General features: G+C 48.7%; 2 protein-coding genes across 2 annotated transcripts; one reads left to right on the top strand and one right to left on the bottom strand.

Annotated features, from left to right (window-relative positions):
* Positions 1 to 47122: 47122 nt before the first annotated feature.
* LOC144121768 (uncharacterized) lies at positions 47123 to 50862 on the bottom strand. The gene is made up of 3 exons (XM_077655158.1): positions 49545 to 50862; positions 48546 to 48803; positions 47123 to 47175 (listed from the first exon to the last, which is right to left on the bottom strand). Exons 1-3 carry the CDS (start codon positions 50860 to 50862, stop codon positions 47123 to 47125), a joined length of 1629 nt encoding a protein of 542 aa, XP_077511284.1.
* A 4732-nt stretch (positions 50863 to 55594) lies between these two features.
* LOC144121765 (uncharacterized) lies at positions 55595 to 57870 on the top strand. Its single transcript, XM_077655142.1, has 3 exons — positions 55595 to 55735; positions 56818 to 56937; positions 57739 to 57870. Exons 1-3 carry the CDS (start codon positions 55595 to 55597, stop codon positions 57868 to 57870), a joined length of 393 nt encoding a protein of 130 aa, XP_077511268.1.
* Positions 57871 to 72089: the final 14219 nt, after the last annotated feature.

Genomic DNA, 72089 nt, shown 5'->3' with positions numbered 1-72089 from the left:
GTGCACTCCGGTGCTGCACATCATGCTGCCGCAGTCGATATGCTCGGGATGGGAAGTTTCGGCGGGACGAGGCGGTCTCTTCAGGTGGCCTTCGTTCGTTACAATTCATACGTGGCCTTGAAATTTGGGCGATATGGCATGACACGGGCAGAGTTTGTAAGCCCTGCCTTAGGTTTGGGAATCCATGACTAACACATAGTTCTCGCCATTCTCATGCAGTGAGATGTGGCATTAGTTTATTCCCTGTCGTAAACAGTAGCAAATTGAATTTTTTTCATACACAGGACGGTGATGGTCACATATCTATTACTCTGCCTTCATGACACGTACTCCTTTGTAGAGATGAGTGTTGCGTACTTTGAAAGGTATAGTTATAAAGCTCTTAAGTTATGGCGCGGTACGGCAGCGCCACCGCTAGCGCTTCGCTGTGACACACGATAATTGGTTTCGCGCGAGTTTTTCAGGCTAGTACCTGATTTTCGTGAAAGATTTCATTCGTATTCTATTTGATTATTACGTACATGATCCATATTCGATTAGATTTTGAAAGTACTATTCGCATACACCGCGTTCACTTGTAATTTCTCTAAAACATGCCCTGGATTGATTGCAGGAATGCGATACATATAACCTCAGCATAAACAACAGAGGGAACGAATAAAACCACTATCAGCAGTCACCAAGTCGCCGAGTATTTCAGCTCCAATATGGCATGTTGACGCATATATACTGTCGTATACGCAAAATGAAGAGACCCCTGTCTAACGCGTCGTTTAGTCCGCGTTAGCCAGCTGATGTTCAAGAGCTCTCTTCGTTTGCGCAGCTCGTCGTGCCCTCGTCATCCGGACCTGCGACGCCGACGCTGGGATCCGCAAAAGCACCTCCCGAGCTACACCTGAACTTCCAGCTGCAGTCTTTCGGCTCTTCATGACGTGCCAGGCAGCAGTCGGAGCGTAGCTCTTCTGGTGTTGCATGGTGCTGTAAAGGTGCAGGACCACTCAGCTCTGTCCATCGATGAGCTGCGCCATGCTGGTGTGCATGGCCAGCACAGCTGTGTTTAAATTTAACGTAGATTAATTGCTTTAGGTGTTTCTTGAAAAAACACGTATAATTCGATGTATGATTGGTGTAGGGTGTGCATTCGCCTTAGGAATCCAAGGAATAAAATAACAAAGATTTGATTCGTCACTCCTGTCGTCATGAAATTTTTTATGACCAGGCGAAGTTGTCGTGGTCCCGCTATCGCACTTCATTTAATACCGTAGTCTCAATTGGATCTTTGTATTGTTGACCTGTCGCTCCAGTTAATTCCATTCTTTCCGTCATCTGTAGCCTCACTTCGAAATGAAAACTACCGATATCTGCAGTCCCTTACTTTCGTCAAACTTCACCGAACATCAAGTCGGAAGCTATAAACTACATTGCATAAACAGTTTTGCATTTTTGCATCTCGCATGCTGCCCTGGCAACGAAAAGTTCATGGCTGCGTCTTATTCGTACATGTGTGATGTTTAAGGTGTTATCACTAACTCAAAACAGGTGTTATAAGAAACTCTATTCTCTGTGTGTTTTCTTTTTTGCGACGTGCTTTAAGCTTGTACAAATCAATAAATTGATCCCACATCCACGGAATTTTCGAAAAGAACACGGCCATGTCAATAAAACCAGGCGGAGCATGAAATTTTGTCAGCAGAGAAAAAAAGACTGGCTCTACAATGGAAGAGTATGAAATCAACTGATGTGTCGAACAACACATGCCCACCACTTGAAACGGTAAGATGTGGCTTTCCTGAAGCCCCGCTTTCAGGTGAGAGTACTGATAAAGTATGGCGGCTAATCCGAAACTTTATCACCGCGGAGCGCAAGCAGCCGCACCCCATTGGACAGGCCACTGGGCGATGTGCACTATGCGTACATATACCCTTCACGCGCATTCCCTGTGACACAAGGATTCCCCTGCGACACAATGTTTATCATCTTGTTGGCTGCTTGGAAATTGGCACTGGAAATAGGCTGCGTCGTAATAGCTGAGCAGCTCTCCGTTTCTGCTCAGGTGTAAAGTAAATCACGGAGTGACAAGTTCGCCGGCCAGTGACGCGTGCTCTTCGGTGTGGTTGCGTGCGTTTTCTGGCGGTGTGGTTTGTTGTTCAACCCACATTGACCGCTGATGAGAATTAAAATTTACATTATTCCAAAAACGAAACGTGGTATTACTGCCGTCCATTTGCGAACCTCAAGTTACAAAGAGGTGCTGAAACGTAACTGTTCATAAGCTTGATTTTAAATACCCTGCTCGATCATCTCTCGCCGAAGGTAATCGCCTTTTCGGAATGCACGGATAACAGTAATATTGGCATTCCTCGCAATGGAACTGAGTAACATTTAAACTTAGGCGAGTATCTGTTCACCGTTCAGAGGCAAGCACTGGACACATAAGTCGTCTTCCTGTGTAGTACTCAGCAGCTACGTAGCGATGTGGAAATTAATAGGGGCACCTATGCGTTTATCATGTGTAAATGCCAGAGAAAGTGTAACTGGCTCACTGCGTCACTGAAGACATCAGTCGCGCTGTTAATAGGCAGTGGCGTGCACGTACAAAGTGGAGAAATTTTGCACCTTCCATTTTCGGAATACCAGCGGAAGGTTTAGACTTTATTTTGAGAAAATGAAAGGCGCATAAATTGTTTTCTTTCTATTTCAAAACTGAAATAAGTACAAGAAAACTATGTACAATGGTACTGAACCCATAGCCAAGGCTAGTGTCTGGTCCATCACAAAGATACCTTGCAAATACAGCAAGTGGAGAGAATACTCACGTAAATAAGTTCAAAATAATAAAATCCCAACACAAACTTTGCGCATCAATTTTATTAAAAAATGTCAGTATATACAATTGCTGTTCATGCGGACTTTCTTTGCACATAACCTTAACAAAATTATTCCGTCCAAAATTCACCTTTCCAACCATCCTGAAAATTAGACTCAGCAAGAACATTTTGAGGGATTGTGAAAAATTACTTTTAATTTTAACATTATTAGAAAAGCCATTCTGTATTAGTGCACCGTTGTACTCAGTCATCCTCTTCCCGTATGTATTGCGGCATAAGTTTAAATGATTTGAACTTGCAGCTCGTGTCCTTTTTAGTAGTTATAAAAATACTTTGGTGAAACGGCTTATTGGATTCCAGTTTTTTATGTATTGTCTGGGAAGTTTTTAACGTATAAATTTATTGTAAAGGTAATATATGGGCTGTCTGAAAAAGTGGCTTGCTAGGGCAACTGTGTTTGGAATATGTGATGATTCTTAGGGATCTCTTTTGTAGTCGGACTATGCGTTCAAGATATGTGGGGTATGTGTTGCTCCAAGATTCTCTGCAGTAACTTAACTGACTATGTATAAAAGCAAATTATAGTATGCATAGAATCGAGTAATCAAAACATCCTCGTGCTTTCAAGAGAATGTGACATCCATATGCAAGTTTTCAACAAACTTGTTTTATGTGATTTCTCCAGTGCATGTCAGAATCGAAATGCACACCTAGGTATTTAAAGCTTGTTACATTTTGTATCGGCTCATTGTTTACATGCAAGCGGATTTCGTTGTAGTTTAAATTTTTTTCCCCTTGAGCTGAGCACAGTTTATTTTGTTTTCTGGGTATTAACAGTTAGCTGGTTGGTAGTAAACCACTTTAAGACCCAAACTACTTCTTCGTTTACTTTGCTGTTTAGTTTTCCTATTGGGTCTTCTATAAATACTAACACTGTGTCATCAGCGTACATTAATGATTGCGAATATTTTAAGGTTGACAGAAAGTCATTTACGTAAAGCGAAAAAAGTTCGGTACCAGTACTGAGCCCTGTGGCACCCAAGTCAGCACGGCCTGCGGTTTAGAGATCAAGTTATTCATTACAACATGCTGTTCGCATTTGGTGAGATAACTCTTAAATAACTATGCTATTTTCCCTCTAAATCCGCACTCGGTTCTTGGGTTAGTGAACACTCAATCGCGCTTTGAGCTACACTCGCAAGGGGTTTGCTTTTGAGGCCTACATTATGCTTCGTTATGCATCCTCAGCGACCATAACCTCTCTAAAGAGGAATGGCTTTGCGTCCTCAATCCTCCCAAACTTTAGACTTCTACCAGGAAAAAGTTTCAAAAATAGGCATTTTGGAGTAAAAATTGGGTTTTCCGGCGTACTATTCCCAATGTTGGAGGATATCAGAAAACCGGTAAATCATCTTAAGTGGTAAGGTGTCTAAATTATTTTTAATAATTATCTTTTTAAGTTATAGAGTTACGCGCCTAGTTTCGATTAGAGATTTGTAGCTGTTCCTTAGTATAGCCATGCCGGTTTTTAGAATTTCGAAAACGCAATTATCCTTGGCGCTAGATGTTGCCGGAAAAATTTGGCTTTTTTAGCCCATTACGTGTAATGGAAAGGTGGGTTTGCCTGCATGCTTTCCGAAAGCGCATGTATTTTGGAGAGATGTAGCCAAGTTTTGTTGAGCCACAGCGCAGAGAATAATCGCGTTTTTCGAAATTCTAAAACAGGCATAGCTAGACTAACGAGCAGCTACAAAATCGTGACGTACTCAGTGTCTGCATATATATTTGTCATGTGGAAATAAACCGGGGTCCATTATTCTTTGGCGTTCGCCAGGGGTGAGGGGGGGACGCAGGAGTCATTATCGGGGTGTCGTCCAGCAAGAAACCACATTTTGTCGGAAGTCGCTGTCCAAAATATAGTGTACCCACTCCAGATATCGCTGCCTGTTGCCGGCCGCCAGCATCATTGCATACCAGCCGGATAGCCGCAATGGAAAATATCACAAGAAACGAATGTTTCTTCCCAGCCTTTTTTAGTGCAGCCACCAGCGAGCTTCATCTTTGACAAGACGTCCGAATGGCCGGCGTGGATACAAGAATTCGATTACTACCGATTCGCCTCAGGACTTTATGAGCGACCTCAAGAGGCTCAGGTGCGTACGTTGCTGTACACGATGGGACGACAGGCACGCAGCATTTTCAAGACTTTCATCTTGTGCGAGGAAGACTCGAAGAAATACGATGTTGTGAAGAAGCAGTTCGATACCGATTTGGTTGCCACACGAAACTTGGCCTACGAAAGCGGGTGCTTCCATCGCCGCCACCAAGAACAAGGCGATCATGTTGTTACATACGCTGGCCGATAGATGTGGCTATGGGGAGATAAAAAAGCGGATGATTCTTGACCGTTTTGTAGTTGCATTACGAGACGCAACGTTTTCCGAAGCTTATCGAATGGATGCGACGCTGGGACAGGCTGGTTGCTCACTGGTGCAGTCAGTTAATTTTTCCGAACTCGACGCGAACTCTGGTTTCAACCAAGTGAGGTTAGCAAGGAACTGTGAACTGCTCACAACATTCAATACTCTTTTTGGCCGTTATTGCTGTGAGCGGCTGCCATTTGGCGTAACTTTGGCTCCGGAGTATTTTCAAAGACAAATGTGTGATATTCTTGATGGAATTCCGGGGGTCATGAACTTAAAGGGCAAGTGAAGAGGTTTAAGAATTCGATGAGTTTTAACCAGCGAATGTTTGGAACTTGTAGGTAAAGCATGCGAAATCTTTTTCCGCCAGCATTTGAAACGAAGTGTAACCGCCGACTAAAGTGGCGTCAGTGTTCAGACTTCTCAGCCGTGCACAGCGACAGGCAGAGACATCAGTGGTCACGTAACGTATAGCGGGAATATGTTCCCCACGAAGAAACGGTTGTTTCAAGGAACAAAACGAATGCCGGCGAAGGTGAAGCTCGCGAAGCAATGTGCATAGGAAGACGAAGGGCATCATGCAGTCAAATGCAGCGCACATCTGAAGTCTCTTCAGCAATGACGTCACCAAGAGTTTCCCCGCGCACCTTCATTGCACAAAGGAGAAACCTGAGCACCGTCGAGGTTAGAATGAACTAAATGATAGTAACTAAATGATCGTTCACCGTAGTTGAGGCTTTAATTTATCAGTACGTCACAATTTTAAATGCTAGCGCAAAACTACTTCGTATGCTTTACCTAGAAGCTTCATAATTCGAACTCTTGAATACCCGCCAATTCTCAGAAAACCATTTTATCTTCCCTTTAACAAACGATGTCCTTACCCATGTGAAAATTTGCTGCTGGTTTGCCGCTGGAATACTACTGGTTCCAGTAGTACTGGTTTATTAGCACATTCCCAGCAGATACTAGAACAAGCAGCTGATGAAACCAGTAGGTGTTGGAGACATTAGCGTCCATATAGCATCGAAACATTACATTTAAATCAGTTTAGATAAATCATTCCTATGATATATTCTTTAATTTTTGAACATTTCTGAAGCATTAAAAACAAATTTTAACTTCGTAAACATTAAGCACGCAAAAAAACACTTGAAACCTGCGGTAAATTGGTAAACTCATCCTGCAGGACCATGCAAACCTGCCCGTAGTAGAAACTCAAGTACAGCTTCAAACCCCGTCTTGAAAAGAAGCAACTAGCAACAGTAAAGCCCTAAAATATACATACAACTTCCATGTGTGACTTGTGCTCACATTCTAATACCACATGGGTTCTTGCTTATATATACCCCCAAGATGGGTGTCCCACAAGTGTTAGTGGTGAATAGTTAATAGGCAAAGTTATCTCATTAAATTTCTGACCTTTTATTTCATTTCTTGTGCTCCTAGTCGGATAGGTTTATAGTCTGATACTACTTAAGTCTGCAGTGAAGTACCGCCCAAATTCACGACCGCCGCACATATTTCCTCCACGACAAAAAAGTAGACCGTTGTTAAAACTTTTCTTGTTCCCTAAGCAACAAACTAATTGCAAGAAAAAATTATTGGAGCTACAATTTTAATGCATTGCTTGTTTAATACAGTCAAACATTAAAATATTTATTTCGTTTACTATAGCGATGGGCCAGCGGAGTAATACAGTACGCCGCGGATCATGTCCCAGTGTTCGCAACTGCTGTTTCTAAGTTGTATTCTACTATAGCTGCAAAGTTCTGTTAGCTGAAGGATATATTATTAAAAAAAAAACCCCAAACAGAACAACAAAAAATCCTTATGCTGGAATCAGAGCGACCAGCAGAAAACCAGTATAAGCACCGGGCTGAAACCGGTACAAGCAGGAAACCAGGAGGTTTCCTGCTGGTTCCAGCAGAACCAGTACAAACCAGTCGGTTCCCATCCACAAATTTTCAAATGGTAATCTTTGGCCCTACTCAGAAGGAACACGACAAACGGTTGTCGTACGCGCATGGTGCGCCCGCTCAGGAAGCCGCGAACATATTGCAACAGGCGCCCGCTCACACCTGCTCCCTCGAGCACCGCGAGAATTGGTGCGCGATGGACGTTGTCAAAAGCGCTCTAGAAGTCCAACAGCAGCTGCAGCGCAACCTGTCTTGCCGCCCTGGCGTGTTCCAACGCCGTGACAACGTCCGAAATCGAATCTGCCGCTCGTCAAACAAATCAGCATCCGCGGCTCGCTCGTTCAAAGGCTGCAACGCCATATGCTCCATGAGCTTACCCGCCCCCGATGTTAGTTCCACTGGTAAGTATCCGCTCAGCTCCGTAGGTGGGCGCCCTGGATTTTGGACAGGACAGACGACCGCGGTGCGCCAGTCCTCCTGTAGCTCCCCGTGCTCCCACACCAGGTTGATCTGTGGCAGGAGTATCTGTCGTTGCTCCGCATCCAGGTTTCGCAGCATCTGGTATGTCACCCCGTCCGGTCCGGGCGCCCATCGGCGGCGGCAGCGCTGCAGCGCGTTGTTCAGTTCCGCCGCGGTGAAAGGCGTGTCGCAGGGACCTTCCGACGTGACGAGAGAGGGAGTGGCACCGCTTCTGGGGCTCTCGAGTGCAGCCATGCTAGCTGCACCTGCGGGGCTTAGCGTCACGAACCGGTCGGCAAACCGGTCAGCGAGCTCTTCGTCGCTGAGCCCCCTGGATATCGCAAGGGCGGCAAGCGACTGCGGGTTTGCCTGTGGTTACGTGATGCGCAGCAAGGTGTCGAACAGACTCCGCGAGCTGGCGTCTTCCTCCATCCTTTGGCATAACGAAGCCCACTGCCGGCGGCACAGTTTGTTGGCGTGGCGGCGCGCTGCCGCGTCCAGGCGGTTTTAGACCATCCAGTCGGCGCCCCTGTCTGTCCATCACGCCCTTCGCTCTGCGTGGTTCCTTTTTTCGCGCAGCTCGAGCAGTTTGTTGTCGGGTGTGGGCTGCCCCGCCCCAACCTCTCCTCTTCGGGTGGATGCGAGTGCGCTCCGTACCAGACTGGTGAAAAATGGGGCGCCTGAGGCGGCCGCCTCGTCTACAGCCTGCCTGAACGCACTCCAGTAGACAATGGAATATGTGCGTGTGGCGCGCAACTCCGTCGCAGTGGGTTCAATCAGGATGGAGTAGTGGTCCGAGCCCCAGAGAGATGGTGATCGGTGCCATATCGCCTCGATGCCTCTGGATGCGAAGGCAACGTCGATGCAGGAGCCGGGTGTTCCGCGTCGTCGGAAGGTGGGCTCGCCGGTGTTCATTGGTGTGAGTCCCAGCTGCATTGCTATGTCGTGCAGGTCGTCTCCTCGCGCGGAGTGGTGCACACTGCCCCACGCACTTTGGTGAGCGTTGAAGTCCCCACAGATGATTCGGCGTGGGGAACAACACGAACTCACTGCACGAAAACACAGCGCGTTCCAAGCGACAGCTGGCCACACGTAAACACAGGCCACCAACGTGTCAACTCCACCGGCACGCACTGTCACCACCACACAATCTTGGGCATCGGTTGTCGCCGCCGCCGAGCCAACGAGACTATGTTGTACATCCCGCCGCACATACACTGCACATCGCGATTTCCCAGGCCGATGGGAGCGGTCCACACAGGGCACTGCAGCACAGGACTTCTCACATGTAGGTGCCGAATGATAACCAACATAGCCGGGTAGCCGCCGGGTAGCGCGATAACCTCCGGCGTGCATTCGTTGATGGCCACGCAAAGCTCGGAGTACCGCGCTGCAAGAGATCGCACATTCCACTGCAGGATTGTGGGGATCCGTGGTGGAGCCCGGCGACTAGCCATGTTTGGTGGCATCTAGTCGAGGAGAGCCAGCAACTTCTAAGCAGGCCCGGCGTCCTTCTGAGCCTTTCGGAAGCAGGAAACTAAGCGCCCGCAGGGCGAGCTTGAGCATCTCAATCTCCCGGTCCCGTGCATCCGTAGGCAGGCCTGGGAATTTGGCAACAGGTGTGAGTGGTGCGTGGCGGGATGTACGCGGGCCCGGTCTCTGCCGGTCCCGCTGTGAAAGGTGCTGGCTACGCTGACTACGTCCGCCGGTCACCACCTGCGTACGAAAGAGCGCCAGGCGGTGTAGTGCAGCGCTGCAGGGAGGCCTTGGGCGCCGTTTCCGCGGTGACCATGGCCCGGACCGCGCGCCGAGACAGAGGCACCTGTGATGTGGCGAGCCCGGTTGCCACATGTCGCTCGCGCTGCCAGTAGGGCACGCGGGGTCCGTGGCCTCATGTTGCCCGCCACAGTTAATGCAGCGCGGCTTGCGGCGCGGACAGGCGCCCTGCTCGTGGGGGCCCCCCGCAGCGGGTACAGCGATGTGGAGCCCGGCAGAACCCGGTGGTGTGGCCCAGTCCGCTGCACCTTCCGCACTGCAGCGGACGGGGTCTGCAGGCCCGTACAGCCAGCCGCCGCCTGCAAATGGAAATATGCGCCGGGGGCACCGGCGCCGCAAATCTGACAGTCAGCGTGCTTTCAGACAGCGACGCCGACACTATAGGCACGGCTGATTCCGTGGCGGCGAGCAGCTCAGCAACCGTCCGGCGCCCGTCCACCCCGAACACCAGGCCAGCGCAGTGGTTCCGTGGGGCAGGCTCCTTGGCGCTCACAGCCATTCCGCAGATCACCGCGGTGGCGAGCAACTCGTGCTTGGTGGCTGCAGTCTCCACGTCCACAGCCACAACACCGCGCCGAGTGTTGACGCGGTCTGCCAGGACTCCAGGCCGCGGCCCAAGCTCCTCCGCCAGCTTCCATTCTTGTTCGCGCGAGAAGGCCGCGTCCCGCTGGGCTGGGCGGAAGAGGATTGTCCCATGGACGTTGTCCGGGACCTGCACCGCGGTGGCAGCCCTGGCCAGGGCAGCCTGTCGTCGCCGCTGGGCCCGCGATGTTGCCTGCCTCCACGGCACCAGACCGCAGTTTGGTTCCACTCCGCTGGAGCTGTGTGCGGCTTGCTGCTGCGTGGACGAGAATGTACCGCCCGCCGCCAGCTCGGCGGCTTCCGCTGTTTCCTCCGGCGGCTCGGCGGCGCCGACTTCGTCATATCTCGCCTCCCGGCAGCCTGCTTGGTAGGGGTCCGGCCGGGCGACGAGGCGAGGCTGCCTTCCGCGGCCATCGGTGTTCTCAGCGGATGGGGAAGGCGAGCGACGGCGCTTCCTGTGAGTGGACTCGTCCATGGCCTCGTATCTCATATCCGAGACCACGGCTGCACGTGGTGCGTCACTCTCAGGTGCCCCCTCAATGGTAATGGGGAGGCCCGCCATCGTTGCCCATGCCGCTGGTGGTGGTGCAACAGCCGACACACGTGGTTGCTCCCGGCTCAGGCCAGGCAGTTGCAGGGCTTGAACTGACGCAACCTCCTCGGCCGGGGACAGGCTGGCAAGCTGTACCTCCTGAGTGGCACGCTCCAGTGCCACCAGCAGCCTGGACAGGATGGCAGCATCACATGGGCGAGCGTTAAAGCTGCTCGACCTCGGCAGCAGCCTCATAGCACTCGGCTCGCGGTGAACGTGTCCGGGGTACGTGGGCTCCATGGTGGAGCCCGTCGACGCGAGGAAGGCTTAGGTGCTGCGAAGAGAGAGCCCTGAGAAAACACGTCTGCTCCCTTCGAACGCCCAAACCGAACTTAACGTAGCATTCACGGCACCTGAAAGATTGCTGAGCTTGTGCAGGATGCGTTGCCGGCAAGAGGCGAAAGCCCGGCTGATGTATTAGGTACAGTAAGACCTATATCTCTTCTCGATGGGCATTAGTGTACAAGATCCTACGGTCATGTGGAAAGTTCTACATCGGCCAAACGGGCAGGTGTATAATAGTGCGCCTGATGACGTTGTCTTCGTTCCCTTTTTTTTGCATTTTTTCGACACCTGTATATCTATGTTCCTGATCATGCGATTGGCCTAATCCTCATTGAAATTTGATGCTTCTCCTTGTCTTCTCGTTTGTCCTGTACTTTTTGTGCACTATTATTTATTTTGAGAAAACTATAGACCTAATATGCTTAATGAGGCTAACAAGAGGTTTATAAAGTAAGCACAAATGGTTTGGGCAGGAAATGTGCGTTGAACCGAAAACCACTAAGACGAAGACAACGTCATCAGAGCGAAATACGCACGCCTGCACAAGCTGTTCGCGCCATATATTCAATTTACTATTTTGATGAATTTAGCGACTTCCTGATGACACACTTGGTTCCAGTTCGCACCATCTCGGAGGCATATACAATCTCACTTGTTAGTTGGTCGTTGCCATCATACAGAATAACTGTACAGCGAAAAAAAGTGGTCGGCAAGGTAGGCTATAGTCACACGTTTTGCAATGCATAGCCGAATGGCCGTCACATCTGACGCGGACCTTGTTCTTGTGCTCTTTTAGGCGTACAATTATACACCTGCCCGTTTGCCCAATGTAGAACTTTCCGCATGACAGTGGAATATTCTACACCACTCCCCGGTGACAAGGGACATAGATCTTCATGTGACTCATAGTGGAAATGAAGTGAACAAAATACATAACCACTAAGAGTGCAGACAAGTACTGAAATATCAAGGACGGTGTTAAGGTTATGTTCTTGGCTGGAATACGGTGGTGGTTGCTGGCGCAAAACAAGGCTAAGTGGCCTTTTTCCTGCAGCTGCCTGATTAGGCAAAGGCTCATGAATCTCGTTGCATAGGTCTAGCAAAATACACAGCGCTGTAAAAATTGGAGATACGAGAGAAGTTTCAATTACAAAGTTAGCATATAAAAAAAACCGCTGAATGAGGAAGGACTTGAGCGGTACTTGACGCAGTGCGTTTCGTGCTTGAGATAAAGCGCACCAGGTCTGAAAGTTTTACCAGAGGAGTGCGTATTTTGATCATGAACCTCTGCCATACTGGCTGCTGGCATTGTTAGCGCAACAGGGCGCAGCCGCAGTGGTTATCAATACATGATTGCTGCGGTTCGCCTGCTCAGGCGTGCCCAACACACTGCTGTGCGCATGTTGTTCGTTTACGTGACGGCAGACTTTCACAAGTGAAATTTGTTCTTGTTGTCGCTCGCCTCTGTTGTAAATGGTCCATACCCAGAGCGCAGGCCGTTGAGCAGCGTTCGGTGCAGGCCGAAGCAAGATCTCTCAGAGTTGTTATTTTACTGCTATATTAGCTGAAATTTCAACTGCAGCGGCTATCTTCTCCGAAATGGGTTTATGCAGACGGATAATCGTGCTGACTTCTGTTGTGCATGCATCCGCTGCCATTCACGCGAGTGGATGGCGCGCATTGGACGCTTAACTATAAGCTTCGTATTTAGGTTTGCCTAGTTGCTTTGCAGGCGATTACCTATTATAGGTGAATTCAGTTACAGAAAAAGTGCGCGATTGCGGCGACGTTGCCGGTAACCTCGCCGCAAGACATATATTAGTGTGGGCAGAGAAAAAGAAAGAAAAATATTGTCTCCCAGCGCGCAAAAAAAATCGCCGCAAGACAGGAGGCGCGACAGGTGGCGTGTTAGACCTGCTGCCAGAAGCCAAAGGATGGTCCTTCGACGTGCGCCTGAAAACAAGGGACAAGTGAAAACAAGGGCTGCACGCCAGGTACCGCCATGCAGCATCCGTATAATTTAGAGGGTATATAGTGAGCCTCGGCGTTTTCTCAGTCATGTCTTCAAGACTTCGCCTGGCAACCTTCGTGGTGCCTCTGTGCTTATGGCGCTCGACTGCATACCCGAAAGACGCGTGTTAGATCCTGGCCCCAGTGGTCGCATTTTGGATGGAGGTGAAATGCTAGAGACGCGTATACTGTGCGATGTCCGGGCACGTCGAAAGAACCGCAGGTGGTCGAAATTTCTTTGAGCCATTCGCTACGGCATCCCGCATAGCCTGTGTCTATTTGAGGTGTTAAACCCCCATAAACAAACAAAGATTTCGCCTCGTTTCCTTCCCCAAACCGATCTCTGTATAGCAAGTAGTTTCATTTCACAGCTCTTCCTTCGAAAACACTGCGTACACTCAGGGTTATTATCCGAAAGTTGACACTAGCAACAGCGGCAGCACCGTGAAGACAATACTCCCTGTGGAGTTCCACATTTATAGCAGGATATGCGGCTTGCACTAGGTAAAAAGTCGCATTAACAGCTAACAAATTGACGCACGTGCATGGCGAAATTATGGTTCACTTGACATCGCAAACCCGTATTCACCGAGGGAGAAACTGCGTTAGCCCTCGCGTGAAGTGAATTGCGCATGACTTGCGTCGCGCTCGCCTCTTCTTCGCCAGCACACGAGCTGACGTAATGGCAACATAGCTAGGAAATGTCGATCCTGCAAATGAGTATGCAGTTACCCAGTCACATCATGAAGTTTACAAATGATAAAAATGGCACGCGTTTTTTATCTATGCCGCAAGTGATTACCCAACTTAGGAGAAATGCAAGCGCTGCATTTTGTTTTGCACGCGATTTCAAAAGGCGAGGGCGCTATCGTTCCTCGCTAAAGGTCCCGCTCGCAAGTACACTCACCTTTCGGCGCTCTAATTTGAGCACTGTGCGCAATTTATTTCCTTGATAAGATCAGGCAATGCACTGCACAGACCATCGATGCAGACACACAGAGGCAGCCGGGAAGAGTAGGCTCTTGCGGACGTCTTCGACCAGTGTCACTGAGAATGGATACTCGAAGAAGAGCGACAGCATGGAGCTGGCTGACAGAGGAAGCCGACCAGGCAGCCAAAACACGCGCAGGCCGGTTGACGCCGACATCGCCGAAAATTAAGCTGGCAAGGGCGCATCCCGTGGCGCTTAAATGCATGCTCAGGTGCCATTGATTAGCGACGATGCTTCTGCAGTGATTTCCAGGAGACGAAAACATCCGTTGAACGGTCGTCCCAAAATGAACATTGGGGCTGTGCCATGTGGAGAGCGAGCAGTGCAACTCTCGAATCGCGGGACTTTGTTGGTCGGCGTTCGAGCAACACTTGTCCGCGGTAGGGTAGCGATGTTAGATAGAAGCAGAGATTTGCCTACGTGCTGATTTACAATTAGATGCAACGCAGAAAAATGATGGCTTCATGACCAACGTACGTGTGTGTTTCACAACGCACGCATGCGTGCACGCAAGTGCTCGTCGCATCTTCGCATTGTTCCTAAAAATGCGACCGCAAGGTATGCCCACGAGAACAAGGACTTGCAGTGGCTGATTCGTGCTACAATAGCGAACAGGGAAGCTACCTTCGAGTCTCGCTGTTGCAATGGGACAAACATAAAGTCTGCCGAACGGTCAATCAAAGCGCTCGCTTTGGTTCGGTACCACAGCAAAGTGCATGCGTGGATGCGAGCTACACAAGCGTGCGCCAGGCGCCAGTTATTTCACGGGAAGGTAGCGCTGCGATCGCATTCACTGCACGACCGCAGCAGGAGCTCACTTCGGGACGATTCGGTGCGGTGTGTACCACCTGGCATTGGATACTTCCGGCCAAGAGGCAGACGCTGTACCTGTGATGCGAATGGCGGAGGGTAACAACTCGTAATGTTTATATACCTCATGAAATGCAGCCGCATAGATCTGACGTACAACGGGGTCCTTAATTTTTTCGGCTTGCCGCACTAACTGCCTTGAAAGCTCGCTCGAAATTTTCTAGCATCTGAGGTGACAGCACGCAAATAAAGAACATGCGTCCAAATAGCATGGAGGCTAACTGCGCAGCGACGTTCGGCTCCACACGACGAGGGGGAAATTGCACGCCGAGAAAACACTGCATGAAACGCCCGCCACAACAGTACGTTGAAAAGACCTGCACGTTGACAAAACAGCGCGGTAACACAATAACACGGTGAAAAAAAAAACATACAGTAAAGATCTTTAGTAATGCTTAAAGTTATTTTTGGGAGTAAAAAAACGGTCTCTTCGAGATAGAGTGCAGCAGTAGCGGATGTAGTTGGCCTGTGGCCTGTATCGACTGGGTACGACGTTCTAATCATAAATAGACCAATGTCACCGAAAACGCAGCTTTATGAAACTACGAACGACCAAGGAAAGAAATACAGGTGTCGCCACCACCGGACGATTCCGCAAATGAAATGCGTTCCTCAGAACCTCCTCTTGACGATCTCAGAGGCTATATATACGCTACACTGCCGTTCACTTCAGAACGGTGGCCTCCCGACCTTTTCGGTCAGTTCGTCACGATTTTTAATCGATTGACGCGAGGAATTTTAAATGCAATTTTTTCGCCTTATGCGCACATTTTGCTGACGGACAAGCGTCAGCACAGCCACAAAGAGCCACATATATTTCAACTTGCACTGACTGAGAACAACAACTGGATTCAGTAGTCAAATTAAAATATTAGACAGTTTGATACCACAGTTCTCGTTCTAGTTTATGATTTGACGCTGTGGGAGCAATAACTATCTGCATTCATTCAGCTTTAATTTTCACTAACGCGATTCTCGTTTGGGCTGCAGTGCTAGTAATTCTAACTCCCCAACTGCTGTAGACAGAAACCGCAACTAGCGATAAGCGCACTCAGCAACGCCCCCAAAGGACCGCCGTTCCAACAACGCCGCACTGCGGCCACCCCTCTTCGTTGCTGGGGTGTGACGCAGAGTCGAGGGCGTGATGTCATTTCTTGTAAACATAGAAATTAGGATTACCGGGAAGCAAAAAGGCTGAAAGCCAGTGGAGATAGGGCGTTCAGGAAAATTCCTTCCGCCACCCCATATCCTATCTGCCACACCGATCTAATCTTCAAACCCTTCTGTCCACTGTCAGACGCACTGTGCAAATATCTGGCATGGACCCGAAAGGTTGTGCTTAATTAAAGCAGATTTCAGTAGGAAACTATATATGCCTATTTAATTATTTTGCTCAGTCGGTCCGCCTTCCCCTTTTACAGCTGCTTCCAAACGGGGTGGATGCAGCAGCAACACGTTGAGTAGGGTCTGATACGAGTACCTTTACGTCACCACCCCAAAGGCGCCACAAGTGCCAGCTTACATAAAGTAGGCATAAAGGAACACAAAGCAATGCCCGCAAATAAGAAGAAATAAAAACAATATTGCCAACCCCGCACCGCCTTCGGCACGACCGGCCAGTGCCAACTTACAGTCGTCTTCGCACATCAGCCAGGGTTGCCTATTTCAGTCACGCTCTAAAACGAAAACACTGAGGCAGCTACCGACTGGTTCTTAGCCGCAGTCCCGCGGAACTTTAAATAAAATGAAAGATGCTGCTCTCGAGAGCATGCCTATACCGTCACATTCATCAGGTACTCCCGCCTCTATTTTTCCTGCCGTCTGTTGGAAGACCAGCTAGAAGCAAGATGGATGTGCAGCCCTTTGCGAGAAATATGCACCTACAAATTCATAAGAAGAAATGTTAGCGTGAACGCCCCCTGGAGAACATGAGGCGGGATGGAAGAGAGAATTTACATGGATGTAAAAGTACCGGCCAACAGGATATCAACCACAGGACGCACGGTCGCGCAACGGAAATTAGTTAATGGGGCATCAATTCGGTGCCAGGGAATCGCCCAGGTGGCAGCGGCGGCAATTGCTTTGGCGATGGTTTCCCGGAAGGTGTCGTGTGTAATTGCGGACTCCATGATTACATGTCGCAACTATACCAGAGGAAGGATTGGTAAATACGCATATAGAATACTCAGAACAAAAGAAGACAGACTTTAAACCCATAGTCATTTGGACTCCAGTACACTGCGGATGTTGGAAACGAGGGTGCTCACGCCACTGACCACGCACTGTTACTTCGGGTCCCCCAAAAATCGCAGGAACGTAACTATTCACAACCGCTATTAAGCTATAGTGTTTTAATCCAACATATAAGATTAACGAGGAAAGTTTACGCCGAACCGCACGGAAATGTAAACAGGAAGCATGGGGCCATTCTAAAGAAATTTGAAGTCGAACACTCAAATAAAGCTCGTCAAACACAGCGATATGTTTCCAAACTAATACGATCCGTATTCCGCCTTCCGCGCCGAAGCGGCTAACTTATGCCGTAAGGTATAGCCATGCCAGAAAAAACCACCTATACTAGAATCGATATCCAAATAACTCAGGACTGAGGGGGTGGGGGGGCGGTGGCCCTGTCCAGCTCACATTCGGAAGACCAGATTTTGCTGGACAACCGGACAAGAGCGGTGGCAAAAGCCTATAGGCTCCAGGAATGAGGGCCCACCCAACTATTATATGCATTAACTCCATGTTGCATGCATGAATTTTTATTTTTGCGAGCAAAAATTTCAGCGGCCTAGTTCTGTAACAGAAACAGCCAAACAAAATTTAGTTTTCAGAGAAACCACGCGGTTTTGACTTACGACGACATTTTCTTCGCGTGTCATATAAGATACACAATGCAGTTACAGCTAACCCATTTTTGTTGACAAGAAGGAAAACATAGGATATGAAGATAAACAAGAAAAGTAGATAGTCTGGTGCGTATTATAAAGCATAAGAAATGTTTTTGTTTATCTCTCTTTCGCTCACTGTTTATTTTGTACCAAAGCAAATTCAGCTTATACCACACTAACGTTATAGAAGTCTTGGTACATTCAAAAGAATTTTAAAATAAAAATAACGGGTAAAAGAAAATTATTTTTCACGGAGAATGATGGTAACAAAAAAACGTGCTTGCACGCATTCTCAGCTTGGAAATGTAATGGACGATGATAAGAAGCAGAGTTTATGATAATGATGATGGCCTCTGGATGAATGGCACGTACCGACGATGGGGGATTGGCCATGGTACATTGTTGATACAAAAGCACACATGCGTAAGGAGTGGAGTAATTGGATAATTTTGTGAAGAAGGCGCTAATTTGGAGAAAAAAGGTGAAAGAAAGGAAATGAAAAAGCCGTGATTCAAATTTTAGCATAATAATCGACCTGATGCAATTATATACCCGTGAATAAAATCGCACACAGGTTTCAAAGCATGTCCCTTGGCGCTTGCCTCAAAGGAGAGTAGGATCGGAATAGATAGAGGGAGCTTCAGTCGAGCGCAGAGTTGCACGAGCCGAGTTGCGCGAGGCCACGCAGCGCGTGCTCTCCCTGAGCTGACTGTGTGTCGATGCATGTTCCTTGCGACTCGAGCGCTGAGGCCGTCATTCTTGAAACAACATTGACTGAGAAAAGACTTTTTCTGTACCTGAGCAGCATACCTCTTCGTTAGTGGCTCCAGTGAGTGCGACGAGACAGCTGTAAAAGTTGAGCACCGTTTCTCAATTCTGCGCTGTCCTCAGTTCGTGTCTAGCCATATTTGACCACGCCCAGCACGATGGTGATCACTTAGAAATATGGCCCGGGCTGGTCCCAAAATTTGGTCCACCCACCTTCGAGTTTCGACCTTGGCAGACTTGGGAACCCCCGAACTAGTCCCGGACAATTGCCAAAATTTGACTTTGGTGATTTTATTTTTTGGTTTATGGGGTTTTAACGTCCCAAAGCGACTCAGGCTCTGAGCGACGCCGTAGTGAAGGGCTCCCGAAATTTCGACCTGGGGTTCTTTAACGTGCACTGACATCGCACAGTACAGAGGCCTCTAGAATTTCGCCTTCATCGAAAATCATCTGCCGCGGCCGGGATCGAACCCGCGTCTTTCGGGTCACAGCCGAGCGCCATAACCACGGAGCCACCGCGGCGGCTCCTTGGTGATCTGGGAATGATTTCGCAATATAATAGGTTTAACCAAGTTCAAACCCTGGTAATTTTGTTTCTGCCCCCTCCCATTCGGACAGACAAGATACGTGTTTCGGATACGTTCGAGTTCCGGCTCTTCAGGCGTGGACTAACGTTGTTCTGGTTCAGCGTCGTGTTCTTCAGCTTTTGACGATGTTCGCCGGAGTTTGCCGAGATTAGAGCTAAAAGAATTTCATGCTTAAAGTAAGTCTGAGTGGTCGCGCCAAGACGAGCTCTTGTGCGGGTGCTCCTGATCACGTGGGGTACGTCCCACCAATGGAAGAGGTGCGTTTCCAATGTTGAACCAAATATTGATGAAAAAATTGTCTGCTTTCGCTACTTGCGTTTACTACTTTCTCCCCCTGCTCGCCTGTATCATTGCAGTCGCTATGTCGATATCGTTCTCTATACTAATTATTTTTAGCAATATGGCTGATTATGCATGCATTATAGCAAAGCCGACCGAACCTCGATTCGACTTTGCTTCGTGGTGTGTTCTCACACCAAATGTCAGCTGCAGTGCAACCAAAATAATAAAATTAGGACAAGGCTTTCTATGATCACGACATATGCGATGTGTTGAGACGCGCATTGCGCGCAGTGGCACAATATGGTCGAGTGCTATCCCCATTGACAGCATCTGCACGCTGTTAGGAAATATGCATACACCGTCTACTGAAGTGACAGGTCTCAGCGCTTCACGGTCGCTGCGGCAAAAGAAACAATGGTCCGTTAAAATTGTTTAAACGCACGTTAAAGTAGCTGCAAAGATTACGCGCAGTAGCCAGTCTACGGCGACCTATTAACCATACCAGCACAGGCTAACCTTTGGCGACTATCAATGTTTGCGCTCAAGTCATGCACATACGCAGCATGCTCTGGTCCTGCTATGGGGCAGTATACACGCATCGACGACGACGCACGAAAAAAAAATATAGTGAATAGACAAAGCCATTATGCACGGCGACTGCGATGGAACAGGTCGTAGGGCGCACTGGACAGGCAAGCAATAGCTAGAAGATAATTTTTTACATGATCCCTTTTGCTGCCGCTAGAAGCACGTCGCCAAACCTTACCCATCTCAGCGCTGCGCCGCCGGTCGCAGTCGCCCGATTCCGGGAGATGAAGCAGGGAAGTGGCAGTGCTATGATGTTCTTGCGCACGAGTTCTGAAAAAGGTTCAAGCCAGCGAAATTAAGGAGTATGACTAGGAGTTTCGGACCTTTCCTTTGCGGTACGTAAGCAGCGCTGACCACGTAGTTCTGATGCGTAAGCAGCACTGAGCACTGATATCTTTGCGGCGGTGACTGCACTTGCATTTGCAAATTTTTGACGGTTGATCATTGCCCCTCTGATTTTGTGCTCTGCAAATGCAGCGCTGGTGTTAATCAGTGGAAACAATGAAAAAGAAAAACTGCGTGCGCACGGCGATAGTGCAATGTATTCGTGAATCATAGCGACAGTGTCAGCTGGAGACTTACTGGCTGGGAACTACGCTAGTCAAGCTCTAAAGGCATGTTTCGGTGCCGATCAAGCAGGTGTTGTCTCGCGAATTGGCTGATGATGTAACGTGCATGTACTTTTGCATAAATGTATGATGTGGAATAAATAAAATACACCGACCACTTCTAACGGTCGGTGGAAGCCAGAAGGCTTTCAAAGGTTCCGTATCGGTCACGCAACCGTTCTGCAAGCGCGTGGAATATTCGGTCTGGCGGCGCATGCTGCGACAGTGATTCAGAGTTCGTACACGATCTGTGCGTGTACAATTTGCAGCTGTGACTTTTCAACCAGAACAGTGGCACAACATCTAGAGCTCGCAAGCTAGTCTGAATTGGTTTCCTACACGATCTGTGCGCTCTTGTTCAGACGATCAAAGCGATCAGTCGAACAAAATTTTAACGATGAGAACGTCAGTTTTTCACCGTTAACCCTGGTGAATGCCCTTCGTCATGTGTAAGGCATGATTGAAATTCCTGCTTTGGGTAACAGCGCCGTGAGGCTTTTCCTAGCGAGCCGAAGATGCAGCGTCGAGGGCAATGCGCAGCAGTTTCTTGACACCAATTGTTGTCGCATAGCTCGAGGCTCGGGCATCCGTGCTCTGGCCAGGCCTTACGTGGCGTACTGGTTTTTGTCGTAACGTGTACCATGCTGTCTAGTCTTGGTTTCCCGACAAGCTGCTCTGGTGACACCTTTAGGGTAACAATGGAACGACTGCAATTCAAATTGTGCAATGCAGGCCGTTGCTGTATCTACAATGAGTGCCTTAGAAACGGTTGTGTATATGACTTGCTGAAAGATCGGTTAAACGACTTTACTAACTGACACAGAGCCACTGGACCTACGAATAGTACCAAAGAGTACAACCAGAGCCATAGGAATGTCATGTTCGCCCAGTTATAGGATTAGATAGGTTATTAAAAGTGAGGCGCAATAAATGTTTGTCTGGGTGAACGGTCCAACCGCGCCATTAGGGAAGGAGCGAAGGGGATGATAAAAATTGGCAGGACGATCGTGACACCTGGCATGAGAAAGCTGCGATAGCAGTTGCATTTAACTTTGGTGATTGATTTGATTCTTTCGGTCTAATGAATATTTTTCCTCTAAGCTGAGGCTTCACACACACGACAGAATTTTTCTGGACGATGAAGGTGGGCGGAGATCGGTCGAGAGTGGCTGTGGGTGGTGTTTCTGGAAGATAGCGGGCTTTCCCACTGCGTCCTTAATTTAGTCTCGTTGTCTCTTTTAATACAGCATCATTTAGGCTGTCGTTGCACTCTAAACATAAAGGAGAAGAAAATTAGTAAGCTTTCCTCTGGCGCAGCCCCTTTTAAACAAGGGTGTACGCTAGGGGAAATCTTACTCCCTTTTTACTCTTATATAGCCGTATTCATGTTTACAGTGCATGCAGCTTCCGGTTTCACCCGTAACGAAATTCTTTAATTGGTAAATTCTGGTCACGTGACCTTGTGCCGTCATCACAACTTGCCCACCGTGGCAGGTGGCAACTTGCCCACCTGATTTTGAGCAGTCGACTGCCCACCGCTACCAAAACCAATACAGTTGCCACCTGCCCGCCATGGAGCTGCGCATGAGCCTTACCGGAGCTCGGGAAGAGCAACTTGGGTCTCAAAAGCCCCACATGTGGCTTTGTTTTAAGCAGCCACCTGCCGGGGCAGGGGCGCATCGGTTAACCGCTGCACCACTTCACATTAGTGGTATGACTCCCCGTGATCTATGAATGCGTTTCATATGGTCGTGACGTCATCAACAACACATGACCTCCGATGAACCTAAGACACCGCCAAGTATTGAAACCTGAGGACCTCCAAAATTTGGAAGTTCGCCTAGCCCAAAATATGGATTAGGGTGGATTGGTGGGTCAGATTAGTATGATCTTGTATGATAATACAACGGAAGTTACTCCAAATTTTAGAAGGTGATGACTCATGCATACCATGCAGGGCAATGGAACCGCTGAGGGAAAATTGCATGAAGACAATACGAAGACAAGTCTTTTGCCCTCGCTTGTTCACTTTGTAATTATCAAGAACCCTCTCACCAACCTCTATCTACCATTGTTCACTTTGTGTGTATAAAGAACAACATTAGACACTCATTGTAGACACCATAGCAGGCAACTGAAACGCTACCGGGTTTTCATGTTTAAGCGCGTGGTTAAGAAGGCTCCCACGTTTTTTTTTCACCTCTGATGCATGTGCTTCTTCTGTGTGGTGGATCGCGTTTCTGGAAGCTAAAGGTGGGCGGTGTTGGGATGGACAGGCGGATCGAAAGAGGCGGTTGGCGCATGGGCAGCCCTGTATCAGTACTAGGGGTTAGCTTTCTGTGGCTCTGGATTGGAAGCTACGCGCGCACGACGGCAGCTTACACGCGTATCGAATGTCTTTCACTCCTGAGCGCGTGCGCAGAGCGCCCTTGTGCAAGCCTTGCGCCTCGTGCTCGCAGTTTTCATTGCAAACTACGGATCAGTAATTTCACCCCTACTTTACAATGTTGCAATGATCGGGCTGGTCAAGCAACTAGAAAAGATAGAAGGAATCAGACACGCGGTGTACACCGACGACATTACGGTCTGGATAAACCGAGGCGCGCTCGGAGAAAAAGAAGAGAAGCTGCAAGAAGCGGCCACATGTATAGAGGAATACGTAAAAGCAAGAGGCCTCGCTTGCTCTACAGAGAAATTAGAACTGCTAAGAGTCTGGTGAAGCAAGATGAACGAGACGGTGGCGCAAGAAGTGTATAAGCAAAGGGTTTATCTGGAAGGGCAGCCGATACCAGAGAAGACAACCGTAAGAATACTAGAAATGTGGCTCCAGTCCAATCAAAGATGCAACCACACTCTGGCGCTACTCAAGAACACCACGACGCAAGTAGCGCGCGTGATAAACAGAAGACGCGTTGAGGGATGAAAACAGGCTCCAGCTGGTCACAAGCCTCGTAATCCGCTGAGTAACATACAGCCTCCCCTACCATAACTACAGCAAGTAGGAAGAGCAAAGAATTGAGGCTATAATAAGGCAGGCATACAAAACAGCATTACACCTGCCACAACGCACATCAACCGAAAAACTATTAGCGCTAGGGATACATAATACCTTTCCCGAGCTAAAGGAGGTAATCATGAGCAACCAAATCAAAAGACTAAAAAAACTAAAGCAGAAAAGGCACTCTTAAGGAGATACTGCAGCGAAGGATTAGTAAAGGAACTCGAGGCCACAAAAGAGATACCTGAAGAGTATTGGAGAACAATACATGTCGCGCCAATATAAAAATTATGGATCCAAATCTACATAAGGCAAGAAAAGAAGCTAGGGCCGAACACATGCATAAAAAGGTTAGATTAGAAAAGCAACGTTGCATACACCGACGCTGTGAGATACGACCACCACAACGGCGCACTGGCCACAGTTGTAAACGAAAACCTACAAGAAGTTACAAGCGCGGCACTAAAGGACTGCATGGTTGTGGAGGCGGAAGAGACGGCGATAGCTCTAGCAATCTCGGAAGGCAACCGTACCGTTCAGATCCCTGACAATCGTAACAGACTCGCAAACGGCAAGTCGAAATTACATGAATGGCAGAATAGGGAGCAGAGCGCTACGCATTATAGACACCCACCCAGCCGACAAAAAAACATTAAACACACGATTGTCTGGATACCAGGGCACACAGCGGTAAAGGGAGACCAAGTGGCTGATAGAGTGGCTCGAGGGCATACAAGCCGAGCACCCTATGCATAGAGCCACGAGGAACCCGAACCAGTTAATCTAAACATTCAGACATATTGAATTACTACAAAGCTGTAAGAAGATATCCACCACCGAACGCAAGACTAAGCACTGAAGATGCAGCTGGATGGAATATAATCCAAACAGACAACTTCCCCAACCAAAATATCTTAAGTAAAATGTTTCCTACACAGTACGAGGTAAGACGCCCATGGTGAGGTGATAAACCAACACTCTATCATAAGTCATGGGCCTGTCAAAATATAGAGCCCCCGATCATTACGACAGTTAATAACCCGAATATGGAACAGTGGGAGGGTATGCTGACTAGCACACACCTGGAGACTCAAAAGGGTCTGATAAACAGAGTGCGAGGCGCAGCCATACTCAGTGGAGCCTTAGACTAGGACCCCAATCCTGTAAATAGATGTAGTGTCAACCGAAGAAGGAAGACACCGTCTGAAGCCATCAAAAATGAATTTGAGAGCTCAATAAATGTTCTTTCCTCCTCCTTCATTGCATAGGCACGCGAAGTTGTTCACGAGTGGTGAGTGGTGTGGCGCGGAGGTTGCTGGTAGTTTGTGCTTCTGGAGCATGGAGGCTTCATACAGACGCCGGAATTACCCCAAAGTTACGTTACTGCTACCGCAGTAAAGAAAAGGGAGAGGGGATGAGGAGTGTGCCTGCAGATTGCACACATGGCTTCTGACATGCGTTGGTGTGCAGAAGCCTCTAGGCATGCAATGCGACATGGGAGGCGATGTCGCTTGGTAAAATTTTCAACAACGTTGGTTTTCTTGACGGTTTCCTTTGCTCAACTAAATAGCACTACGCTGAAACTGTGTGCTAAAACACCTGCCCTGTCTGGGTGGTGCTGCGGTTATTCCACGGGAGAATGAAACCGAAAATATATCGCCAAAACCATTTCTGACGTGGCAAAAGCGAGACAATATACACCCGCTTGCCTGATTGACTTTCTCGTTCTGGTGAGCCTGAAAAGGTTTTGCCTAACCAACCTGCGTGCGCTCGACTTGATCTGGTCACGCTGACATGTAGGCTCAGTGTGCCTTGGGCAGAGCGCGATACATGGCCGCCCGTATCGGACGCGCGACAGCCCTCCACGCGTCATACCTAGGCGGCGGCGGCGTGAACTCACGTGCCTCGTGTTCAGGTCTGGTGGTGTGAATCGTGGCTTATACAATGAAAAATAAAAAAATGTGCTGGACTAAAAAGCTCTTCTCGCCTAACCGAGCGTTAAAGCTCTACGGGTTCCTAAACTTCTCCCCTAAATGGCTGGAAACAAACACTGTAGCCGGTAGACTTTTGTCAGGCGTTGTACATGTCGCCTCCTCGCTGCTGCAGTCCTTGCGCCTTTGGCGTTTGCCACACGTGCCATTATACTCGCTCAGTCTACCTCTCGCTGTTCTGACCGCACGGCTCGTCGCACACTGCACGTTTCACATTTGGCAATGCGCTCTGCAGTTCTGGCAGTGAGCCGGAGACATTTTTCTTTGCTCCGTCATCCTTGCGTTCTTTCCGTTCTGACCACTCGAAGCACCAAGCGATCCCTCGACCTCGCACTCATGAGCATGCAGCCCGCCGAGCAGGCAGTGTGCCTCAATCCGCCCGTGTCCGTTTTTGGCTCCATTTACATCGTACAATACACATTCATACTGATATAGCATAGCATTCTATACGTGCCTTCCACCGCACTACAGAGCGCACTTCATTCTTTGTTTTTGTACTCGGTACAGCGCTCGCACGAATATGTGTAACATAAACATGTATGTCACTGTTCGTTCTTGACTTCGACGTCACTCCTAGCTTAACAAATCCTTGTTTTTTGTTGTGATATACTCGTACATTTTGGAACGCTATTCCCCCAGTCTACCTGTAACTGATGTTTGCCTGCAACTGTCCTTTAAATTAAAGAAATCTACTTATATCTGCCAGCAGATCAGCCCAATTGTTACAGTGCACTCATGTCGGCTTCTTCAAATTTCCAGGTCGTTTTTGTTCATTTCCGGAAGGCTTGGTGCGCATGAGCCGCCGTCACTTCCGGCGAGACATTCCCAAGAAAGAAGCCACACGCGGGACCACCCGCTCTATCACCAGTCATCGAGTCATCACCAGCAAAATGCAGAGTAGTCAGCTGGCACAGCCCCTTTTGTCCCGAGCGCCAGCCACGGTGTCCTTGGCGAATGCCAGCAGACCAAGCAGGAAGCTGTCTTCGGGATCCGTTCAGAGGCAAGAATCTCGGTCTACTATTTGGACGCTTTAAGGGGTACAGACACAAAATTTATAACGCACACAAACGATATTTTTTGTTTCATGGGCGATCCCTTCTAACAAGTTCCTGTCGAAAGCATTGAGTCGAACATAATTTATTACGATATTAAATGTTGTCTGAGGAGCCGCTCGGCATATGGACATGAATGAAGTGAAGTCATGGTCCACTTGCCCCCAATTATTGTGACGTAACCGATCCCAGTGGTTGTTCGCTGGAATGAGCAGCGCTTGCCGTCGACGGTGTTGGCCGGTCGACCGACACGTCAATGTTCATTTCAGCGCTGGCGCCGACCAAGTCCGAAACTGCCGGAGCAAAATCGTTCGTAATTATTAATGCTGCGCTTACGTTTTAAGCTAATTTTCATGAATACTGGGCCCAAAGACCTTTTTCAAAGGGAAAATACGGATGCCTCCGCAACTCTGTACCCCTTTCTGCACCCCTTTAAGCTCGGTGTGCCTGCAGGGTCCAACCGCCGAGCTATTTTGATAACGTAAGGACAACGTGGGCTTCCTTGATCTGAGACACGTCGGCGGCCAGAGCACAGCGCACAGGAAGAATAGCTTACTGGAGTCCACACTTCATCTGACTATTTCCTGCAGTAGCCAGCGCACGCGACGGCTACCACAAGTGAGCTATTCTCACGTGCTCATGAGCCAACCACAGTGTACATAGTCTGGAGGTGCATGGTCGCCTCCAGATCATAGGTTCTACCCGTTGTGAGTCGGCGGAGGCGACATGGCTCGGGGAGCCCAGCGTGCACTGCATTCCTTAATGACTTGCCAGGAAGTTCAGACGCAAAAACGGCGACGAATCTGGTATTGCCTATCGATCTTTTAAATGCAGGCGGAATTTAAGCGCCTTGATATTCTCGTCGAGAGCGTGCTGTGGAACCCGACTCCCGGATTTTGTCACATCTCGTAAATAACGCAGTACAGCCAGCCATGGTTCTGTCCTGTTGACAGCTGAAGAAACGCAGGGCTAAGAGTGAGCGGGTATTTGCGAATTTGATGCTTTGGGATGGCGTGCTGTGAACTATTTAGCTTAGCGCTGGTTTCACTCGGAAAGTGCGTCACGGTGATTTCGGCATTTGCTATAGTCGTGCAAAGCATCTCTATGCGGTGCTGGATATATACAGTGTTGCCGGTAACGCGTTACAAGTAACGGCGTTACCGGTAACGTGTTACGTTTTCCGGTAACTTAGTAACGTACTCGTTACCACTTCGTAACTGTAACGGGTAAAGTCCTTCCGTTAACATTTTTTTGTAACCTGAGGTGTCACGTTACCAGTTACTGTTTGCTCCAGTTGTCACCCACTCCGCCCCCCCTTTTTTCTTTAAAAGCGCAGAGCACGAAAAGTAATGTTGTAAATAAACAACACGTATAGGTGCTCTCGACGACCCTTGTTGCGGCTCGAATGCATGCCAGAAAACACCTGCCCTTGACGACGCAGCAACTTAAAAAAAGGGCGTCTCCATCTCAAACGCCAAATGCCCTGGTTCGATTCGGAGCCGCGGCACAGGTTTGATTTTTTTAATCAGTGAGTGTGCGGGGTTTTCAGTGGCACCCATAGCTCCCGCCACCTGGATACGTTGGTTAGCAGTTAAGCGCAGGCTCTGTTGCGTTTATACTCCGGCGTAACGCGCGCGCGCACGCTGCACGGCGACGTCACGGCGGCAAAAGAGAGCCCCTCTATATCCAACTGCGCTTGATTGCCGACGCGTTCAGCGGTTTTGGCGCATTTTGACCGCAATGGCGGAGACTTGGAGCGTCTCTATTTCGTGCCGAGTGCGCCAGCCGCCGCCAGCCCGGTTCTACTCCGCGGCGAGGCGCGCGTTGTGACGTCAGTTGCTTCCTGGGAGCACCGCCACGGCGAAATCGTAAGTTCGCGGCCAGTAAAGGTTTCGCTTTAAAAGGACAGAATATGCATCAAGCACGAAACACGTGCATGAACACTCATTCACACAATTGCCTTCAACAGCCTCCGCTTCCCAAACCACTCACACACACACAACTCTCTAAAGAGTGGAAGCGTGCGGAGCATTTGGAATATCACATTTTTCACAATTACCTTAAATTGGTTCATAATGCACCGAGGTTTTCTTTGTGAAGCTAGAAATAATAATAATAATAATATTAATAATAATAATAATTGGTTCTGGGGGGAAAGGAAATGGCGCAGTATCTGTCTCATCTATCCTTGGATACCTGAACCGCGCCGTAAGGGAAGTGATAAAGGAGGGAGTGAAAGCAGAAAGCAAGGAAGAGGTGCCGTAGTGGAGGGCTCCGGAATAATTTCGACCACCTGGGGATCTTTAACGTGCACTGACATCGCACAGCACACGGGCGCCTTAGCGCCCGTGTGCTGTGAAATATCGATGTGTCATTTTGTGCATAATGTCACATTCAGAAAATGGCTTCACCATGCGCCAGTAGAACATTGCTAAGCACCGGCAGATTTGTGCAAAATAATAGTTAAATCATAAATTTCGCGTGAAATCGTTGTTTGAGCTAGACGCTTTATGTGAAATGTGAGCTTTGTAAAATTGTTACCGGTTAACAAGGCGAAGTCTAATTAAAGTTAGTGGCCATGAAGTAACGGCGAAGTAACGTGCGGTGCTTTTTCAGGTAATGGTAGCGCGTTCCTTTTATTTTAGATTAGCGATTAACGTATTTAGTTACTTTTTTCAGTAACGCCTACAAAATTGATTATGTATACCGGGGTTCGCGTGCCCCTTTTACTTCGCGTTGTTCTGGGAGCATTGTACATGAATTGATTGCGTTAGAACTGGATTTCCACTGGCTTGATAGAGTCCTTTCACCAAGGTATCCAGGCTGCTTCCAATTCGTAAATAATGGGTGGCTTCTCACAGCTTATTTCAAAAATTTCCCGCAAAGAAAAATGCTGTCCATACATAAGGTCTAGTTACGCAAAATAGCTAGCTGCCAATCACTGCCAGATTGCATAGTAAGTGTGAATTCTCGTCCTTGAAAACCAGTAATAAAAGAACCAAATATGCACAAAAAGTTTGCAGAGTGAACTAGGCAAGGAAAAAGTTCATAATCTGTTCAAACTGCCCATTATTGCAAACACACATAACGGCGCAGCAACGAATAGCTCTTGTTCAGTCTGTAGTTCTCCCTTGGAGCGCGGCTAACGCACTTTTTAAGGTGTCTTCAGGGACCCCGGATCAGGTGGGGGCAGCCTCTCCACACCCCCACATTTTTCCAGGGGTAACAGAATCCTCAGGATCGCATATAATATATTCTACGGTGCACCTTTAACAGGCATTTTTGGCCGCTCATTCCACGTTGAGTTTGTTAATGGATCTCAAGTGAGAACGTACAGTACACGCGCTGCCGGCTTCGGGCAATCGGCAGAGCCCCAACATCTGGCAGCTGCTGAAAGGTTCTAGACTCACGGCTTGCAGGCCCTTTTTCAGCCAGATATAATTAAGGAGCAAAGCATCGTCCGTTTCGAAAACAGAACTCTTTCTGGCACCTTACAGACGGGGCCAAAGGGCTGCGGCGTCTGCAGCAACACACGCTGCTTGCTGCTGGTACACCCGTTCGACAAGGAAGCTGAACCGTGCATTGCCGCTGCTAGCGCGGCACACGACACCCCGCTCTGCGGCTGCGGCTCCAGTGGGTACAACGGACGGACGTGACGTGGCAGCACCTGGCTCCAACTGGGTCGCGTCTAGGGCCGCTGATTTGCGTAGACGTTCCTGCTCTCCTTCTCCCGGTAAGTGGACATTCTCGAAATGGGTTGCACACCTCACGCTGCTTGCTTTCGATTCTCTAAATGGTTTATACAAGGACAATTTATATTTACCGTAACATTTATGGCTGGTTCATAACATATTTAAACGCGACTGCTGAGCGTTATAATGAGGCTTCACACAAAAGAGGATCTTTTTTTTCTGATACACTACGCCAGCACTTTGTGATGATTTTTATTCTGCGTTGTTACACTTTTTTCTGTGTGCACCAGGAAACTGAACCCAATGAAGCGCGGAACGTTGGATATACACTGTTTAATGAAGACAAATTCACCATCAGATGGTAACAATCTTGATCAGTAGGCTGGACTGTAACATTATTATTCATCAGAATTATTGAGGATCTGCTGTCTGTCTTCCATTGTAGGTCATCATTCACTGTTTTGGTGGCTCATTGGGAATCGTCGTTGGGTGCATCAGTGGGTTTGCGTTGACAGCTACAACCGCTTGTGGTATCCGCATTGTACGCTTAATTAAAAGAGTATAGACGCCATATTTGTTGCTTGCGTGTTTTCTTCTGTGAAATGATTGTTGAGACATTAATGTACATGGTTATGTAACGTACATTAATGTAATGTACATTAATGCCCTTATAATAACTTACATTAGGGGCCACAGACGAATTTTTTCGGCATGAGGCGTGTGTAGGGTTACATGACGGCGGAGCGAACCACTGGCCCGTCAACGCAACGGTTTGGTCGAAGCGACCCTTTTCCCAAGCACCTTACTCCAGGAGAGCCAAGCACCAAGATGGGGGAAATCTTATACCGAATAGAAAACCGGCGGGTACCCGGCAGCACAAGGTATCGAACCCAGCACCTCCCGAACGCGACGCGGATACCCAATCAAAAGGCCATGCTTCTGTTCATTGGGTTTATGTGGTATTCTCCTTCGACGGCTACATAAATTACTTTTGAGTTTCTTGATGCTGTTTTTATTTTGGTTTCAATAAGTAAGCAAGGTCTTTGACGTGACAGGTGGTTTAGGTCCTGTGAGGCATAAGAAAACTGCAACATAATCGCTGATACGCGGTTTCAAGTCACTGCACCGGTATGCAGACGAAGATTGAAATAGTTGCAAAACACCTCTGGCACAGCCACAGGGGTCCAATACAAAACGTTGTATTTAGTTTTGTCGAAATAAAGAAAATTTATTATACCCTCAGGGCCAGTACGTCATTACAGAGGGGAGTGGTTACAAAAATGAAATCAATTTGACAAACTGGAGGTAATGAAACAGACAACGTTTATGTATTGGGATATTTTATATTTATTTAATTTTAGGACTGGTCGTTGTTGACGGCGCTTCATGCAGGCAACTGGAGAGTGGTGTGTAGGGTCTGAACAACGTGAGGGGCAAGGGGTCATATAATAGAATGCGAGGTCCCACCTGCGGTCTTGCACCATGGGGCCTTTTTGAAATGTATTTCTTGTGTAATATAATTGTTCTTTCACCTTCAACTTTCACCTTCAACATTCCAACCTACTTTATAGGGCGTGTCCTCGGAGCAAGCCGTCGTGGACCGGTCGGCCGAACAACGAGCTGTGCTTCGGCAGAAGAGAGCTACAGCGCGGGCTCGGCCACTCGTGGCGCTGGCACGCAGCCGCACTCGCGACCTGGCATTGGCGTCGCAACGGGACCGGGAACAAGCTCTGGCGTGGGCCAAAGTGCCCGCGTGCGTGCCATCCGACTCCCGACACCGGCCACTCTCCGAGACTTGGTTAGTGCTCTGGGCATTCTGTGGGATCTTCTTCCTCCATATTAATTGTGACAGCTGTGGGGTTGATTGGGGAGGGATAAATACGTTATTCGCACTTAATCGCGACTGACGTAGTTCAAAGCCGCCCGGACCCCACCCGGTGGTCGCGTACGCTACAGAAAGCACGCCGACCACGGCGAGCCTTGCTCTGAGGAAACAAAGGAACGACGCTCTGATTGACACAAACAGGTATTTATTGCTACGGCAACAATAACGCCAGCTAGCAACAAGATACGATAACGAATCGAGCTCGTCCGACTCATCAGCAAGGTTCCGAGCGAATGTTCGCACGCGCTAGGTCAAGGGATATGCTCCGAGGCTCTGCGGGACGAGATACAGGAGCCAATGTTCCCACCGCTTCCTCGCCCCGCTGGCGAAGAGAGGAGCCGCGACCGACACATCTGCTCGCGCCGACGATCCCAGCCGAACCGTCTTCTGCCCTCTCCCGCGTGCGAGCAGGCTCTCGCGCTGCGATGCACTCGCCCTCTCTCGTTAGTTATGGTAACAAGAGAATGTGCTCCTCCTCGAGGCGAGGCTGCTGCTGCATCGCTGGAAAGTCTACACAGGGGACTGCAGGGCAGATCCCCACATCCTCCCCTCAACCTAAAACAGACCCACGCGCCTGAAAGGACATGATATGGAGGAGTCTCTTGGTCTTCATGCAGTTGAGGCAGTTTTGCCTCGGAGGTCACGCTTTCAGCGTCCACGCAGACTTCCGCGGTGTTCCGAAGGCGGCGTGAAGGTCTCCGCTGGGACAAGTGGTATGGCCCGCGGACTACCGTGTCCGCAGGCCCGCGAATAGAAGGCCGGTGGGAAAACTGCAGGCCAGGATTCTGCAGTAGTCGCCAGGGCAGCAGCAGCCAGAGGTGACTGCTGACTGGTCTCGCCACAGCTGCCCCGGATGGATGCGGCGAACAGGATACAGGCCACTCCGTCGCAGCACGTGGCAACGAGGCGATGTTCACCGCACTGCAAGCCGGGGTGGCTCCACCGGATCTGCAAACTTACCGAAACGCTCTCGGCGTGCCTTTAACGTAGGTTACGGGAGGGGAAATGGTATCCGCAAGGCCCTTGTGGCACACTGTCTAACTCGCTAGCAAAACGTGTCGGGAGACTGTGCAAACGCAAAGTTCGAGTGAACAAAGCCCTTTCTTGAGTTGAACGAGACTGCTCAGTTCGTGCGAGGTTACAAAAAAAACGGGCGGGCAGCAAAGTGTGCCCCCTCTCAACACCACGGTCCGGTGGTCGTTCCTCTTCTGACGTGGTGCAAGCAGCTCCGAAGAGCATTAGGCGTGACTACCACTGACAACGGCCGCGACCACAACAAAGACCCGAAACGGATTACGAGCGCGCAGCCGCGAGAAGTCGTCAGCTTGTGGGGTAGTCCTACTCACTGCACAACGCAGCTTCTGAGCGGTCGGCGCCCACCCTATCGGACGGTGTCGAGGCGCCCGGTGCCGAGCTTAAATACAAACGAGCTCGTAGCGGCACCCGCGGCCCCAGGCCACCCGGTTCCCAGAGCCGCTACTCCCAGAGTTGAAAAAAGAGACAGCAGAGAAAATATATACAGAAACTCGGACCACCCACGCGGCTTCCGTACTCACTCGCTCCGGGCTCAGCAACTCCGCGGGCACTAGGCCTCGCGCTTCCTCGATGTGGACCAAGTGATTCTTCCGAAGAAATTCCAGGGAAACTTGATGAAAAACGTGCTGAGCATGTTGAAAACTTCAAACATACTGCAGCGCGATTCACCTCGCTCTCATAAAAGCATGCCGCAGGGCGTAGCGCTCAAAATTCACTCTAGATTTAGCAGTTTCCATGTCGGGAGAAAGAGCGTTCTTCGAACCGAACCAACAGTAATGCAAACTTCACAGACCAGGCCCCACGTTGGGCGCCAGATGTAGGGTTTTTTTGGGAGAGATAAATACGTTCTTCGCACTTAATCGCGGCGGACACAGTTCAAAGCCGCCCGGACCCCACCCGGTGGTCGCGTACGCTGCGAACGCACGCGGACCACGGCGGGCCTTGCTCCGAGGGAACAAAGAAACGACACTCTGGATGACACAAAGAGGCATTTATTGCTACAGCAACTGTAACGCCTGCTAGCAACAAGATACACTTATGAATCGAGGTCGTCCGACTCACTAGCAAGGTTCCGCGGGAATGATCGCCTGCGCTAGGGCAAGGGATATACTCCGAGGCCGGATGGGACGATATACGGGAGCCAGTCTTCCCGTCGCTTCCTCACCCGCTGGCGAAGAGCGGAGCCGCGAGCGACACGTCCGCTCGAGCCGACGATCCTAGCCGAACCACCTTCTGCCCTTTCCCGCGTGCGAGCAGGCTCTTACGATCCGAGGCTGGCGCAGTCCCTCGTTAGTTAAGGTAACTAACAAGGGAGCGTGCTCCTCCCCGAGGCGAGGCTGCTGCTGCACGGTGCGTAGCGGGAAAGTCTACACAGAGGACTGCAGAGCAGATCCCCACACAGCAAATGAGAACTGCCAAGAGCTGCTGCGTTGCATCTCGCCGGTGTCTTTCTCGAAGTTTTAGCTCTAGCTATCGAAAAAAACATTCGCAGAAAGGTTGCACATACAAAAGGTGAGGGACCAGAAAAAATGGCGTCGTTTGCAAGAAAAGAGTCACGTAACACTGCTTTATAACCAGATATTTAGACAAAAATAAACGCTCTACGTTTTGGTAGAAGCAATACCTACCGTTTGAAAAATGTTGTACTTCTTAAAACGAGGCGGGATCCAATGGGGTAAAAAAATCTTCATACAGTGTCCCAAAACAAGGCCCGGCACATGAACGACAGGTGTATCGAATGAACACTTCTCAACCCAACCATTTACAATGTTTAAGCTCCAGAAATAAAACGCAAAGAATTAATTACACCAGATTGTTCAGCTGGAGGAGTTGATTCTGATGCATAATGAAGAAGCAGCCCAGAAATACGATGAAGGAGAGAAGGGGCATGACACGGGTGCTGACTATCAACACCTTGATTGATTGCAGGAATGCCATACATAAGCGTCAACATAAACAACGGAGGGAACGAATTAAACCACTATCAGCAGTCACCAAGTCGCCGAGTATTTCAGCTCGCAAGATGGCATGTTGAGGCATATATATTGTCGTATACGCAAAATGAAGAAACCCCTGTCCAACGCGCGCCAATCCACGCCAAACTGCTTACGGGCGCCACCTGACGAAGCACTCCTGTTGTCAAGATCCACGCAGCCCGCTCGCTGCATCTCTGTGCTCGTGATCGACGCCAGCCGGTGCGCCATCCTCGACACCAGGATGGCTTCATCAGGCTGCACTAGCATTCGTTTTGGAATGCATCGGCACGGGTTGGCTGGGGCGTCTTCATTAATGCGCCAGCGTTGAAGGTGCCATGTCACAGAAAAAGCGATGCCGTCGTTGCCGCGGTCGAGAAAGGCTTAATGGACGGAGTTGTGACGCCGCAGCAATATTACCTCCCACGGATAATTCGAACACGGCAGTGCAATCACACTCTTTCTTCCGTATAAAATTTACGCTGCTCCGTCTGCACGCGGAACCTGCAGGCTGTGAACGAGTTCAATTGTTGCTAGCGTGATCTTATTGGTCGCAAACGTCTGAAGCACGTTTATGTATGCAAAGTAAAGTAACTTCGGGGAAAAATAAATTGATATGAATAAGGTGGGATTTGAACCACGACCTAGCTTGGAATGCGAGACGAGCAGGTTATGCCTACCAGGCCGCAAACGCTCGGCGGTTTAATCGGGATAGAGGTGGACCTGTTGAATGCGTTGTGGTCTTTGACTTGATGTGGTGTTACAAGGACATGCACTCATGTATGTATAGGTAATTATGAGTAGGCTAATTTTCTATTAGGTAATTCAACCACATTAATTCGATTTTTGAGATGCTTTATTGTACTTGAACAGTTTGATGCGTGAGTATGTATGATGTATCGATGTGAGCGGTATGATTCTGGCATCACTAATCTAGGAAAGAAGGAGAGGTATACAAAGGCGTCGCGAGGCTAACGACTGTGCCGCCACGTGGTGATGCGATACTCTTCACATTAGGTCTCGTTTGAATGTCGTGGCTTCGTTTCGGATGTGGATGAGGCTGTAATTTCTGCTAACTCAAAAGAAAAAGAAGTAAGCATCTGGTGGAATGTTTGCATCCGCCGTTTGCATATGTTCCTGCTCGATCCGCTGAACGAATAAATAGTGCAACCAGAAAAATACTCGAAATGAATCAAGTATGTTTTCAAGTTTTGAATACTTGTCGAATAACTGGCGCTAAATTCGGTGAAGGCTGGACGTGGATTGTTTCCACAACAGGGTGCACTCCGACGCCGCACAGCATGCTGCCGCAGTCGATATGCTCGGGGTGGGAAGTTTCGGCTTCTCGACGCGGTCTCTTCAGGTGGCCTTCGTTCGTGACAATTCATACATGGCCTCGAAGTTTGGGCGATGCGGCATGGCGCGGGCAGAGTTTGTAAGCCCTGCCTTAGGTCCATGCAATACATGACTAACACGTCGGCATTCTCATGCAGTGAGATGTGGCATTAGTTTATTCCCTGCCGTAAACAGTAGCAAATTGAATTTTTTCGTACACACGACGGTGATGGTCACATATCTATTACGCTGACTTCATGACACGTACTCCTTTCTAGAGATGAGTGCTGCGTACTTTGACAGGTATATTTATAAAACTCTAAAGTTACAGCGCGGTACGACAGCGCCACCGCTAGCGCTTCGCTTTGACACATAATAATTGGTTTCGCACGAGTTTTCACGCAAGTACCGGACATTCGTGAAAGATTTCATTCGTATTCTATTTGAATACCTATATGATTCATATTCGATTATATTTTGAAAGAACTATTCGCACACACCGCGTTCACTTGTCATTTCTCTAAAACATACCCTGGATTGATTGCAGGAATGCCATGCATATAACCTCAACATAAACAACGAAGGGAACGAATAAAACCCCTATCAGCAGTCACCAAGTCGCCGAGTATTTCAGCTCGCAAGATAGCATGTCGACGCATGTATACTGTCGTATACGCAAAATGAAGAGACCCCTGTCCAGTGCGTCAGTTAGTCTACGTTAGCCAGCTGATGCTCAAGAGCTCTCTCCGTTTGCGCAGCTCGTCGTGCCCTCGTCATCCGGACCTGCGACGCCGACGCTGGGGTCCGCGAAAGCACCTCCCGAGCTACACCTGAACTTCCAGCCGCAGTCTTTCGGCTCTTCATGACAGGCCAGGCAGCAGTCGGCGCGTAGCTCTTCTGGTGTTGCATGGTGCTGTACAGGTGCAGGACCACTCGGCACTGTCCGTCGACGAGCTGCGCCACGGTGATGTGCATGGTCAGCACAGCTGCCTGAAATTTATTGTAGGTTAATTGTTTTTTAGGTGTTTCTAGGAAAAACACTTATAATTCGACGAATCCCTGCCGAAAATTTCCGTAAGAAGCCTTGTGGAAAACTTAAGGATTCCACATATTTCCACAAAAATTTGTATGGATGCTGTATGGACTTATGGAGTCCACATATTTTTCCACAAAACTGTTTGTGGAAAGTTATGGATTTTGCGGAGTGCATGGTGTGGTTTCGGACACATGTGGACAATGAAATTACGGGTGATGGAGTTTTATGGATGGGTGTTATGGAGAGACTTTGTGGACCACAGGAATCCATAAAATCTCGACGCGGAGTCCGTCAATTATGTATGGAAACTCACGGACTGTGTGGAAGTGGGTTGAGAACACAATCGAAGCTTGCAATTCCTGCAAAAGGCATACGACCAGGTATGCACAATGACCACAGCCTCCAATGGCAGTATATTAGGACCAGATATAATCAATTTAATTTTATAGCCGCCGCGGTGGTGCAGTGGTTAAGGCGCTTGACTGCTGACCCGAAAGACGCGGGTTTGATCCCAGCTGCGGCGGTTGCATTTCGATGAAGGCAAAATGCTAGAGGCTCGTGCACTGTGCTAAATGTCAGTGCATGGTAAAGAATCCCAGGTGGTCGAAATATCCGGAGGCCTTCACTATGGCATCCCTCATATATGGCCCATTAAACACCCCATAAACCACAATTAAGTAACACAAATGAAGCATATACTTGCAATGTATACTCATACACATAAAGATCGGTTTATTGAATACAACTGATATATGCACGTCAAAACCAATATTTCTCATGTTTACAATGCGGTTTACGAGCTGCAAATAAAACTGCTGAAAATCATAAGTAGCCGAGCCGACCATGCAGTGCTCAAGGAAATGCGCGCCAAAGAAACTAAATACAGTCCAGCCCACTTATAACAGCCGCAGATATAACGAACGCTCGCTTAGTACGAACAAGGGCGGTGCTACCGTCAAAATATATATTGGGGCAATGGCACAGTGTCTCACATAGAACGAACTGTTGTGGCCTCAACACTCGGTTAGAGCGAACGCGAAGCTGTCGGGCCCCTGTAGTTGACCGAGCCGGCTGGTGCGGTTTCGCTGGACTGCGAACCCGCGGCAAGCGAATTTCACGCACTTAGTGTTCCCCTGACACGACGCGAACACAGAGCGCACAAAGCGTCCCCTGGTGCTCTTTTGCGGGTAAAATATAAATTAAAAAAAAGAAAAAGCGCGCGTTGAAAAATGAAAACGAAAAAGAGCGCGCGCGCGGTGACGAAAGAGAAAGTGGCGCCGCCCGCGTCGCTGTGATGCATCCACGTGATCTGCGTCGGCCAATCCGAAAAGTCAGGCGTCTGCTCTACCGGCTCAAACCGGTTCTCCATTTGTTGCTCCGTTGCCACCCCGCGCTGAGGGCATTGCACCGTCGATTCTTTCTGTGCGATGGCACTGCATTGACATCGTTGCCGCATCCGTGCCTTTCCCAGATCGGGGAGTTGAAGGCGGCCTCAGCGCGCGAGCCCAAGGGCTTGACTTGCACCTGGTGCGATGGAGGACTGTACGCCGACCTCTTCAGGTGCTAAAAGGAAAGCTGTCGACATCGCAATGAAGATGGCCATTGTTAATGAACTTGCTCAAGGTGCAAAAAACTGCGAACTGGTCAAGAAGTACGGACTGTCGAAATCGACCATTTCAACCATTGCTAAGGGCAAGGAAAAGATTCTTGGTGCTACCGTGAATGCCGACCCGACGACTAGAAAGCGCCTTCGGAAGGCGACCTACGCGGACGTTGAGGACGCACTGCTGAAGTGGTTCGCTGACACGCGGTCTCGCAACATTCCGATCAGTGGACCGCTGATGCTCTCCAAGGCTAAAGACTTCGCCTTCCTTTTGGACATTCCCGGTTTCAGCCCAAGCAATGGATGGCTCCACCGGTTTAAGGCTCGCCACGGAATTGTTTTCAAGGCGGTCATCGGCGAGGCCGCGTCTGTGAACAACGAGGACGTCGATGCGTGGCTTTCCGACAACCTCCCAACAGTCACGAGCTATGCTCCACGGGACGTTTACAATGCCGACGAGACTGCGTTGTTTCATCAGATGTTGCCATCTAAAACGCATGCCTTAAAAGGCGAAAAGTGCGCAGGAGGGAAGAACAGCAAGTTGCGCATAACCGTTCTTCTGTGTGTCATTATGGACGGCAGTGACCGGCGGCTGCCTTTTGTCATTGGCAAGTCACGTAAGCCGCGATGCTTTGGAAGCTACGTGCCCGTACGCTACAGGAACAATACAAAAGCCTGGATGAGTCGTGACTTATTTGCCAAGTGGCTTGTCGAGTTCGACCGCGACATGGCACGAAAAAACAGGAAGGTCCTGCTCGTGCTGGATAACTGTGCGGCGCACCATGTGTGCAGCCTTCCTTGAGTGCGGTGGCAGTGCTATTCTTGCTTCCCAATGCAACCTGCGAAATTCAGCCGCTGGATAGGGGCATCATTCATGCGTTCAAGGTGTGCTACCGGTGGCGCGTCATCGAACGCTTGTTGATCGCGATTAATGCTGCCATGCCAGTTCGCATCAGCTTGCTTGCCGCCGTGGACATGTTGAAAGCGGCGTGGATGGAACTCACCGCGGAGTGCATAGAAAATTGCTTCCGCAAGGCGAGTTTTATGGGCCCAAGCACCGAGGACGCCATAGATCACCCACCGGAAGGCCGGTCGCACAAGGACTTGTGGCAACGCGTCGTTGACACGCAGCTGGCCGGACCTGACGTTGCCTGGGACGATTTCGTTTCTACTGATGACGACGCCGACATTGCGGAGCCATGCACTGACGAAGCTGTTGTGCGTGAAGTGCGAGCCCTTCCTGACTGCCCAGAGACCGACGAGGACGAGGATGCTGCTCTACCGCCGGTTGCTGTGAACGCTTCAACCGCGATCGGTTACATCGCGTCGCTTAAGGAAGTAGTGTGCAGCAGAGGCCTTGGCGATGAACATATTACCGCGCTGGAAAAATTAGAAACGGCAGTGATGCGATCAGCTTTTAAGAAGCAGACATGCATCACGGACTTTTTTCAAAAATAAAGGGAACTTTCGTCTCGCTTGCTCTTTTTTCCCGTATTATAGGTGGTCCACTTAGTACGAACTTTGGATACAACGAACAAATGCAACGTGACAATCAAGTTCGTTATATGTGGGCTGGACTGTACATATATTTACAATAGATACATATCATCATCATCACATATATGTTATGGTACATGTATATTACATGTATATATATATACATATATTTACAAAACAGTCATTCATCACTGATCCGGCAGAACGCATAGGTCATTTCTTGTTACTGAGTGAAATTGAGGTAACATTTTAGATACTTGATAATAAGAATAAGGGAAGAAAAGGTAATCACATGTATTTTTTAAATACATATATATCACACTTCTGCAACAAATTATTTACTGAATAACACAAAAAGTGAGGAAAATTTGATTTAATGTAGCTGCTATGAAAAGTAACCACGAAATGAAAACAGAACTACAATACAGGACTGCAGCACAGATGTACGCCATTTCAAGTCTTCGGTAAATTGTGCACCACCTTCTTCTGCAACACGTGTGATAGAAATGGCTTGGAAGTGATCACTATTTCGCGTGTCATTCTCTGAGCAGCAAGCCTTATAGCAACATTTCTGCCACTGCCTACAGCCTTTCTTGATGCAGTAGGATACAAACTAGTTGTCTCGAAAGTTGCTGCATCTAAATTTAGCACAGCTGAGAGCTCAAGGAATTCTGCTCATCAATGACTGCACAGCGCACTTGCTGGTATGAGTTAAGTTCTTCAAAGCGTATGTATGTGCCTGCCCCTTAGCTCACAGACAATTTTTTTCTTTGACCGCCCACTGTCACCACCAAACAAGAACGTTGCAATGTACTGACCATTAAATGAAGCATGAAACAAATACTGGCATGTCACCTAAAAACATGTACCCAAGGAAAGGTTAAATTCAGGTCATAATATCAATGCAGTAAAACTGCTCTTGAAAAATGCAAAACAGTTCACAATGTTCGTACAGATTCAAAATGGGCAAATTCAAGGATATTTAAGCAATTTCAAGGCCTAGTTGGAGTATTTTGAAGGACTCAACACAATGCTACATGCGGCAGTTTGAAATACCAGGTACCAATTTTACTGAACAAAGTCGAGAAACAAAAACATTTCAAGGAACAGCTTGTATTGCACTAAACCTACATAATATATGTTCCGTCCTTGAAAAACACCCGGCAGTGCATTGCACCAATATGTCGAACAGCAATCCATTCTGCAAAACTGCAAATAGCAAATTCAGGGGAGCACCTGCCGCTTTTCCTGAATCTTCTGGCTGATGCTACACAGTTCCTCAGTCTTGCTTCGTGCAGCCTTCCTCAGACTATTTGATCTGACCACGTACTTCAGATCGTTAGCTGCTTAATTCTGCCTTTTCAGCATACGTATCCACTGAAGCCTGGAGGTCAGCTATTGTTGCCTGGAGTGTCTTTTTTTTTAATGCATCGATCTCTTCGTCGATGCAGCGCCTCTTTGATTCCCTGACATCATCACATGGCTTCTTTTTAACTGCTTCCAGATATGCAGCATACTGCTGCCAGGCAGATGATACAGCAGTCCTCAGCTCTTTTGTAATAGGGACGTTAAGAACGCCCCCTGCCTTGTCCACAGCGTCGCATACAATAAGTTGCGTAATGCACCACAGGTCCTTCAGGTTTTCTACAGCAATGAACTCTCAAATTTAGGCTCACTTGCAAGGCTTCCAGAGCTCTTGTAGTGGAAATGTGGACCTGTGTAACATTTCAATTAAGTCATTTGAAAACTTAACATTACACATTTCAACACCAACTCTAATATGTGTGCATTGTGCACCCCCCCCCCCTGCAATTTCTCACACTTTGTACTCTCTCCTGGGATGAAGTGAGAAAGATAGCCGTGCTATAGTTCCTCCTCACTCAAACTGGCACAGATTGAGATCAAAATGAAACAAAGAGTGTCCCCTCCCCAGCTGTGTACTAGGGTACAGTTTGCATTACACGTTGCACAGCCTCGGTGGGAGTGATATTCTGCTACTCAGCATGAGACTCAAAGTTCAGTCCCAGCGGCAGGAAAATGAACAACTTTGCATATATTTCAGGACACCAGAGCTGCGAAATTAATGCCGTACCTTCATAATAGCACACCCACATAAGCAGTTTACTTGCTGCACAGTTCGCTTAGAAAATTCCCTAGTGATAGAAGCATCTAGAATAAGTTTAGTTATTCCTAAATAATAAAATCTTTATCTTTTGGCGAGTCCTCTCCACTGTAATAGTCAATCTACCACAGTGGTTCAGTGTGGCATTCAGCTACTGATCCCCTGGTCATCTGATAGCAGCAGCCGTATTCCAATGAAGGTGGAGTGCAAAAAGCGGTGTGCTGTGCGTTGTCAGCACGTGTTAAAGAAAACTATGCTGTCTGAATAATTCTGGTGCCCTTTACTTCAATGCAATCCACTTAAAACGACATTTAGAAAAACAGAAAATTTGATGGTTATACCCGATTAACGTTTTATCTGGACTGGCAAAAAAACACATCCATGTATTCCCCCATGCATGTAGGCATTACCCCATAAATGTAAGGGCGCACAGCGTCTTGGCACTCTGCCAAGTTAGCCGAGCGAGCCACCCCACCCCCTCCGGAGCTCCCGTCAAAAGATAAACAGGCAGCAATGTTATCGGCATAATTATCATAGAGCATCTTGGTGCACTGCCAAGGACTGTGATGCAGACAGCGCAAAACGGGGAACGTGCAAGCAAAGGTAACACTTAAAAAGAAGTCAATTCTCAACCACATTGGGCGGAAACTAATTTTTTAGTCAATGTTGCGCGGCAGCGGCCAAGCAAGCTCCTCCCTCCAGCTATTGTGTCAACGATAGTGCTTGGTTCTCAAGGCCGTAGGCAACGCTCCCCCACGGATTTCGCCATGCCGGTCCATTCGGAGAGTTTTTACCTCGTTCACTTCAAAGGATTTTGTTTTTTATCAAGCTTTCAGACAAAGTTTGACTGTAAATACCATCTGGGTGGCTAGAATCCTATCATCCTATTATTGTATCTGCTATTTCACCAATAATTCTATCGTTATATACGGTTTATTTTCTTATAGTGGCAATGGGAGAATTGAGAAATCTAAAGGATTTGATCGTTATAAGCGATATATCGTTATATCTGGTATCATTATAAGTGGATTACACTGTACAGCACCTCTCATAGCCCAGGTATTGCTTTGGAACGTTCGACCATGCTGTACAGTTTACATTAAATTTTCACCGTGTGCTGTTAAAGGTGCACTAAAGAGGAATCTGAACTTCTATTTTTACTGTGGGAACTCAATCTACACAATCCGGGCGTTCTTGGAAACTTCGAATTATTGTCCTGTGTGGCTGATTGGCCTGATTATACCTGATTAAACATCCCGGCTCCCGCCTTTTGCTTGAACTCAACGCAGTAGGTAAGCGGAGTCAACCAACGTGTGGAGTGCCTTTAGCCAGCCCAGTGGCGGCTTCACTTTCGCTTATTTTTAAGTTTCTGTGAATAAACAGCTTCAGTCACAGACAATACAGGCGCAGGTTATGCCCATAGAAATAAAAATGCATGTGGACTCTTTGATTTACGTGTCACTCCGCCAATAACAGAGCGGCAAGCCGCCATGGGACTGCCCGACTCGTTGGTTGACTCCTCCTACCTGCCGTGTTGAGTTAAGAAAAAAAGAAGGCGGGAGCCAGGACGTTTATTCCAATTTAATTAGGGCAATCGGCCGCACAGGACAATAATTCGAAGTTTTTAACAATGCCCGGAATGTGTAGACAGAGTTCCCGTGGTAAACAGACGAGTTCAGATTCTTCATTACTGTGCCTTTAATCACGCTCAATGAAGTTTGGCAGCTTGCAAATGTACAGCCCCTCTTCTTCCGCAAATTCATTCAACACACATTGCGCATGGATATCTTTCAGTTTCAATACAGTAATAACACCTGAAAGAGATCGAAAGCATTCCATGATGTGCGGAGGTAGCTTGTGCTGGCTTTCCATGCAACCAACCCTAGTACACAACAAAATGCATTCTCTGGTTTCATTTTCGGTAACCTGAAAAATGCGGTTTATAACAAAGAAATCATTCTCTGTTGTGCAAATAGCTGTACTGTTGCTCTTCTTTGCCCTCTCATACCTTGTGCTGTGCAGCACAGTGGAGCGGAAACTAAACCGAAAATGCTCCTCAAGAGAAGGAACGGATCCAAAGCTCAACATAAGGCTGTTTCTTTCTTCTGTTGAAAGCACGGGAAATGGGTCACAAGCTCCAAACATATAAGAGTTGCCCACACGTGTGGCATTCAGAGTGAGTGGGTGCCCCAGCATTGTGCATATGAAATTTCTGGCTTGCTCCTGAACAGTGCAAAGTGCCATAGCCAAATCCACTTGCTGCAGCATAATCATTCTTTCAATGACCTGGTCAGGTGCCCCATTTGCTGATGTTATTGCTCTAAGCACCCTACCATTCCCGGTTTCAAAAACAAATGCCGAATGTGCCCACAGTGGCCCGAAGTTCTTAGCAGCCTTCGCCAGGTAGAGAAGCTGGTGGACGTTGAATGTCATCAGCCGCGCTCCATACAGTGCTGGCATCCGTGACACGAAGTCCTCTAGTAGGCGGCCTGCACCAAGATATTACCAACATCTCACTGTAAAAATATCTAGTGATACCAAAAATGTAACGTGTAATTTAGGTGCGTTCCATTAGTAATATCAGATAAAGAAAGTAATTACGTGAACCACAAGAAGACAACTGATAAGTACTTTCTAGAATAAGCTGATAACCAGAGAAGGGATGTTGAACACTGTGGGAACATACTACAGGAAATGCAAGCTCATACGGCCGAGTCAGGCTTGAAACAGAAACACAGTATTTAATAATAAAAACAAACATGAGATAACTTTGGAAAAAAAAAAGGATTGAGCCCACTGCTATGCGGCGCTCATGAAACCATGAGCTTCTAAACGTCCTTTTAAGCATAGCATTACTTGGCTCATGCTTGGCGAGGACAGAATGTGTGTACAGAATGTGTCCGCAGAATGTGAACGAATGATGGATGGCCATAGAACAATGAACAGAGAGGAGAACACAGAGAGAGAGGGGAACCTCTCATGGTGAACAACAAGCTGTCTAAATGGCATTGTTTAGAGAATATGCAACTGCAGCTGGAAACTACTAATCCTGATTGTCAGAAAAGTAATTGAAATGTAGAGTATCGTGGTCAATAGACTGGACTGACTGCACGCTGAAAGCAGCGCAAGTCATTGAGGCACCCTAAGATAGACAATCCTGAATGCTGCTAAAAAAAACTGAGCAGCTGCAGAGTGCTGCCACATCAACTCTTAGAGAAAGACCACCACTAAGCACAGCACACACAAGGCTAGAGGCTGTAGCTCTCAATGGCTAACAAAAATGCACTTTTTTAGCAACGAGACTATTTAATTAAGCTTTCAGTACCCCTCAAGTGGGCAACAACATGCAAACACTCAACTTTTAAAGGGACACTGAGTGACAAATGAAGTAGGCCTGTATAGATTAAAGCAGCCTAATAAAAATGCAATGAGAAATCTTATGAACTAGAAAACATCACAAAATTAAATGTAGATATCACCACCATCAGTCGTTATCAGATGATAACTGCAATGATATGTAGGCAGTTTTCTCTCGCATATCCCTAGTTGACATTGCCATGCGCTTCATGCAGTGACCGCAGAGTCCTATCCAGTCAAGTCGTCATGAATTTGAATCAAGTCTCATTTGCAGGTTCGTCCTTAAGCTATATCAGACTACATTAGTACATCCTGCACTGGCAACACTTTAGTGAAATATTCAAGAATGACACAATCTATAGAGCAAATAATAAAAGAATCAGAAGCAGCACAAATACTACAAACCACAATACACTGTTCATGACAAACACCTGCAGACCATAAGCACAAGGCTCTCCTTGCTTTGAGATGCCACATTTTTTCCCTGAACTACCAATAAGTACTTTTGGTGCCTAGCTTCTAATACTGCATTATACAGCTGGGCCTCATCTGCATGATTTATTTGCTGCAATGTCAGCTCTTCCAGCAGTAGGGTGAATATGGCTTCAACCAGCAATGCAAAGTGGTTCAGGTAGCGCTGAGGTAGTATACCCAAGCAGCAGGGCAGGGCATAAAAAAGCAACCAATGCCGCCATTCGCTGGCTTTCCAGTGGCACTTGTCCTTGAGCGAACGTGGCAGACGGGTGAATGAATGAGGTGGCTTTATTGCCAGCAGCCTTCTGTCCACTTTGGCCATGGTTTCGGGGCGCCCTGCACAAATAAAAATGTTGTGCACTTGGCGCTGGTGTGCACGTAACAAGGGCAATGGCTTATCACTGTTTACTGTTCTAGTCTAAAAAGCACCTTTCTAACCATAGCAGCTGAAGCTGCATGCACAAATTTTGTGGGCCCTTTTAAGCATTAAATCTCAACATAGCAGCAGGAGATCTTGTAAAAAAAAAGGGCACTGAAATGACGTCAGGCACTTGCGTTGCATAAAAAACATTGAGAGGGGTAACAGAACAAACAATCTCTGCCTTTGTCTTCACATGCTGCAGACAAATTCACACAAACTGGCTGAGAAGATGGCACTGGCTGCTGGGATGCAGAATTAGAACGTAAGTGAACCAACGTGAAAGGCTTTGGATTAGGTTACGTTCCAGCATGGCACAACATACCAAGATGTTATGTCGCACAGCTCACAATTCCAAGGTGAAAATTATGACACCACTTTGTTTTGACTCATAATTCAAGCTCTATAAATGAATTTTTTCTGGATCCACTGTCAGAAGTTTATGGAGACCCGCCGTGGTGTCTCAGTGGTTAGAGTGCTCGGCTACTGAGCCGGAGTTCCCATGTTCGAATCCAACCACGGCGGCCACGTTTCGCATCGATGGAGGTGAAATGCAAAAACGCGCCCGTGTGTTGTGCGACATCAGTGCACGTTAAAGATCCCCAGGTGGTCGAAATTATTCCCCAGCCCTACACTAGGAGCCCTCTTTCTTCCTTTCTTTCACTCCCATAGTTTCTGCGCCATTTCCTTTCCTCAAAAGTCAATTTTGATGTTTATGGAATGCAATATCAGATAGAGAAATTAATTGCACTGCTGTTTTTGCATGCAGCCTGAAATGTTTAAATTAGAAGGTGCAGCGTTAAACTTCAAGTGATATGAAGAAGATGCTAAGAAATTGAAATTTTTGCCAAAGTTGCATTCTGCAAGCTGTTGGTGATTGCTTACAACCAATGCAAATAATATGAGCCCCTACTGGCGTTCAGTGGCACTGCGTGGCTGTCATGCAAATCATATCCAGGTTCCTTTTTTCGAGCTGCACAAATGCAGCTTACCCAACTTTCTGAGCACTCAAGCATGGCAGACTGTTCTTTCTTATGTTTGTGAAACTATGAACCTCCTCATGCTCATAAGTCCCTTAGTGCTTTTTCGTAAGTTCGTTATTTTTCATGTCTAATTTTGATAGCAGGACATAGGACCACACCTTGTTTGAGGAGCCAGCTGAATGAGCACTGCAACTTGAACATCAAAGCTAAGCTCCATCATGTCAGCAGCTGAACTAAACGGCAACAGTTAATTAACCCTTTCTGGTCAGGTATAGCTTCCCCACTGACTCCTGCAATGGTCAGCATTCTTTTGGTCTTTCCAGCTCCTCGCAATGAAAGGGAGTGCCACATCATGACTTGGTTATAAACATTTAATTAAAGCCGTGTGCCGAGCCATGCCGGACTATACCAACCACACGCACACTTTTCCACGGTCGGGTGATGCCCGAGGTATGACGGAAAGGGTTAAGGAGTACCAGCCAGCAACAACCTTTGTTATCTCTTTTTTCCTATGCTTAATTTAGGTCAATGTACCCTTCAGCAATGTAGTACAGAGTAATAGAAAAATTTTTAAGGTTACTTAGTGCTTTGATGTGTAGAAGTGTAGCCTTTTTACTTTCTCCGCTACTTACCAATGTAGAACGGTTGCTGAGAGTTTGCTGAATCAAACCACTGGTCAGTAAGGCATTTCGTGACCCCAATGTGCACACAATGCATATACTCCACTGTGTGGCCAAACACAATGTTAAAGTGTTTCAGGTGATTCAGTGGTGACTGCCCTTTAAGCCCATTCACAGCATCTTTGATCTTCTCCGCAAACTCCTTGTCTTTCGACATCTCCCCTGGGGTCCGCTCCTCACCGACTGTAACACTCATGTACCTTTGGGCCCCTGTTGAAAGGAGAGAAATAGTGTGCATGCTCGATTATTTGCCTGCAGAAAGCAGAATCTACAGGAATTAAGCAATGCCTGCATATGTTTTATGCACTAAACTATTATGAGCAAAAGTAATCGATCCAACTGTCCATGGTGCGAACCATATTCCACGCTGCATGCTGGCGCTGCCTGACGAAACGCTCATATTGTTGAAAAAGTCGCAGTGTGCCAATCTTGACACTAGGAGCACTTCGTCAGGTAGCACCCACATGTATACAGTGCAGCTTGGTTTGGAATGCAGACTGAAAGCCCTTACTTTTGCTTATGACAGTACTCTTGCTGGGTATAAGTCTCTCACGTGACATTCGCATGATGTGTCGAGATGGGGAATTTTAGGCCCGCCTTCAATACTTTGCACCTCATATCTGCTGCCACGGATAAGTGTGGCACATCATCTATATCACATGTTTCTAATGGCAAATTTTGCAGCAGCCAGAGCTTTCATAAAGTGCACTGACAACTTTGATACAAACTGACCGCTGCAAATGCAACGTTTTTCCTTAGCAGTATTTGAACACCGCTTCAACTTATCCATTTTTTGGTCATAGCTAGCTCAGACAGAACACCCTAAATGCATTTCAGCGCATAATACAAGCTGTTCAAAATTAAGATATGAAATTATTAAGCATATCCACTAAGTTAACATACATGCACAAGTGTTCAGCCAGATGCAATGACAAATTTGATCAACCATACCTTCGTGAAACTCGGCACAATTGTAGCACCAAGGGCAGCCGAAGAGACCATTAAACTGGACCATGTTGATCACAGATGCTCGGGCTGGCGCATCCACGCAGCAGCACAGTACATGAAGTACTGATGACAGCAATGTATGACCTGCCTTCCAAGTGATCTTGCCAAACTGATTGATCTCTTCAACAAATTGGGTTAAGAAGGTTCTCATGTACGGGTGCTGGCCGAACCACAGCCCACCTATCAAGCAGTTCTTTAGCCTGTCGCAAGGTGGCAGCTCGTTAATCAAAAACTGGATTGGCCACACAGATGATGACGATGACTTGAACACGGGGCTTCCTTCTGTGTTGATAGTGATGGTAAGATCCATCGAGCCAATTTGGCCGCTCTTCCTCAACTCCTCGGCCATAGATCCACTTGTGATGTCCTGCAACAGTGCGGCTCCTCCTTGCTGAATGACTGCCTTTAAGTTCACAAGTCTTTCAAACAATGCAGCCTTTGATTTTGCAAGCAAACATTTCATCTGTTCTTTCATATCTAAAATGATGAAAAAATGTCCCCGAGCTTTTAGAACACAAAGTTCCGTGCTAACCTCGCAGTCCGGGCACCTCATTGATGACATTCCGGGCACTGACACAAGCACACTGCCACAGGTGTCACAATAAAAAAACCGCTTCACCAGCCTTTCCTTGCGCGACGACCAAAGCTTTCGGAACACAAACTTTGACCGAGGAAGTACATCACCTTTAAAGCCAAACAGACCATCTATGAGGCGCAGCACATCATTCAGGACCTCCCAAGTGAGGTCATGAGTGACGACAAACGCCATTATCATTATTATCGCGGCTGCCTTTGTCGTTGTGGAGCCCGGAAGTATTGCTGCCTCAAGCTCGACAAAGTCCGATGCCAGAAAATCGCGTTCGCCGTCGTCGTTTTCGGTTTCTCCCGACATAGAACTGCTGTCTTCGGGTGTTTCGCCAAGCCGGTCAAAGTCGTCTGTTCGGAACAAATCTTCGTCATCGGCATACGAGCTGCCGCCTGCCTGCTCATCGTGGGCACTCAAAGTAGGCGAGGCTGGCTGCGCCGCTTGTTCTGCTGCTGGTTGCTCGCCACTTGAAAGATTCAGCAAATCGCCCACAATGCCTCCGCCGTTGACATCTCCGTCGTTGGCAGCTGAGGCAGCTGACGTCGATGAGGCACAATGCTGAGCGCGAAGCCGCACTTCTTGCTGCCTCCTGTAAAGTGTGGTCTTCGGGACAACAAACGGTTCGTCTTTGTAGAAATAACGCTTCCGTCGTTTCTTGGTCACATCCCCATCCATAGTAGTCTAAGAAAAACTAAATGAAACAGACAGGCGAAAAATACCAAACTTTAATGGGAGAAATTGAACAAAATAGCAGCAAAAGGTGACAACAAAGTGACCACTGCTCTATCGGTCTTGACCGGTCTTGACTCTTGAAGTCTTGATTGTCTTGACTTTCGCCCTCCGGATACAACAGCGAAATGCGCTGTGCAAAACACTGTAGCAATTTGAAGTCCACTGGGTAACTGCAGTCGGCTTTGTTCTACCCAAAAAAAGAACTGTAAAGTTTATAAGTATTCATTAAAATATGATCCGCGTGCGCGCTAGAAAAAATTGCCTTTTCAAAGCATGGCCATAACAAGCCAAAAGTATCCAAAGCTTCTAGCCATCGTAGCGGTGTTAGGTATTAGGTGCAATTTTTTTGGGTCCCTAGCTGCGCTGCTTTGTTAGCCTACGAAAATATTTTTTAATATGGAGCCGTTGCTCGCATACGTGCTGTATAAAGACGGTGAAAAGGCCGTCGTGCCATTCAGCCTAATTAAAGATTATTGCCCTAAATCTACAAAGGACTTGGCGAAAAACAAGTTGGTCTACTGGCGGGACAAAGACGCTCCGGATGGCGGTGATGAAGATTATTATCCTGGCGATATAGAAGAACTGGCTGGTAAGTGACAACAGTATTTTTGTCCACACTAAGAAATTCGGAAAGCAGTCGCGTTGCTACGCTTGTAGGAGGTGTGCAAAATTATAAACTATCGCAGCGCGCGTGACGCTAGTGCATGCGTTACAGCTGCCTTTGAGGGTACCCCTCGCGAATGCAGGCGGGCGTGACAAGAACTGGAGAAACCAGGAAATGCTAGGCTGTTTGCCCTCGCAATTTCGTCGGGCAGGGCTTTTTCTGGAGAAAACCCGCCACAGACTGTCGCTAGCATTCATGATGACACCGGTTTTGTCACTTCATCACAAGTCGCTATCGGGGTACAGCTTTGCTTGCAGGTCTTGCGCGGCTTCAACTTTCCGGTAGTCATTCCCACCCGTCTGCGCACGTTGCTGAGTCAGCCTATTGTACTCGTCTACTCCAGAGACATAAGAAGAAACACGTGATCAACAAATGTGCAGTGTTGATCAGCCATGATTACTTACGATACTCATAGATATAACATGCGTGAGTGGACAAGCTAACACATCAGGGAGGGCGCACTGCACGTATTGTGACAACACAAGCCGCCGCGTCGGCTGAGTGGTTATGGTGCTCGGCTGCTGGCCCGAAAGACGCGGGTTCGATCCCGGCCGCGGCGGTCGAATTTCGATGGAGGCGAAATTCTAGAGGCCCGTGTGCTGTGCGATGTCAGTGCACGTTAAAGAACCCAGGTGGTCGAAATTTCCGGAGCCCTTCACTACGGCGTCTCTCATAGCCTGAGTCGCTTTGGGATGTTAAACCCTGATAAACCATAAATCATATTGTGACAACAAGCGCACAATGTCAGATACCACTAACAAACAAATATTCTATGTTCCTGTCCTCCCTTCACTTCTAGCAGGGGACTCAAACCCACTGCTATGCAGAACGCATTGAGGAAATTTCGTCCCCCATGGGCAAGGAGAAAGGGATCAACGTCATTGTTGCATCATGCCCCTGGCTTCCTGCTTACTTAATTTCAGCTTTGGCAGAGTGTAACTCGAATTCAACAGCCAGCTATCTGTGCCTTGCATGCCGAGAATACTGACGTTTTTCGAAAACTGAGATCGGCATACTTTTATCGGTTTATTTTGGTTTTATCTGAAATGTCGAACCCCTACTTGTAAGTGACGTGCTCAAGTAGCCTAACTGTTTGCAAAGAGAATGGCTTTGGTTCCTGGAGATTACACAGCGACTCTATCCAAATATGCTAGGCAGCGTTATGAGGCGAAAACAAACAGCTGGACCCTTTCGCACTGCGGGCAAGAAGCTGCATCCAGGACATTGACTTGTGGCCATGCGGGGTTGCTTCAGACATCCACTAATTCTGAATATTAAGAAAAAGCTTCATTACTCATAAGCAACTGAAGTTGTGGAAGGCGCTGAGGCCTACAACTTGTAATGAGCGACTTGGTGCACGAGCCGTCAGTGATAGAAGCGTCGCAGCATAAATAGATCCCTTGGCGACATGCTGAAAGTGCTGAAAAATTGAGTGGCTACATATATGAATTAAAGATATTTAAAGTACTTTGCTCAGCTGTACATTTTAGCAGCACTTACACTGGTAGTGAGTGCTGTTCATGCATGTCAACACATACATGTAGAGTCATATATGGAGAAAAGTTTGCATGATGTGGGTTTGCAGAAAAATATTTCTTTAGGCGAAGCAAGGCAATCAAAATCATTGGTTCATGAGGGCACATACGTGCTCCATTTGCAAAAATACCAGCTGACTGCATATTGAGACAATGCAGAAATAATTTTTTTTCTCGAGTCTGCATCCCACAAAATTTTGTCTATATACCGTACATATTTCAGTCTCACTGTGAATTTTTACTTCTGCAAATAATAATCAATACGAATATAGAACTGTATAGCTGCCTCATATTGCTAAAAGCTGCATGCATGCTGTTGCATTTTCACAGTGTGCAATTGTAATCCGGGCTGAATCGCCCTCCACATGGTAGTGCGGAGCCCGCACAAATATGTGGAGTCCACCACTTACGGACTGCTGTGGAGTCCGTTCAGTTCAACTGTACGGAGTCCATAACAGGCGGAGGTCCATAAGAATCCGTCAAGTACGGATGAACGCGGATACCCGTACACTGTGGAGTCCGTAGTTCCATAATTCTGTACGTATGAATCCGCTTTCTCCGTTGTATGGAAATTTTCGGCAGGGATCATTGGGGTGGGGTGTGAATTCACCTAAGGAATCCAAAGAATAAAATAACAAAGATTTGATTCGTCACTCCTGTCGTCGTGAAATATTTTTATGACCAGGCGAAGTTGTCGTGGTCACGTTATCGCACTTCATTTTATACCGTAGTCTGAATTGGATCTTCATATCGTTGACCTGTCGCTCCAGTTCATTCCATTCTTTCCGTCGTCCGTAGCCTCACTTCGAAATGAAAACTACCGATATCTGCAGTCCCTTACTTTCGTCAATCTTTACTAAGCATCGAGTCGGAAGCTATAAACTATTTTGCATAAACAATTTTGCATTTTTGCGTCTCGCATGCTGCCCTGGCAACGAAAAGTTCATGGCTGCGTCTTATTCGTACATGTGTGATGTTTAAGCTGTTATCACTAACTCAAAACAGGTGTCATAAGAAACTCTATTCTGTGTGTTTTCTTTTTGCGACTGTATGAGATATGGCTATCAAGCAAGCGGCCTGGTAACGTGCCAACGCCCCTTCTTCCTTTCCCTTTCCCTCGCTGCAGTCGCAGCTATAAATCTATGCGTAATAAAGGACCAGGCGTCTTTTCTGGCCTAGCTACTGATGTGTCGCGACTCTGCATGAAGCGATCGATGCATGGTGTCAGAAGTGGCCCGGTGTGCCCAGCTGGATTTTTCAAGCAGCCGAAGCAATGGGCATCGTGAAACCGCCGGGACCACTTCAGTTGACTGGGAATGTCAGAAGAAACTGGCTAATATTCAAGCAGAAGCTGCAACTGTTCCTGACAGCGACGTCGACCGCCACCCCAAGGTCAGCAGTGGTCAAAGCAGCGATCCTTCTAAGCGCTGCCGGCGACGAGGCACTGGACATCTACAACAACTTCAGCTACGCGAAAGATGAGTCCAAAGATGATTACGACACACTGCTCAAGAAATTTGACACTTACTTCGACGAAAAAGAAAACGAAGTCTACGAGAGGCACGAATTTCGTATGCGGGTGCAAGGTGAGTCCGAGCCATTTGAGCCCTTTGCACGAGACCTCAGAACGCAAGCTAAACTCTGCAATTCTGGTGGCCTTGAAGAATCCATGGTACGAGACCAGATTGTTTTCGGCACTAATAGTACCCCGCTCAGAGAAAAAATGCTACGAGATAAGAGTCTCACAATGCAGAAAGCAGAAGAGATGTGTAAGGCAGTGGAGATTGCCGCGCAGCAAAATGCTACCTGGTCCAAAGGCGACGTCCACGTTGACTACGCCGTAAGAAACCAGCCTGGTAAAGAAAGGGGGATTCGATGCAAGCAGTGCAACCAGGCGCATGCGCGGCGAAAATGTCCAGCTTACGGGAAGCGCTGCTACACTTGCAACAGAATGAATCATTTCTCGTTGTGCTGCAGAAGTCGCCAAGTCAACCAAATACAGGAAGAGGTATAAAGCGATGAAAACTTCCAAGTTTTGGACGTCAGCATATGTGGTGTCAACAGGCAAGCAGGGCTAGATTGGACAATGCAAGGCCAGATTGCCGGATGCGTCATCAGTTTCAAAGTTGACACGGGCTCCCAGGCAAACCTTCTTCCCCTCAGCATCTTTCGACGCATCTGCAGTACAAAGCCCCTGCGCAAGAGTACAGCGGTTCTTACTGCCTACAATAACAGCGTTATCAAGCACGTGGGTGTCGCCACAGCATTACTGCTCCTGGACAAATCCAAGCACGAGACGGATTTTTTTATCGTGAAAAAGGGCCGACAAGCAATCCTTGGCTTTAACACGTGCCTGCAATTTAGCCTCATCCCAACAGTTGTCGATGCCGTTAACGAGCAAAATGGGCATGAAACACCAGAGCAAACGGCCCCGCACCTTTTCAGTGGAACCGGCTGCGTCAAACGACACTACAAGATGGTCCTGCGGCCCGGTGCGGTTCCAGTGGTACAACCAGCTAGGAGGGTACCCTTCTCACTAAGGGAACCACTACGGGAAGAGCTCAACCGCATGGAGAAGGCGTCTATCATCAAAAGGGTAGACGAGCCCACCGAATGGGTAAGTCCCTTGGTCATAGTTCGCAAAAAGAATGGAAGCCTCCGGGTGTGCATGGACCCAAGAGAAATTAACAAGCACATCATGCGTGAGCACTACCCTATGCCCCGACGTGAAGACATTGAGTGCGAATTGTCAGGGGCGCGACTGTTTTCCCGCCTTGACGCCAACTCCGGATTCCACCAGATACCGTTATATGAAGCCACGTCGCGGATATGCACGTTTGCGACTCCGTTCGGCCGCTACCGATTCCTTCGGCTCCCTTTCGGTATTTCGTCTGCTAGTGAGGTCTTCCAGAAGACGCTCGCAGAGATCTTCGACGGCCTGCCAGGGGTTCATGTATATGTGGACGGCGTGCTAATCTGTGGCAACAGCAAGCAGCAGCATGATGAGCGCTTGCGAGCAGCACTGAGAAGGGCAGATGAAGCTGGTCTTACGTTCAACCGTGAGAAGTGTGCCTTCGGTGTGAAGAAAATAACATTTCTTGGAGACTTTATCAGTGAACATGACATACTGCCGAGTTCTGATCTAATTTCAAGCATTCAGGCTATGCCACACCCGAATGACAAAAATGCAGGATGCTTGGAGTCGTTAACTGTTTCCGCAAGTACGTGCCTCGACTGAGCGATAAAACGTCCCTACTTCGCAGCTTGGTAAAGGAGAACGTCGTTTTCGACTGGAGTTCGGCTCATGAGCGTGAGTGGAAAGAGGTCTGCGAAGCATTAACAACGCCTCCTGTGCTGGCCTTCTTCGACGCGAAGAAAGAAACCAAAATTTCGGCTGACGCATCCGGGCTAGGGTTAGGCGCAGCATTGTTGCAGAAGCATGGCAGTGAGTGGCGCCCAGTCATGTACGCTTCGCGAGCGCTCACCGATGGCGAAACACGGTACTCGCAAATCGAGAAAGAAACCCTGGGCATTGTTTTCGCATGCGAAAAGTTTCACCAGCTGGTATATGGCCGCAGGATTGTCATTGAAACGGATCACAGATCTTTGCTGGCAATCGCGAAAAAGGCAATCGGAGATATGCCACCAAGGCTGCAACGTTTCTTTATTCGTCTTCTTCGTTACGACTATGAACTGCAGTTTATTCCTGGCAAGGACCTGCTGTTGGCGGACATGCTGTCCCGTGCTCCTGCCCTTCGTGCCGTCCTGGAGTCAACCGAAGACGTCGACGTTCATGCTGTACAGATCCTCTCAAGCATAGTAAGCACACCAACAAAACAGCGCCTGCAAAGTGAGACTTTAGCGGATCCATACTTGAGCAAAGTCTTAGAGCAGGTGGCACAAGGAACTAAGATTGAAGGAGAGTTAAAGCCATTTGCAGCAGAACTATCGGAAATTGATGGAATACTGCTGAAAAGATGCAAAATTGTCCTACCGAGGACAATGAGAGTGGAGATGCTGCAGAAGTTGCAAGCGGGACATCTTGGGCTGAATAACAGTAAAGCCAGAGCTCGGGGCCTGATCTTCTGGCCAGGAATGGGCGGTGCCATTGAAACGCTCATTCGCAAATGCAGCGCATGCCAAAAGTACGCCTACAAGCAAGCATCTGACCCTTTTATTTTGTGGCAAACACCCAAGGTGCCATGGCACCGGGTGGGAATCGACCTTTTTCATTTGGCTGGTGACATGTACGTAGTGATGTTTGATGCGCATTCAAACTTTCCAGACGTTGAGAAACTCGCCGTCACCACGGCGCGCGAAGTCGTTACGAAGGTTGCGACTATATTGGCGCGGTACGGAATTCCTGCCCAAGTGTGTACCGACAACGTACCTCAGTTTGCTTCCCAAGAGTTGGCGGAGTTTGCACGGCGCTGTGACTTTGTCCATATTACTTCGAGGCCTGAATTTCCGCGGTCGAATGGTCTGGCCGAGAAAGGAGTACAAATAGTGAAGCGCATTATGAAGAAAACTGCAGAGGCTCGTGACGACTTCTGGATGGGTCTTTTATCATATCGCGCGTCCCCATTAGAGGACGGACAATCACCGGGAGAACTGTTGCAGGGTCGTCGGCTGCGCACTACTCTGCCTGAATGCGGCGTCGAAAAAGGAGCGCCCGGTAGTCAAGCACCGCCAGTCGTCCAAGGGCAATCTACTGCCGCTACTGCAGCAAGGAGACACGGTGCGGGTTCGTGACGGCCGCCAATGGTCGCGCAAAGCGATGGTTCTCCAGAAGGTGGCTCCACGATCGCACATCGTGAGAACGGACAACGACCGTCTTCTAAGGCGGAATAGGCAACATTTGCTGCGAACCCAAGAGCACTACAACGTCATCGATGACAGCGACGACGAGGCGGACATCCACTCCAAGCCTAGCAGAACCTCAAGTCCTGGTACCGCCGATGGTCAAGGTGAGCCACGTGATGGACTTGCCACAAGCACTCAGCTCACAGCATCAGGCGCAGCTACTGGATCAAGCATGCCAGCCATTCCACGCAGGACAACCCGGCCACGCCTGGAACCTAAACGGCTGACTTGTGATCACGAGTTTCGGCAAATTTCTTAGAGCATTGTCAAAACTGATCTTTTCACAGAGGAAAGAAGAGGTATCAGATATGGCTATCAAGCAAGCGGCCTGATAACGTGCCAACGCCCCTTCTTCCTTTCCCTTTCTCTCGCTGCAGTCGCAGCTGTAAATCTATGTGCAATAAAGGACCAGGCGTCTTTTCTGGCCTAGGTACTGATGTGTCGCGTCTCTGCATGAAGCGATCGATACAGCGACCTGCTTTAAGCTTGTACAAATCAATACATTGATCCCTTATCCACGGAATTTTCGAAAAGAACACGGCCATGTCAATAAAACCAGTCGGAGCATGAAATTTTGTCAGCGGAGAAAGAAAGACTGGCTCTGCAATGGAAGAGTATGAAATCAACTGATGTGTCGAACAATACATGCCCACCACTTCAAACGGTAAGATGTGGCTTTCCTGAAGCCCCGCTTTAAGGTGAAAGTACTGATAAAGTATGGCGGCTAATCCGAGACTTTATCACTGCGAAGCGCAAGCAGCCGCGCCCCTTGGGACAGGCCACTGGGCGATGTGCACTATGTGTACATATACCCTTCACGTGCATTCCCTGTGACACAAGGATTCCCCTGCGACAGAATGTTTATCATCTTGTTGGCTGCGTGGATATTGGCACTGGAAATAGGCTGCGTCGTAATAGCTGAGCACCTCTGTTTCAGCTCAGGTGTCAAGTAAAACACGGAGTGACCAGTTCACCGGCCAGTGACGCGTGCTCTTCTGTGTGGCTGCGTGCGCTTTTCGGCAGTGTGGTTTTTGTTCAACCCACCCTGAAAGCCAGGATTCCTTGCTTGTCACCGCTGATGAGAATTAAAATTTACATTATTCCAAAAACGAAACGTGGTATTACTACCGTCCATATGCGAACCTCTTCTTACAAAGAGGTGCCGAAACTTAGCAGTTCATAAGCTTGATTTTAAATACTCTGCTGGATCATCTCTCGCCGAAGGTCATCGCATTTTCGGAATCCACGGATAACAGTAATATTATCATGCCTCGCAATGGAACTGAGTAACTTTTAAATTTAGGCGAGTATCTGTTCACCGTTCAGAGGCCAGCACTGGACACGTAACTCGTCTTCCTGTGTAGTCCTCTGCGGTTGCGTAACGATGTAGAAATTATGGGGGTACCTATGAAATTATTATGTGTAAATGCCAGAAAAAGTGTAACTGGCTCACTGCGTCACTGAAGACATCAGTCGCGCTGTTAATAGGCAGTGGCATGCACGTACAAAGTGGAGAAATTTTGCGCCTTTCGTTTTCTGAATACCAGTGGAAGGTTTGGACTGTTTATTCTGAGGAAAGTAAAGGCGCATAAATTGTTTTTTTATTTGAAAACTGAAATAAGCACAAGAAAATTATGTACAATGGTACTGAACCCGTAGCCAAAGCTAGTGTCGGGTCAATCACAAAGATACCTTGCAAATACAGCAAGTGGAGAGAATATTTCTCGCATAAAGAAATTCAAAATAAAATCGCAACGCATTCTTTGCGCATCAATTTTATTTAAAAATGTCCGTATATACAATTGCAGTTCATGCGGACATTCTTTGCACATAACATTAACAAAATTATTCCGTCCAAAATTTACCTTTCCGACCATCCTGAAAATTAGACTCAGCAAGAACATTTTGAGGGATTTTGGAAAATTGCTTTTAATTTTAACATCATTAGGAAAGCCATTCTGTATTAGTGCACCATTGTACTCAGTCATCCTTTTCCAGTATGCATTGCGGCATATTTATAAGTTAAAATGATTTGAACTTGCAGCTCTAGTGTCCTTTTTAGTAGCTATAAAAATACTTTGCTGAAACGGCTTATTGCATTGCAGTATTTTATGTATTGTCTGGGCAGTTTCTAACGTATAAATTGAATGTAAAGGTAAAATATGGGCTGCCTGAAAAAGTGGCTTGCTAGGGCAACTGTGTTTGGAATATGTGATGATTCTTAGGGCTCTCTTTTGTAGTCGGACTATGCGTTCAAGATATGTGGGGTATGTGTTATTTTATTTTATTTTATTTTTTTTATGTGTTGCTCCAGGATTCTATGCAGTAACTTAACTATGTATAAAGGCAAAATATAGTACGCATAGAATCGAGCAATCAAAATATCCTCGTTCTTTCAAGAGTATGTGACATCCATATGCAAGTTTTCAACAAACTTGTTTTATGTGATTTCTCCACTGCATGTCAGAATTGAAATGCACACCTAAGTATTTTAAACTTGTTACATTGTGTATCGGCTCACTGTTTACATGCAAGGTGATTTTGTTGTAGTTTAAATTTTTTCCCGTTGAGCTGAGCACAGTGTATTTTGTTTCCTGTGTATTAACAGTTAGCTGGTTGGTAGTAAACCACTTTAAGACCGTAACTACTTCTTCGTTTACTTTGCTGTTTAGTTCTCCTATTGGGTCTCCTATAAATACTAACACTGTGTCATCAGCGTACATTAATGATTGGGAATATTTTAAGGTTGACGGAAAGTCATTTACGTAAAGCGAAAAAAGTTCGGTACCAGTACTGAGCCCTGTGGCACCCAAGTCAGCACGGCCTGCGGTTTAGAGATCAAGTTATTCATTACAACATGCTGTTCGCGGTTGGTGAGATGACTGTTAAATAACTGCTATTTTCCCTCTAAAACCGCAGTCGGTTCTTGAGTTAGTGAACACTCAATCGCGCTTTGAGCTACACTCGCAAGGCGTTTGCTTCTGAGGCCTGTATTATGCTTCGTTATGCATCCTCAGCGACCGTAACCTCTTTAAAGAGGAATGGCTTTGCGTCCTCAATCCTCCCAAACATTATACTTCTACCAGGTATTTCAGGGAAGAAAAAAATTTTCAAAAATAGACATTTTGGAGTAAAAATTAGGTTTTCCGGCGTACTATTCCCAATGTTGGAGGATATCAGTAAACCGTTGAATCATCTTACGTAGTAAATTGTCTAAATAATATTTAATAATTATCTTTTAGGTTATAGAGTTACGCGCCTAATTTTGATTAGAGATTTGTAGCTGTTCATTAGTATAGCCATGCCAGTTTTAGAATTTAGAAAACGCAATTATCCTTTGCGCTAGCTGTTGCTGGAAAAAATTCGGCTTTAACCCCTCACGTGCAATTGAGAGGTGGCTTTGCCTGCATGCTTTCCGAAAGCGCATGTATTTTGGCAAGATGTAGCCAAATTGTGTAGAGCCACAGCGCAGAGAATAATCACGTTTTCGAAATTCTAAAAACTGCATGGCTAGAATAACGACCAGCTACAAATCTCTAATCCCAACTAGATGCCAATCTCTACTAGTTAAAAATATAATTATTAAAAATTAGTTAAGCAGCTTACTACTTAAAACGATTCAACTGTTTTCTGTTGTCCGCCAACACTCGTAATACTTGTGGCAATACTGCTCCTGATGTGCACGTGTACTCATGTGATGCTCGGCAGGTGCGTGACGTACTCAGTGTCTGCGTATATACTTGTCGTGGAAATAAAGCGGGGTGTTTTATCATTTGGCGTTCACCAGGAGGGAGCGGCGGGGACGCAGGAGTCATTATCGAGGTGTCGTCCAGCAAGAAAAAAATTGTGTCGGGAGTCGCTGTCCAAAATATAGTGTACCCACTGCAGATATCGCTGCCTGTTGCCGGCCGCCAGCATCATTGTATACCAGCCGGATAGCAGCAATGGAAAATGTCACAGGAAACGAATGTTTCTTCAAAGCTTTTTTATTGCAGCCACCAGCGAGCTTCATCTTTGACAAGACGTCCGATTGGCGGGCGTGGATACAAGAATTGGATTACTACCGATTCGCCTCAGGACTTTATGAGCGACCTCAAGAGGCTCAGGTGCGTACGTTGCTGTACACGATGGGACGACAGGCACGCAGCATTTTCAAGACTTTCAGCTTGTGCAAGGAAGACTCGAAGAAATACGACGTTGTGAAGAAACAGTTCAATACCGATTTTGTCGCCACACGAAACTTGGCCTACGAAAGCGGGTGCTTCCATCGCCGCCACCAAGATCCAGGCGAACATGTTGTTACATACGCTGGCCGATAGATGTGACTACGGGGAGATAAAAAAGCGGATTATTCTTGATCGACCGTTTCGTAGTTGGACTACGAGACGCAAAGTTGTCCGAAGCTTATCGAATGGATGCGATGCTGGGACAGGCTGGTTGCTCACTCGTGCAGTCAGTTTATTTTTCCGAACTCGACGCGAACTCTGGTTTCAACCAAGTGATGTTAGCAAGGAACTGTGAACTGCTCACAACATTCAATACTCTTTTTGGCCGTTATTGCTGTGAGAGGCTGCCATTTGGCGTAACTTTGGCTCCGGAGTATTTTCAAAGACAAATGTGTGATATTCTTGATGGAATTCCGGGGGTCATGAACTTAAAGGGCAAGTGAAGAGGTTTAAGAATTAGATGAGTTTTAACCAGCCGAATGTTTGGAACTTGTAGGTAAAGCATGCGAAATCTTTTTCCGCCAGCATTTGAAACGGAGCGTAACCGCCGACTAAAGTGGCGTCAGTGTTCAGACTTCTCTGCCGTGCACAGCGACAGGCAGAGGCCGCAGTGGTCACGTCACGTATAGCGGCAATATGTTCCCAGCGAAGAAACGGTTTTTTCAAGGAAGAAAACGAATGCCGGCGAAGGTGAAGCTCAGGAAGCATTGTGCATAGGAAGACGAAGGGCATCATGCAGACAAATGCAGCGCATATCTGAAGTCTCTGAAGCAATGACGTCACCATTATTTTCCCCGCGCACCTTCATCGCACAAAGAAGAAACCTGAGCACCGTCGAGGTTAGAATGAACTAAATGATGGTAACTAAATGATAGTTCACCGTAGTTGAGGCTTTAATTGGTCAGTACGTCACAATTTTAAATGCTAGCGCAAAACTACTTCGTATGCTTTACCTAGAAGCTTCATAATTCGAATTCTTGTATAGCCGCCAATTTTCAGGAAACCATTTTAACTTCCCTTTAACAAACTATGTCCTTACCCATGTGAAAATTTGCTGCTGGTTTGCCGCTGGAATCCTACTGGTTCCAGTAGTACTGGTTTATTAGCACATTCCCAGCAGCTACTGGAACAAGCAGCTGATGGAACCTGTAGCCTATGGAATCAGTAGGTGTTGGAGACATTAGCGTCCATATATCATCGAAGCATTACATTTAATTCAGTTTAGATAAATCATTCGTAGGATATATCCTTTAATTTTTGAACATTTCTGAAGCATAAAAAACAAATTTTAACTTCCTAAACATAAGCACGAAAAAAAAAACACTTGAAACCTGCGGTATATTGGTAAACTCATCCTGCAGGACCATGCAAACCTGCCCATAGTAGAAACTCAAGTACAGCTTCAAACCCCGTCTTGAAAAGCAGCAACTAGCAACAGTAAAGCCCTAAAATATACATACAACTTCCATGTGTTACTTGTGCTCACATTCTAATACCACATGGGTTCTTGCTTATATATACCCCCAAGATGGGTGTCCCCATGAATTAAAAGACTAGCGCATATAACAAAGACACAGACATAGAAGTAGACAGGATTAGCGCTCGTCCTGTCTACTTCTATGTCTGTGTCTTTGTTATATGCGATAGTCTTTTAATTCATGATGAAACACCAACTAGCCCAGCTTTCCGCCTTGATGGGTGTCCCACAGGTGTTAGTGGTGAATAGTTAATAAGCAAAGTTATCTCATTAAATTTCTGACTTTTTATTCAATTTCTTGCGCTCCTAGTCAGATAGGTTTATAGTCTGATACTACTTAAGTCTGCAGTGAAGTACCGCCCAAGTTAACGACCGCCGCACAGATTTCCTCCACGACAAAACAGTAGACCGTTGTTAAAACTTTTCTTGTTCCCTAAGCAGCAAACTGATTGCAAGAAAAAAATTATTGGAGTTACAATTTTAATGCCTTGCTTGTTTAATATAGTCAAACATTAAAAAGTTTATTTCGTTTACTATAGCGATGGGCCAGCGGAGTAATACAGTACGCCGCGGATCATGGCCGAGTGTTCGCAACTGCTGTTTTTTTAAGTTGTATTCTACTATAGCTGCAAAGTTCTGTTAGCTGAAGGATATATTATTAACAAAAAAGATCTGCGAACAGAACAACAAAAAATCCTTATGCTGGAATCAGAACGACCAGCAGAAAACCAGTATAAGCACCGGGCTGAAACCGGAACAACAAGCAGGAAGCCAGGAGGTTTCCTGCTGGTTCCTGAAGAACCAGTACAAACCAGTCGGCTCCCATACACAAATTTTCGAATGGTAATCTTTGGCCCTACTCAGAAGGAACACGACAAACGGTTGTTTCGCGCCTTGGAACGCTTGGCCTTAAGCGGCATGACCCTAAACGAAAAAAAATAGAAAGTTTAGTGTAAAGGAGCTTTGTCTTCTGGTGTGCCGCGTGAGCCAATATTGCATACGCCCGGATACAACGAAGTTTCGCGCAACTAAAAATTTAAAGCCGCCATCGAACGTTGCAGAAATGCGCATATTTTAGATCTTGCTAATCATTACTCACTATTCATTTCAGGGTTTCAGAGTTGGCTGAACAAACGACACCTTTGGGTCAACTGCAGCAAGAGGACACTGAGTGGGTCTGCGCAGCGCTTCAGCCGAATAAAAAAATCGGTCGCATGTTTTTTGTCTCAAGGTCAATGAGAGCAACTGAGATGCGCTATGCGCTAACTGAAAACGAGACGTTAGCTGTAACATGATCCGCAAAACAACTCGAAAGCTATGTGTGTGGACTGCACATTATTCTAGAAGCGGATCACAAACCGTTGGTTTCTTTGCTAGGAAAGACTCCACTTTATCTGGATCCGCCTCTCATTCAAAGGTTCAGAATGCGGCTAATGGAGTTTAGTTTCGAGGTGCAATATGTCCCGGGCAAAAATCTGTAAATAGCTGATGCACTCTCCAGAGCACCAATGCGAGGCCAAAAGACGAAGAACTTTCTTTCGGTCGATGAAGTCAACTGTAATTTTGCCGTATTGGAGTTAATCGAGTCGGAGCACTTCAGGCTAGTAGCCGAAGAACAAACGGACTAGACTTGTCGTATGTTAATTGTGTCGCTATGTCCGTGAGGGCTGACCTAGTCTACCTTCGTTATCGGCCGTTTGAAGGCCCTGTAGGAAGGATCGTGCCGTTTTGAGCGTATGTAAAGGTGTCCTCATGCACGGCACTCGCCTTGTTATGCCACACTGCATTAGAAGCAGAATGTTAAAGCTGCTTAATGAGGGCCACCAGGGTGTTGTGAGATGTAGAACAGGGGGATGGGAGTCCGTGTGGTGGCCAGACTTACGCTCTCAACTTGCGGTATTCAATGCCGACTGCCGCGCTTGTTCCCAATTTCGCCTCCAGCCGTGCAAGCCGATGATTCCGACCGAGACGGCTTTTCTGCAATGCCAAAGGGTTGCGGCGGATATCTGCCACGTGAAATGCTGTGACTACTTGCTCATGGTGGATTACTTTTCTTGATTTCCGGTATTGTGTCCGCTGACCTCTCTTAGCAGCACTGAAGGTATTTATCATAGAAAAATGGTGCATTCTACGCACGGCATACCGGAAACGGTGGTATCAGATAACGGTGGTCTATTTGTCGGCCAAGAGTTGAAACAGTTCGCGCAGGTTGATGGATTCAAAAGTGTGACGTGTGGCCCTAGGTACCAGCAGGCAAACGGGGAGGTACAAAGAATGGTTAAAACCGTGAAAGATCTGTTTGTAAATTCTTGTGACCTACATCTGGCTTTGTTAGAGTACAGGGACACGCCGGGACCCCTACACAAAAGGACAGCAGAGCTACTCAAGAGGCGGCGGCTCCGCACTACCTTGCCTCTCCAACCAAAGGAGTAGCCAGCTAAGACGCCCAATCTGAAAGAAGCGCGGGACAAAGACGCAGCTTTCAGGGAGAATCAGAGGCAAAATTAGGATCGCAGGCATGCTGCCCTTCACCTTTTTGTGCCAGGAGATTCTGTTTGGGTCAAGGACTACAGGCGAAAAGGCGTGGTTCTTCAGAGTGCAAAGCGGCCACGATTGTTTATAATGGTTTTGGAGTACTTTACTCTTGTGATGCTCAGCGCGTGCGTGTGACGTACTCAGTGTCTGTATGTATATATATATATATATATATATATATATATATATATATATATATATATATATACTTTTTGGCGTTTGCCTGGGGGGGGGCGAGGAACGAGTCTTCATCGAGATGTCGTCCTGCGCAGCACCACAATACTAGGCCACAGAAGCTGTCTTTAACAACCAAAAAGCCTATTTTTGAAAATTTTTGAAAGCCTCCCTGAAACATTTCGTGTATGAGGAGGGAGTCCCGCTAAACAGCTTTGTAGCGTACTCCTTGGACTGTATATTTTTGACGGGGGCTGCACCGTGGGGGATCTTCCATTAGCGCGTGCGTCCGATACATTATCTGTATCTCATAACGGCAGGAAGGTGAGATAGAAATAGTAGAGGCGCAAGCCGTCTGCAACGGCCTGATTTAAATTTGACTCTAACCAAGCGGCGAATTTGAATGAACTGATTGACAGGTCCCTGAAAGAAGTATAAGAACGTGTATGTGAGATGCTGTAAATCGAACATCGGCCAGCAGTAACACGTGAAAGTTGCATTGTAGTAGTCGTAGTAAGTGTTTAATCAAGAAAATATAATAAAAAGGAAGTTAAAAGATTTTTGCTCACCCCGGCATCTGCCATCACTGAATCGGCGGCACCTGAGCTGGGGCAGCGGAAATTAAGGTTAGAAGGCAGTATGAAGAAGAGAAACGAAAGAGGTGAGGGGATAGCAAGAAAGGACATAGGGAGTAGTCATATTTACACTATTTACAGAGTCCAAATAAAGTTGTCCAGGTCGTGCGCGCGTACAGTCAGAGAAGGAAAATAAAAAACACGCGCACATTGTTCGCTCACGGGTGCGCGCACTGCCCTGCGGCCACAGTAGTGTCTTGAGCGAGTCCGGGAGCAGGCCCAGCTCTCTGTAGGCCGCGAGCATATTGCGACGAGCATCAGCGAACGCGGTACAGCGAAAGAGCAGGTGGTCCATTGTCTCCACTGCACCGCATCCATCACACTCTTCACTCGTCGCGATTCCGTGACGCACCCGTTGGTCCCCGGGCCACAAGCAGCCGATGCGCGCACGGAGGATCATTGCGCGTTGCGACCGCGATAGAGCGCGGCAGCCGTTGATGCTGGCGATGCGTGGGTCGGGGTGCTGCCGTCGGAGATGTTCGTGAATGACCGCTCGCACGACCTCCAGCGCAAGGGGGAGATCTCGTGGCGGTAGCTGGTGTGCGGCGGTCGCGAGTTCGTCAGCCTCCTCGTAGCCGGTGATGCCGCAGTGGCCGGGCACCCACTGTAAGCGCACGACGCATCCTTGCTGCGCTAAGCACGAGACGCTTGCGCGGATGTCGCGCACTAATGGAGTACCACGCCCTTGCACTACTGTCGGGTGAGGGCGCGCGGGAGTCGCACAGCAGAGCACTCCTGGGTGGCGAAGGGACGATGGAGAGCAGCAGGTCCAATCCCAGCTGGATCCCAATCAGCTCCGCCGTGGTGGAGGAGCCCAGGAAGGTGGTGTGTGTCTGGCTGTGCAGCCGCAGGGCGGGTATAGTAGCCGCCGCTGCGAGGGAGTGGCTTTCGCGGACCACTGAGCCGTCGTTGTACACGAGGAGATGGTCTTGAAGCTTCTCGTGTAGGACGGCTCTGGTCAGCAGCTGCACAGTGCACAGGGGTGTGCTCCGCTTTCCCGCAATGCCGACGATTTCTCGCTGTATCTCCGAGGCAGCAGGCCAGGGCGGGCAGGGGCCGTAGGGGGGGGGGGGGGGGCGGCTTCTGTGAGGCGCTCATATTCCTGTAACGCCGCACCCATTCGTGAGCGTTGGTGCGTGCGTATTCGTTGCAGAAGCGAGCCGCCGTCCGGTGCGCGATGGAGACGGTCGATATGATGCAATGCCCAGCGCGCTGCTTGGAGCTGGAGAGGCCACGCTCCTGCCGCGGCCAGTGTTGCGGCGCACTGGGAGTTCTTAGGCAGGCCGAGGCACACGCGCAGGGACTTGCGGTGCTGGAGCTCCAGTTTCCTCCAGCACGGCTTGCGCACCGAGACGAGCGCCAACGCGTAGAGTGCCGCCCCCAATGCTGCGGCGTTGTACAGTCGCAGCGCGGCTTGCTGTGAGATGTCCTGGCCTCGAGCGGTGAGCTTGTGCACGGCGGCGGTGATCCTCTTCATCTGCAAACAGGCCTTGGTCGCCGCGGGGCGGAAGGAAAGGCGCCAGTCGATGTCGAGGCCAAGGTACCGCACTCATTTACGCCAAACAATCGGAGTCCCGTCCAGCAACAGTGGCGCAAGGCGCGCGCGCGAGAGGGAAACGCAAGCCATGGCTACCGATTTTTCCGCGCTCGGCGACAGACCTGGGCCGCGCAAGCAGGCATCAATTGCTGTCAGCGCTCCCTGCAGGCACTCCCGCACGCGTAGCGCCTCGCCCGGTGGCCCCCGGCACCACAGAGCAATGTCGTCCGCATACATGGACATGTACACATGGTGTCGGCCGCTCTTAGGGAGGCAGGCCGGCACCACCGACATGGCCACGTTAAACAAAAACGGGGATCTGAAAGACCCCTGCGGCACGCCCAGTTTCACCGGACGAGGCTCGGAGAAATTGCCCCCTACTCGTACGCGCATGGTGCGTCCGCTCAGGAAGCCGCGAACATATTGCAACAGGCGCCCGCTCACACCTGCTCCCTCGAGCACCGCGAGAATTTGTGCGCGATGGACTTTGTCAAAAGCGCTCGAGAAGTCCAGCAGCAGCTGCAGCGCAACCTGTCTTGCCGCCCTGGCATGCTCCAGCGCCGTGACGACGTCCGAAATCGAATCTGCCGCTCGTCAAACAAATCAGCATCCGCGGCTCGCTCGTTCAAACGCTGCAACGCTATATGCTCCATGAGCTTATCCGCCGCCGATGTTAGTTCCACTGGTCAGTATCCGGTCAGCTCCGTAGGTGGGCGCCCTGGCTTTCGGACAGGACAGACGACAGCGGTGCGCCAGTCTTCCGGTAGCTCCCCGTGCTCCCACACCAGGTTGATCTGCTGCAGGAGGATCTGTCGTTGCTCCGCATCCAGGTTTCGCAGCATCTGGTAGGTCACCCCGTCCGGTCCGGGCGCCGATCGGCGGCGGCAGCGCTGCAGCGCGTTGTTCAGTTCCGCCGCGGTGAAAGGCGCGTCGCAAGGACCTTCCGAGGTGACGAGAGAGGGAGTGGCACCGCTTCCGGGGCTCTCGAGTGCAGCCATGCTAGCTGCACCTGCAGTGCTTAGCGGCACGAACCGGTCGGCAAACCGCTCAGCGAGCTCTTCGTCGCTGAGCCCGCTAGATATCGTCAGGGCGGCAAGCGGCTGCGGGTTTGCCTGTGGTTCCGTGATGCGCCGCAGGTTGTCGAACAGACTCCGCGAGCTGGCGTCTTCATCCATCCTTTGGCATAACGAAGCCCACTGCCGGCGCTACAGTTAGTTCGCGTGGCGGCGCGCTGCCGCGTCCAGGCGGATGTAGACCATCCAGTCGGCGCCCCTGTCTGTCCGTCACGCCCTTCGCTCTGCGTGGTCCCTTTTTTCGCGCAGCTCGAGCAGTTTGTTGTGAGGTGTGGGCTGCCCCGCCCTCACCTCTGCTCTTCGGGTGGATGCGAGGGTGCTCCGTACCAGACTGGTGAAAAATGGGGCGCCTGAAGCGGCCGCCTCGTCTACAGCCTGCCTGAACGCACTCTAGTTGACAATGGAATATGTGCGTGTGGCGCGCGCCTCCGTCGCAGTGGGTTCAATCAGGATGGAGTAGTGGTCCGAGCCCCAGAGAGATGGTGATCGGTGCCATATCGCCTCGATGCCTCTGGATGCGAAGGCAACGTCGATGCAGGAGCCGGGTGCTCCGCGTCGTCGGAAGGTGGGCTCGCCGGTGTTCATTGGTGTGAGTCCCAGCTGCATTGCTGTGTCGTGCAGGTCGTCTCCTCGCGCGGAGTGGTGCACACTGCCCCACGCACTGTGGTGAGCGTTGAAGTCCCCACAGATGATTCGGCGTGGGGCACAACACGAACTCACTGCACGAAAACGCAGCGCGTTCCACGCGACAGCTGGGCGCACGTAAACACAGGCCACGACGTGTCGACACCACCGACGCGCACTGTCACCACCACACACTCTTGGGCATCGGTTGTCGCCGCCACCGAGCCAACGAGACTATGTTGTACATCCCGCCGCACATACACTGCACATCGCGATTTCCCAGGCCGATGGGAGCGGTTCTCACAGGGAACTGCAGCACAGGACTTCTCCTCACATGTAGTTGCCGACTGATAACCAACATAGCCGGGTAGCCGCCGTTGCGGCTCCCCATCGTGGACCCGCACATATGTTTCCTGCAGCGCGATAACCTCCGGCGTGCTTTCGTTGATGCGCACGCAAAGCTCGGAGTACCGCGCTGCAAGAGATCGCACGTTCCACTGCAGGATTGTGGGGATCCGTGGTGGAGACCGGCGACTAGCCATGTTGGATGGCATCCAGTCGAGGAGAGCCTGCAACTTCTAAGCAGGCCCGGCGTCCTTCTGAGCCCTCCGGAAGGAGGGAGCTAAGCGCCCGCAGGGCGAGCTTGAGCATCTCAATCTCCCGGTCCCGTGCAACCGTAGGCTGGCCTGGGAATTTGGCAGCAGGTGCGAGTGATGCCTGGCGGGATGTACGCGGGCCCGGTCTCTGCCGGTCCCGCTGTGGAAGCTGCTGGCTACGCTGACTCCGTCCGCCGGTCACCACCTGCGTACGAAAGAGTGCCAGGCGGTGTAGTGCGGCGCTGCAGGGAGGCCTGGGGCGCCGTTTCCGCGGTGACCATGGCCCGGACCGCGTGCCGAGACAGAGGCACCTGCGACGTGGTGAGCACGGTAGCCACATGTCGCTCGCGCTGCCAGTAGGGCACGCGGGGTCCGTGGCCGCATGTTGCCCGCCACAGTTAATGCAGCGTGGCTTGCGGCGCGGACAGGCGCCCTCCTGCACGTGGGGGCCCCCGCAGCGGGTACAGCGATGTGGAGCCCGGCAGGCCCCGGTGGTGTGGCCCAGTCCGCTGCACCTTCCGCACTGCAGTGGACGGGGTCTGCAGGCCCGTACAGCCAACCGCCGCCTGCAAATGTAAATATGCGCCGGGGGCACCGGCGCCGCAAATCTGACAGTCAGCGTGCTGTCAGACAGCGACGTCGACACTATAGGCACGGCTGATTCCGTAGCGGCGAGCAGCTCAGCAACCGTCCGGCGCCCGTCCACCCCGAACACCAGGCCAGCGCATTGGTTCCGTGGGGCAGGCTCCTTGGCGCTCACAGCCATTCCGCGGATCACCGCGGTGGCGAGCAACTCGTGCTTGGTGGCTGCAGTCTCCACGTCCTCAGCCACAACACCACGCCGAGTGTTGACGCGGACTGCCAGGACTCCAGGCCGCGGCCCAAGCTCCTCCGCCAGCTCCCAGCCATGTCTCATGGACGTTGTCCGGGACCTGCACCGCGGTGGAAGCCCTGACCAGGGCAGCCTGGCGTCGCCGCTGGGCCCGCGACGTTGGCTGCCTCCACGGCACCAGGCAGCAGTTCGGTTCCACTCCGCGCGGCTTGCTGCTGCGTGGATGAGAATGTACCGCCCGCCGCCAGCTCGGCCGCTTCCTCCACCAGCTCAGCCGCTTCCTCTGTTTCCTCGCGGCGGCCCGGCGGCGCCGACTCCCTCGTATCTCGCCTCCCGGCAGCTTGCGTGGGAGAGGATGTGGGAGAGAGGCCCCTCTTCCCTCGCGCTTGGTGGGGAGAG

The sequence above is a fragment of the Amblyomma americanum genome, chromosome 1, assembly GCF_052857255.1.
Source record: "Amblyomma americanum isolate KBUSLIRL-KWMA chromosome 1, ASM5285725v1, whole genome shotgun sequence".
In the NCBI taxonomy this organism is placed as follows: domain Eukaryota; kingdom Metazoa; phylum Arthropoda; class Arachnida; order Ixodida; family Ixodidae; genus Amblyomma; species Amblyomma americanum.
This window is presented reverse-complemented; position numbering and strand designations above follow the sequence as displayed.

Excerpts from the sequence above, each read along its gene's own strand:
- LOC144121768 (XM_077655158.1), bottom strand. The coding sequence starts at position 50,862 with ATGGATGGGGATGTGACCAAGAAACGACGGAAGCGTTATTTCTACAAA. Across the intron at positions 48,804-49,544 it reads TTGTGCCGAGTTTCACGAAG|GGGCCCAAAGGTACATGAGT; the intron begins GTATGGTTGATC and ends TCCTTTCAACAG. Across the intron at positions 47,176-48,545 it reads TCAGCAACCGTTCTACATTG|CAGCCAGTGCCATCTTCTCA; the intron begins GTAAGTAGCGGA and ends TCTGCATCCCAG.
- LOC144121765 (XM_077655142.1), top strand. The coding sequence starts at position 55,595 with ATGGTCCTGCGGCCCGGTGCGGTTCCAGTGGTACAACCAGCTAGGAGG. Across the intron at positions 55,736-56,817 it reads TAGACGAGCCCACCGAATGG|TTTATTCCTGGCAAGGACCT; the intron begins GTAAGTCCCTTG and ends TATGAACTGCAG. Across the intron at positions 56,938-57,738 it reads TACAGATCCTCTCAAGCATA|GGTCGTCGGCTGCGCACTAC; the intron begins GTAAGCACACCA and ends GAACTGTTGCAG.